The sequence below is a fragment of the Rhinatrema bivittatum genome, chromosome 1, assembly GCF_901001135.1.
Source record: "Rhinatrema bivittatum chromosome 1, aRhiBiv1.1, whole genome shotgun sequence".
Classification (NCBI taxonomy): Eukaryota; Metazoa; Chordata; class Amphibia; order Gymnophiona; family Rhinatrematidae; genus Rhinatrema; species Rhinatrema bivittatum.
In genome coordinates, this window is record NC_042615.1 from 704198120 (window position 1) to 704270208 (window position 72089).

A 72089-nucleotide genomic window follows, 5' to 3' on the forward strand; every position below is an offset into this window, starting at 1 on the left:
TGTTTCCTGTTTGTGTGCTCCTTGTTCCCGTGTTCGGTTCCCTCGTTTCCCAGCTCTCGTTCTGTCGCTTTTTCGTCCTTCGCTCTTTCGCTTTCCGCTCTCTCGCTCTTTGCTCTTTCGCTCCTTGAGTTCCCTTGCTATCTGCTCCTTTGCTCTCTGCTCCCTTGCTCTCTGTTCCCTTGCTCGCTGCTTCCTTGCTCTCTGCTCCCTTACTCTCTGTTCCCTTGCTTGCTGCTCCCTTTCTCGCTGCTCCCTTTCTCGCTGCTCCCTTGCTCTCTGCTCCCTTGCTCGCTGCTTCCTTGCTCCCCGCTCCCTCGCTCTCTGTTCCCTTGCTCCCTCTTTTGTGCTTTTTGTGTTGTCGGTCGCGCGCTTGCTGCTCGCTCGGTCGCCGCTCGCACGGTTGCCGTTCGCTCGGTCGCCGCTCACACGGTCACTGCTCGCTCGGTCTCTGCTCGCTCGGTCACTGCTCGCGCGGTCCCGTGTTCCCTTGGTCTCGTCTGCTCTCGGTCTCGTGCTCGTTCTCTCGGTCTCTCATCGTGTCTTCATGTCTTTTTGTGGTTTCCTGCTTGTTTTCTCTGTTCATGCTGTCCCCAGTTTTACCAGCTTCCACTTTTTGGACCCTCGAATACCTCCATTCGCTATGGACTGTTACCCTTCTCCTCGGAATTGTTGACTGGATGTTGAGGAGGGGGGCTTTGAGGAGGGGGTACTGTTATGGTTCTGGCCACGTGCGTCGCAACCAGACCCTTACCTCCGTATTCCTGGACCTGTTCCCGCTTCTGTTGGCCTAGTTCGCGGCCTGTTCGGCGGCGATCCCGTGAGGGCCGCACTGCCGGGAAGCCTCCCATGGATGCCCTGCTTCTAGGCGCGCGCACGCACCTCTTGGGCACTTTTCTAGGCCATTTCCCGCCAGTGGTGACTCCGCCCAGTTTCTGATGTCAGACGCCACGGCCTTGATAAGCCGGCCACGGACACTCAGTCGGGGCCTTACAACGGGCTACCAACCGGTTCCCTGTTGCTCCATGCCCCGGAGTGAGCTGACTTTGGAACTCGCTTCGTTCCTGCTTGCCTGCTACAGTACCTGCTTGGTTCCAGTACCCGAGTCTTGCTACAGTTCCTGCCTGGTTCCAGTACCTGAGTCTTGCTACAGTTCTTGTCTGGTTCCAATACTCGAGTCTTGCTACAGTTCCTGCCTGGTTCCAGTACCCGAGTCTAGCCACAGTTCCTGCCTGGTTCCAGTACCCGAGTCTTGCCACAGTTCCTGCCTGGTTCCAGTACCCGAGTCTTGCCACAGTTCCTGCCTGGTTCCAGTACCCGAGTCTTGCCATGGTTCCTGCCTGGTTCCAGTATCCGAGTCTTGCTACAGTTCCTGTCTACTGTTCTAGTCTGGTTCCAGTTCTCAATCCTGCTCATCAGCCTGCTCGCTCCAGTCTCAAGATCATCAACTCACCTAAGTACCAGCGGCCGGGCTTCTACGGGCTCCTCCCAGGGGGGCTTCGGCTTCCAAGGCTGAAGCCTCACCTAAGTCCCAGCGGCTGGGCTCCTACGGGCTCCTCCCGGGGGAGCACCAGCTTCCAGGGTGAAGAGCACCTCTACGTCCTGCCTGAACATCTGCCTCCCAGCCTGCGGTGCACCAGGGACATTGAATACCTTTCCCAGTCTCTTGCAGGTCGGCCCAAGGGTCCACTAAATTGAGACTCCATAACATTTTTTTCATAGAATATGTTGCTAACGCCTTAAATGGCTAGCAGCGACACTAGGATTTTCTCCTGGAATATATGTGGGGTTAACTCTCCTATCAAACGCTCTAAAATTTTAACAACTCTGCGGAGAAAATCAGCAGATTTAGTCTTTCCCCTGTGAGGAAAGACTAAAGAGGTTAGGACTTTTCAGCTTGGAGAAGAGACGGCTGAGGGGGGATATGATAGAGATGTTTAAAATCATGGGAGGTCTAGAACGGGTAGATGTGAATCGGTTATTTACTCTTTCAGATAGTAGAAAGACTAGGGGGCACTCCATGAAGTTAGCATGGGGCACATTTAAAACTAATTGGAGAAAGTTCTTTTTTACTCAATGCACAATTAAACTCTGGAATTTGTTGCCAGAGGATGTGGTTAGTGCAGTTAGTATAGCTGTGTTTAAAAAAGGATTGGATAAGTTCTTGGAGGAGAAGTCCATTACCTGCTATTAAGTTCACTTAGAGAATAGCCACTGCCATTAGCAATGGTAACATGAAATAGACTTAGTTTTTGGGTACTTGCCAGGTTCTTATGGCCTGGATTGACCACAGTTGGAAACAGGATGCTGGGCTTGATGGACCCTTGGTCTGACCCAGTATGGCATTTTCTTATGTTCTTAAGAAACTCACTTATGTGATTTGGAAAAAATCAAATTCCATAGAGGCTGGGTGGGAGCGGTACACTTCGCCTCTGCCACTACCAGATTGGCAGGGGTAGTGATCTTAATAGGGAAACATATTCCTCTTAAGGTTCAAACTGAAATTAAGGACCCCCCAAGGCAGATACCTAATTTTAGTAACTGAATTCCACCACTGCACATATGTTTTTTGTAATCTATACACTCCCAACAGCCCAGTTTGGACTTCTTCCGGGAAATCCATAATCACCTACTCCCTTATGTGGACTATGCGATTGTCATGGGAAGGGACTTTAACTCGGTCCAGGAGCCACAGTTGGACAAAGCTATACCACATGCGGGTGTTTCCGCCCCTGGCAATGGCATTCTTTTTTTGGAGCATTCATTGCAGTTAGTGGATGCTTGGTGGACGCTGCATCCTTCAGAAAAAGGACTTCACCCATGTCTCGCAAGCACACCCTACCCAATCTAGACTGGATTATATACTTGTCAGTGATCATATTTTTTCTAAAGTGCAAGAGGTTGCATAGAAGATCTGGTAGTTTCCGATCTTGCCCCGGTGTGGATCTCACTAATTAAGCATCTTAATTATGCATCTTAAGCGTAGTTTATTGTTTTACTGTTAACCAATGTGATATCATCGATGAATGTCGGTATATAAAACTATTAATTAAATAAATAAATAAAATAAATAATTGGTCCTCAGTCTCTACCGCAGGCATTCCTTTGGAAATTCCAATATTATCTGGCTGATGATATCCACTTTGTGGATTTTCTCCGTGGAAAGTGGAAGGAGTATCTGCACCTTAATAAGGAGCATTTGATTGACCCTATTCTTTTCTGGTACACAGCGAAGGCAGTTTTGAGAGGGGACATTATTGCCTATATGGTGCATTGAAGGAAAATGTTAGACAAACAACTATTGTCCCTGAGTGCCTAATTACAATTGGCAAAGGGCACTTTGTCGAAAGCCCATATCAATATAAGCTATTTCAATTTGGCAATAAATCCGGCAGGCTGATGTTTAATTTGAATCGAACATAACGGGGTTCATGTTACATACCCGCTATTTGAAACCCTTCTGGGCGAGTGGCATTTGATACCCCTACCATCCTGAAAACTATGATGCAGACTATTATGCAGACCTTTATCGGTCTGAATCTTGGGATCCCATGGCCTGTACCTGATTCCTCTCTTCACTTAATTTGACTCGCTTAACCCCGACGCAGCTACACTGCTTAAACCAACCCATTTTGGAGGACGAAGTTAGGCAAACCAATCGGCAGGCAAAGAGCTTTAAGACCCCAGGCCCTGATGGATACACAGCAGAATTTTATAAGCCACTGACGGACTTATTAGTTTCTCCCCTCACTCACACCTTTAATGCCCTCCTCTCCATTGGTTCCTATCCTCCTCATACTAATATGGTGCACATCACTCTCATACCCAAACCCGGGAAAGACCATTTGCCTCCCATGGCCTATCGACCCATTTCCTTATTAAATCAAGATAAAAAATTCTTTGCTAAGATTCTAGCGGATCGATTGGCAACCATAGTCCTCTCCTTAATCGACCCCTGTCAGGTAGGCTTTGTGCGGAAAAGATATGGCCTTCGAACATTAGGAATATACTGACAGCCATAGCACTTTGTACTCAAGCAAGGGAGCCGTACCTATTAGTAGGTTTTGACGATGAAAAAGCATTTGATAGAGTCAAGTGGGGCTACCTCTTCCATATTCTCCAACATATGGGGTTTGAGGGGCTTTTTATGGCTGCTGTTCGGTTATTATATCAATCTTCGACTGCTGTGATTATAGCCAATGGGTCACGGTCCAAGAATTTCTCCATTAGTAGGGGTACTAGACAGGGCTGCCCACTGTCTCCCCTACTGTTTCTTCTTCAGCTTCAACCTCTTTTGCGTATGATCCAGCAGGCTCGAGCGGTGCGGGGAGTCTGTTTTGCTTCAGAAACATTTAAGTACGCTGCGTTCGCTGATGATATACTGGTGTTTCTAACCCATTCCATGGCTTCCCTCCCAGCTCTCTTACAGGTATTCATGGACTTTGGATTCTTTTCTGGCCTTAAACAACACAGAGAAGTCAGTTTATGCCGGAGTTACAATCGGCAGCTTTCCAAAGATGGGGTATTCAGGGTATTGTACAACTGGGCCATGTATTGGATGGTGCTGGCAAGCTGCTACCTTTGCATGAATTACAGGCGATGTACGGTCTGAATGGCCTACAGGCTTTTCTTTACCTACAGATTCATCATTATGTGAATTCCTTACTCCAATCTTCTCTGCAACCCGCTGTGTTTCAAGCATTGGAACATTTCTTATTGCTAAATAAATGACAAACCCCCTCGCTCTCCTGTTACTATAAACAGCTGCGGCTTCAGGGAAGAGTGGACCCCAGTCTGATGCTAGCTGAACGGAGTATTTACAGAGTCAGCCACCATGATACATTCTAGTTTTCACTTATTACCCACAGTGTCGCCCAATATGTATTTTCATGAAATGCAATATAAGCTCTTAAGGCGGGCATTCATTTCCACCACACTAGCCTTTCGCTTTCATTTGGTCTCCGTGTCAATGTGCGGGAAGTGTGGGCATGTGGAGGGCTCGCTCTCTCATTTGTTTTGGGCCTGCAGTTATATTAAACAGTTTTGGCGCAAGATAGTGCGATATCTGTCGGCCCTGTTAGATATTAATATGCCACCCGCACCTCAATTGCTGTTATTTGACAGTTTTCATTAATATGAGGGATGGGTTTGTGCATCTTTGTTAAGAAAGCATGTCATGTAGGAAAGAAACTTATTTTACTGCACTGGAATGACTCGGCTCCACTCACCTTCTGGACTTGGCGCAACCATCTTCATAGGATGATGCAGCTGGACTGTTTGGCATCCAAAACCTCCCCTGCTCAGCACCGGAAGTTTTTATAGATCTGGGACCCTTATGTTCAATCCTTGCCACATAGATCCAGGAGTTTGATTCTAAACAATTGATGGACTGCATCAGGATTCTTTTCTAAGTAACCAAGTGTCTCTCTATGCTACTGTTTTGATTAAGGTCGCTTTCATCTCTGTCTTCTAAATGGGGGGTGGGGGGAGGGGAAACGAGAAGGGGGTAGGGAGGACATCGGGGGGGGGGGGGGGTGTAAAGAGGGAGGATGCCCTGAAGGGGGAATAATTTGCGGGGGATAAATGGATTGGCTAAGTTGTTATCTTGTTAAACTTGACGGTATTAATCTGTGTGGATGCATAAGGATTCCTACACCCATGAAGCAGTTGTATGTATTTTACATGTAAAACAATAAAAGTGGTTAATCAAAAAGAAATATCAGGATAAAATAAACAAAAAAGAAAAAAGTACCCCTCTCCTCACTAATGCTGATGTACCATTTCAGTGATTAACTATCAAAACTGTTCAAATATCTCAACTGAAAAACCTCTCCAGTAATTGGATGTTGTCACATGCTCCATTGTATCTTTTGTGCACAAAATGAACATTCATAATGACCCATTGGTTCTAATATTGTATAGTACGCTGTTTCATTGGTAAAGCTAAATTCACCACCATGTCATTTATTTTTTGCCCTAGTGTGCTATGTAGGATGATTCTTTAAACACAGAATGAAACATTAGGATGTGCCAATGCTTCAATAAAATGTGACGGATCTCGTGTGCTCTATCTGTAAAATTCAAAATACATGTTAGATGATCTTCAGCTTCCTTAGAAGCAGAATGTAATAATAAGTCATGATTGACATATTTAGCTCTTAGGCTTCCTTGTTGCTAGTCTTGGGTGGCTTCTCACTTCTAAATGCTGACTCAAAATTCTTGCCTGTGATTTATATTCTCCAAAATTTGAACATAATCAATGTAAATGAAAAACATTGTCCAATTGGTAGTCTTCTACACAGTGCTCAAGGATATCAACTCTGATACTGCAATAAGTTGTTTCCATCAGTATTTTTCTGAAAACTGTGGTAGAGAACCTCACACTTTGCTTACAGATTAAGATATCCAAAAATGAAATCTATTGTGCATCCATATTTATAGTAAATTTAAGATGATGATCTTTTTAATTCAATTATAAAAGTCATATGATTGCTGAGAGGTACTAGTCCAAAAAAGCAACACATTGTCTATAAACTGTCACAAAGTGCTATATGTTTATGCCATAATGAGCGATAAAGGATTTTCTCAAAAGAGACCACATTAAGATTGGCTACACTGGATACTAAAGTAGCACCCATCGCCATCCCTTTTATCTGTAGATAAATCTTGCCCTCAAAATAAAAATATTTGTTATATAAAACAAATTGTGCTAGCTGTTCCAAAAATTGCTTTGGTATTCACTGAGACTGTGGAAGACAACAGAGCTTCAGATATCACTTGTAAAGCTGATTTCTGAGGAACATTAGTGTAAAGAGCTTCTACTTCAAGGCTAAGCAATAATAATATAGAAGACACATTCACTTAAAACTTTGTAGTAAATTTAAAATGTGGGCCGAATCTTTAACATTTGACTTATTGGACACAACCAGTGGTGCTAGAAAGAAATGCACAAATTGGGATAAAGACTCAGAAAGGGACCCATTCCCTGATATTATAGGATGTATTTGAGGGAGGTGTAAATATTTTTCTGAGGGAGCATTGGAATGCTAACATGGGTCCCCGATGGTCCCGAGGGAAAATTAAAGGGCCAAGGTGCTCTCTCATTCTACTTTATATTTTTCAATTGATTTAAGTTTAGAGTTCTCAGTAAATTGGGACTCAGTTAAGCTTACTTATGTTTACTTTTCAATTTAATAAAAAGGTACCCTTTATGTAAGAGGAATCTTTGAACTTCAGAATCCAAGGAGAGGATGATTTCCAGCCATCCTGAGTAGAGGAAGGAGAAAAGGGGAGAGAAGGAGAGGAGATGGACCATTTCAATGGCCCATGAAAATCTACTGAAGATTGAGAAATGAGGAGGAAAAGGTATCAACCTTGATTCTACAAGAGGAGCTAGGAGATAAAAGACATCTTTAAAGTACACTGTTGATACTTCAACTACCATGGAAGACAGGCAACATAAGCTTTGCCCTATATCCAATAGGAGGGACGATATAAATCAACTTAAGAAGTACCGTAAATTAAATTGCTTTAACATCATTAACATAAAGAACTATATCATTTGGCATTACTATCTAACTTAAGAATGAAAGAAGTCACAAACTTGCTAAAAAGCACTTATACCAACTAAAGTGAATAAATCAGTGAATAAATCAGCTGTAAATAACTTTATTTCCTCAATTGCACCTTATCAGTAAAAGAGAAATGTTGGAAACCACCAAATAACTCTTCTTTGATGTATTGGGTAGTGACTTTATTCATCATCTGTGTTGTTATCATCTATGCTGTGTGCAAATGACTTTAATAAGGAACAATTAACCAATGTGAAAGACCTTGAAAGCAAGCTTTTTCCCCAAAAGGAATGGTCTAGAGCAGTAATTCCCAACCTGGGGACCATGGACCTTCAGGGGTCTGCGAGACCATCCCAGGGGGTCCTCCAGAAAGGATACAAGAAAGTTTAGCTAGGGAGAAAATGAGTGGGCTACTGCAGCCTGTGATTAGCAGAGCTGCTGCCACAAGCCAGGAGAGTGAGAGTGGAGCCTTTTATGACCCCCACATTGCTGCAGACCAGGAGGAGGAGGAGGGACAGAGAGGGGGGCCTTCTGTACCCATTAGAAGCCTCAAACCACACTGCCTCATGTTTAGCGGAGGTGGAGAAGAGAGGTGTTGATTGCAGCTGTCAGAACCTTTGTAGCCTCTGCTGCACACAGAGGAAAGCAGATGAAAACTGAGTTATCACAGTGGTGAGAAACATTTCCCACTACTGCCACAGACTCTGCCACTGGCCTGACAGAGAGAGAGAAGAGCTGCAGCAAAAATGAGTAGAATGGCTCAAAGGAAGAAAAGAGGAAATGGAACTGGGTTTGACAGTATAAGGGGAAAGTCAGAGGGGAGAAGGAATGAATAAGTGGAGGATAAAGAGGGGGGATAGGAGTCCATGATTGACCTGGCTAAGAGGAGTAAGAGTGGATGGCAGCCTATCAGAGTAGAGAAGGAGAGGACCCCCAGGAATCATGCAGTCAGAGGTAGAGAGAGGGTGAGAGATAGAAGTCCGCTATAGTCCAGGAGGGAAGAAGGGAAAGATGATCGCCAGGGATCAAGGAGGGAGGAACAGACAACAGTCAGGTTTGGTTGTGACATTAAACACAAAAGTTATTTAGGAGTACAGAGACTGACAGATATGAAGCCTTCTTCCCTTTGAGAAGCAGGCTGTTTTGCTTCTTCTAAAATCTACATTATTTTGTGGCTATCATTTTCGGAATGTATTTGTAAGAATCATAAAAGAAAATATTAAAGTATAAAATAAAAACAGTGTAAAAGGGGGTCAATTTTCAGGGAGGGTAAGTTTCAAAACTTTTTATGCGGGAAAAAAGTGTTTAACAAATTCAAAAACAAATTTGGTCAGTAGCAAAAAGACATTTAAGAACTAATAGGGTCATTCATCAAAATGCATTATGTCGTTAATGCAAGCGATAACATGTTAACTCATGCGTTAACAATGTTATCACATGGTGCAAATGAACATTTTTTTGTGGGGCGGGATTGGAGAAGGGTTTGGGTGGGAATAATGAAAATGATAGCCAATATCGCACCATGCTATAGCATAACGCATGCTATCGCACGTTTTTAATGCCAGAAATAACTATACCTTTTTTCCTGTTGTTAAGCCCTAGCCCTGGTATGTGAGTCCTACACAGACAGAAGGAAAGAGACTTCAGAGAAGAAAATAGGCGAATTCTGTGGTGCTGCAGTTTAAGTTATTGTGCCTTTTCTCATACCTTTTGAACATTAAAGACTTTAATTTTGGACACTAACAAAATGGTTCCAGAGTGGTTATTTGAGCACACAGCACACAGTGGGGCAGATTTTAAAGGCCCGGCGGCGCGCATAAAGCCCCGGGACTTGCATATGTCTGGGGGCTTGAAAAAAGGGGCGGGGTGGGGGCAGTTCGTGGGCGGGGGTGGGGCCAGAGGCCTCCGTACGGCCGCTGGGCCAGGGGATCGTGCGCCAGCACTCGGCTGGCACGTGCAACCTACACCTGCCCAGAGGCAGGCGCAACTTATAAAATAAAGGTTAGAGGGGGTTTTAGGTAGGGCTGGGGGGCGGGGAAGGGAGGGGAAGGGAGGGGAAGGTGGGGGGGCGGAAGGAAAGTTCCCTCCGAGGCCACTCCGATTTCGGAGCGGCATTGGAGGGAATGGGGAAAGCCAGCAGGGCTCTCCAAGGGCTCGGCGCGCGCAAGGGGGTGCACAATAGTGCACCTTGCACGCGCCGAACCCGGCGCGCATATGTTATAAAATCGGGCATATATTTGTGCGTGCCGGGTTGCACGCACAAATCTTCGCCCACGCATAGGTATTAAAATCCGGCCCAGTGAGTACACTTGTCTTTCTCCTGGGGGACTCAGACAGAAACAGAGGAAATGAGAACCCTCTCCTAGGGATAGCACAAAGAAAGAAAGTCATCTTTAGCACTTGGGCTCTGAAAGTTAACTCTTCCCCTCTTAAAAAGGATCCGCACTCTAGGAAAGGATTCTGTGAGCAGAGCTAGTCAGGTGTCCCTACTCTAAGAACTATAAATAAGTTTATGGCTCCATCGGAATACAGTCCGCCTCCCAGGATGGGATTACATATGTAATGATATTTTAATGTCAAGAACTTGGAAGAATGGAAATGCATAAACTTGACAGTCACTCTACATGCTGATGATACAGAACTACTCACTTATAGGAAAGAGGGTCTGTAAGAGATGATAAATTATGCACAACCTGTAAGGTCTATGATGGATTGAACTTACACACCAAGAAGATCAAAATTATTATAATCATGAAAAAGAATATCACTCCTGTAGAAATATCTGCTGATGGAAGAAATTGGAAAGTATATAAATATCTGCATAGTCGAATCACAGAAGATGAAAAATAACTAACAAGTAAAAAGAAAAATTGTGAATGCGAAAAATGACTTTTGTTATAGTAAGGAGTTTATGAAGAGGGACTTAGATTTAAAGATAAGGAAAAGGCTACTGAGTGCCTACATATCCCAGTGGGAGGATAAAGAAGTAAAACAGTAAAGTGATGATGAAGAAAATACATGCACTTTAAATATGATATTATAGAAGAATTCTGAAGAATACACGAGATGAAGGGAAATGGAAGAATCTTGGCAGAAGGCCAAAAAGAAAGTGAGATTTGCTGGTCATGTAGTCAAAGACTCTGGTGGCAACCTAGCACATTTAGTACTGGAGGACATGATAGAGGAAAGCAGAGCGCAGTCTACGGCTATGACATTAAAAAAAATGGTCACAATATGGAAACAGAGACAAAATAAAGAAGAAAGCTGAGCAGGGTAAGACTTGCTGATGACAAATGCATGCTTTTTTTTATCATAGTGTAACTATCTGTTTTCTTATTTCCTTTCCCAAGACTACTCTGCAGCTACTAATGATTTGTTTTTACTTTGTCAGCATGAACACTGCTTGGGGTTCATGATATTGTTCCATTGACCCTTATCAGATTTGCATGCATTTCTAATGTTCAAAAACTAAATTCTATCTCCTCAGAAATGAAATAAACATCTGTGTCAGAAGGGGTGATTACTGACTTATTAATGACATGATTCATTGCACTTATGGGAAAAAGTTTAGCAAATCAAGCCCTTTGAGTTTGTCACCTGAATTCTCTCTAAATATTGTGTTAATACTACTTTAAAGTTGGTTTTTTTTTCCTTTTAGCGAATGTTTTTGAGCACATCTACTTTTTAAAACATTAAACATCACTCATTCTTATCCTCCTCCAGTTCTAGGTCTCCAGCACCCATCAAACCCTGAAACAAAAACTAAAAAAGAAGCCCTCAAACAGAAACTCAAAAAGGAAAAAAAAAAAAATGGCATAAAGCTCTGCAAAATGCTATGATGCAATCTATGCCACGACACCTCAGGGGCAGAAAGGGTCCACATTCCTATTTCTCTGCAAATGTGTCAGACGTGATCCAGTGCAACAAAAAATGTGGAAGGGATGCTACATGACAAAGTGACATCTCAGGAGGCAGTCAGGGGACTTAAGAAATTTCAGAACCCCAAAAGAATGCAAAACATTTGAAATTAAGATGATCAAACGCTTTATAACCAGCAGAAAAGAACTTAATAAAGACATTAACTTTTCTTTCCAATTATCAGACATAGGCCCCTTGGAATTGTAAAGTTTTACTATCACTGAGCTGCTATGTCCTGGCATATGCAGACAATACTGAGGCCAATATTTAGTTGGCCGTTTAGTGCACAAGTTATCTAGCTAAAGTTACACAGATAATAATTTGTCCCGCTGAATGTACTAATATAAAGCTATCCAGCTGCATGTAGCCGGATAAAATTAAAACCTAACCTGCTATGTTTCAATATAGCCGGTTAGCTTTTTACGTTATCTGGCTTTGGGCCTTAGTTACCAATGCAAATGAGGCTTCATTCGTGCAGTGGGGAAAAATCACGTGCGGCGATGTTTTCGCCATTCACGAAAACAGTAGCACCGCACGTGATGTTTCCCAGTGCACAATGATTCTGTCAGAATTTGATTGTGGTGCACGATAGTTCCAGACAGCCGAGAGAGAGAGAGAGAGAGAGAGAGAGAGAGAGAGAGAGAGAGAGAGAGAGAGAGAGAGAGAGAGAGAGAGAGAGAGAGAGAGAGAGAGAGAGAGAGAGAGAGAGAGAGAGAGAGAGAGAGAGAGAGAGACTTACTATAGTGCCTATGCCCTACATAGGTATTTTAACCCCTATGGGAGGGCCACCTACTAACTCGGGGTGGGGATTAGGTATGAGCGTCGGGGGTTGGGGGCCACTTTCGCATTCCACATGAGACCTACGGACAGAACAGTGGTCTCTAGTGCAGATTTGCTGGCCGTCGGAGTGAGGACGCTCACTCCAAGCGGAGATTTGGCCAACATTCTCTCCACCTAGCATGTTGTTGCCCAGGTAGAGTGTCCATCAAGCTAGGTAGAGAGAACGTTGCCCAAACCACTTCTTGGAGTGAGCGTCCTCACTCCGACAGCCAGCAAATCTGCACTAGAGACCACTGTTCTGTCCGTAGGTCTCATGTGGAATGCGAAAGTGGCCCCCAACCCCCGACGCTCATACCTAATCCCCACCCCGAGTTAGTAGGTGGCCCTCCCATAGGGGTTAAAATACCTATGTAGGGCATAGGCACCATAGTAAGTCTCTCTCTCTCTCTCTCTCTCTCTCTCTCTCTCTCTCTCTCTCTCTCTCTCTCTCTCTCTCTCTCTCTCTCTCTCTCTCTCTCTCTCTCTCTCTCTCAACTATGGTGGTAATGAGGCCCTTTGTGTGGCCGGATAACTGGCTACTTATTTGGATATTTTCAAAAACAATATCTGGGTAAATAGCACTTTGAAATTAGCAAAACAAATTAGACATGAAGGGGCTTGGGGCCTGCTCTCCATCCACCTCCCCTTGAAATGGCATCTTTGCCCCTGTCGGGCCTTGCACTCCCCACTCCACAACTCCTCCAATTCAAAAAAAAAGTTATTTCAATGTGTGCAGGTCGTGCCACCTCCCCAAACACAATTCTCCTGTTCTTATAAAAAGGAAATGGTGATCCCACCCCAAACCCTACGAGCACCCACTAGTTGTGAATAAGTAGTAGACCAGCTACCCCCTACCTCCACCCAGACCTTCTCCCGTTCCCCAGAAACTTACAATTCCCTGCCGGGAACAACTGAGCTTCCAGAGCAGTTTCTGACAGAAGATGCGCTGGAAAGATAAGTTACTCCTAGTTTATGCTAGTTTTGTTTTATTTCAAAGTGCTACTTACCCAGATATCTTTTGAAGGTATCAGGATAAGGAGTGAGTTATCCGGCCACACAAGGTCGAATAGCTTTAGATCTGCTCTGAAGCAGGTCTAAACTTATCTGTCTAAATCAGATGGATTAGTCTGAGCATAGGCACTTATCTGTCTAATTTAGACACATAAGTAGCTCCTCCTAGTTACACCTATTCCCCACCACTGAGTTATCCATCTAAATATTTAGCCAGATGAGTGATTTATCCAGCTAAGAGGCAGCCGCTCAAGCTAGCCTGATATCCAGTGGCTGCTACTTAGCCAGATAAGTAGGATTTTTCCGGCTAAGTAGTTTTGAATATTGGGCTCCCCATGTCGAGCTGACTGTATTTTTTAAATCCATTGTAACGGCACTGTCTCTTCACTAGTCTGATGAAGACAGCATTGCTGTCAAAAGCAATTTACAGATGTATTGAGTTAGACCCATAAAAATGTATTATCTACACTTGGTTTTTTTCACTTTTATTTCCACATAATTCATTTGGAAATAAGTGCCTTTTGTATGGAAATAAGTCCTGGCAAGAACAAATGCCAGTCAGCAGATAGACACTCTCTCTCTCTCTCTCCCTCCATCTCTCACCCTCACCCTCACTTGATGTTTGCTGTGGGTGAATCATGTCTCTAGGGAGTTCTTCATTCTGCGCCCCACCTGGAACTACTCTGACTCAAGCACTAAGAATATTTATAACTTGCTTAAAATATCCCGATTAGCTTTCAAGATAAAATGAAGATGAACAGAAAAGCAAGTTAAATCAGATTTGACTAAACTAAGAGTTTAACATTAAAGAATGGGGAATGTCCCCATGATGTGTCTTCTCAAAATGGGAGGGACCAGAGGCAGGGGGAATTTACTGAAGACTTGAGAGTTAAGGCAGGGGCTGTGCACGAGCAAACCTTCTCTCAAAGCTCAGGCTGCAAAAAACAAGAAGCTGCTCTGCCTTCAGGGATCTGATTAGTCAAGCAAACAGCTCTCAGCTTTGAAAATGGATCTATTATACTTGGCAAATCTTGAACTTTAAAAATAGTTGTATTGTACAAGCCCAGAGCAGTACAATTTAACTCCCAGTCAAACAAGAGAAATGCTGAAAGCATACAAACTGTGAACAAGAGGATAACAGTTTTTCCTGTCTAGCTGTGGAGGATTAGAATAAGGTAAGTCTAGAAAGTAAAGTCATTGTTGATAAAGAATAGCATTTAATACTTACTAGAACACAATATATTATATGGAAATTATGACTCACTTAGGCATCTATACCTTTTGTTTGCATTTACATTATAATCCCTTAGAAATGAAATATTTATCAGAAAACATTTTCAGTATTATCCTAATGTCACAATGTTCTCTAGATGTCACAGATCGGAGCTAGAGAGTCAGCGCTTTATAATTTTGTGTAATTATCATTTTGAATTTCCTTCCTACTATGTTGCTTTTGTGACCTCTGCATGAGACATGCATAATAGTGGCGGGCAGATAAAATATTGTATTCCTGTGTCAATGGTTTTATTCTTAAATAAAAGTGGTGAAAAACAGGTTGTGGCACACCCACATACAAAACCAAAGCTTCTGCTAAATATAATGCAAGAGTACTTTCGACGAAAAAGGTATGCTGAAGCTCCTAACAGCACAGCAAATAAACACCAGACATGCCTCTTAAAAGCGGTTTTCTAATCCAGAAAGGATTAAGACTAGATGTAGGAATTAAGAGCCATGGTAGCATTAGTGTTGCAAGGAACACATTGGGAGGTAACAGTAGACAAGCTGTAATAGCATGACCTGAGACTGTCCCTTTCTTAATTTTGCTGAAGTGCTACTATACTGGACTTTTTTTTTTTTTTTATTAGCATCAATTACAAATTCACATTAGCACTAAGAAAATCAAAGAGAGAAACAGTACCAGAGTATCATCCAGTGATGATAGTGTAGTTGACCAGGATTGTTATTGGTTTTGTTTTTTTGGGGTTTTTTTGACAAACATTTATCTTCCACAGAGGATGGATGTTACGTAAGTGTAATAAATTATTGGTGTACCTTCTTCCTGTATTGAACCATTCTACAAACCTTATCACGCCAAAGCAGATGCCCTCCACTAGAATTTCTTGGGTGCGGCAGCAGAAAAATCTCCAACAATCCTGAGCACTGCTGCTTGTGGCTTTGCCCAGCTTTTTAACATGTACCTCATTGCTAACTTATTCTTTGCCAGTAATAGCAGGCTATGTCAGGAGCAGCTGCAGTAGCACCATCAAGGCCATGTTTTGCTGCTCTGTGCTCCCCTACCCATGTAGATTCCAATGGCATCTTGCATGGCCTTCTCTTTATTTTCCAAAAATAACTTTACGAGTGTCCAAACACCGCTTATAGGGGTCCAGTGTGGCAGGGTCAGAGTAAGGCTATCAGATTTCTGTGAGCGGATCTGGGACGCTTGTTCCCCATAAGTTCTTGGAGGAGAAGTCCATTACCTGCTATTAAGTTGACTTAGAAAATAGCCACTGCTATTACTAGCAACAGTAGCATGGAATAGACTTAGTTTTTGGGTACTTGCCAGGTTCTTATGGCCTTGATGGCCACTGTTGGAAACAGGATGCTGGGCTTGATGGACCCTTGGTCTGACCCAGTATGGCATGTTCTTATGTTCATAGTGCCAGTAGTGAACAATTAGTTCATTGGTGGGGAGGGAAAGGAGGAGTTGTCTGGTGGACTGGTGTTCCCATGGAAAATTGAGGTAATTACCCTCCAAAAATACCTTCAAGCATATTTTTTAAGTTTTGTTACCACAAAAATATTTCAGACCAGTACAAAATCCTCAGGGCTGCATACAAGAGAATTAATTAGGTACCAGGAAATTCAAATTGACCAACAAAATCCAGTTCTTATTAACACACAAATTCTGTGTGGGAGACATGCCTAGGTCACAGACTTTGAACTAGGTCCTAGGATATCTAACACTGCTGAGCTATTTATTTATTTATTTATGGGCGGATTTTAAAAATCCGGCGCACGTAAACCCCAGGATTTGTGCGCATGGAATCAATTTTCAAACAGGCCTGGCCACGCACATAATCCCTGGTTCGCAAATAAGGGCCGGGCCCAGGGAAAGGCGCAGTCCGTGGGACGGGGAGGGGTGGGGCTGGTGCGGGGAAGCACATGCCGGCACCCTGCCACCGCGCGCACGGCACCCTGCCACCACCCTGTTCAGGAGCAAAAGGTAAAAAAAAAAAAATTGGGGGTGGGGAGGTTAGGTAGAGAAGTAGGGAAGTCCTTAATTGGAGCAGACTGGGAGGGAACTGGGGAAGGCCAGGATGCGTCGCTGCATGAAATTTGCAGAAGTCTACCCCCCCCTTGCGCGTGCCGCCCACACATACGCGCGGATTTCAAAATCCTGCATGCTTGTGTGCGCGGCCCAACGATTTAATAACATGCGCGTGCATGTTATAAAATCAGCACGTCTATGTGTGTGCACCAGGAAGCATGCGCATATGGATGCACACGTGCTTCTTTAAAAATCTACCCCTTATTTCATTTCTATGCCATCAATCTTTATTCAGTAATAACGGTGTACAATTATACAATAAAAGAAAACATAAAACAGAAGATTTCATAGTCGAAACAAATAAAATGATAATGAAAAAAAATTATAAAATGAATAAAATAATAAAAATAAAATAAAATAATTCAATAAAAAATGTTTTACCAGTATTTCTGCATAAATTTCTACCATGTACCTTATTCCAAGCCTGACTAGCTCAGTCGGTAAAGCATAAGACTCTTAATCTCAGGGTCATGGGTTCAAGCCCCATGTTCAGTAAGGGGTATTTACTTTTATGAGACTTTGAGGTGGCAGGCAGTGAGGCAGCTTTGTCTCTGTAGACAGAAGGCCATGAGTTTGAATCCCACTGAGGGAGGGAGGTTGAAAGTTGGTACTAGTCAAGTTTTTTGTTGTGTGACCGTGGCTCCAGCTGTCAGAGGGCTGAGTTCTTTCCTCCGAGGGCTGTGGGTTTGATCCTGGGATGGGGGGAGGGAAACAAGAAGTTGGTACTAGTCAAGCTTTTAATAGACTTAGTTTTTGGGTACTTGCCAGGTTCTTGTAGCCTGGATTGGCCACTGTTGGAAGCAGGATGCTGGGCTTGATGGACCCTTGGTCTGACCCAGTATGGCATTTTCTTATGTTCTTATGTCCAAATGAGCATTCAACATTCATATGCTTGCTTGAAGAGCCATGTTTTTAAGTTCTTCTTAAAAATCACAAAATCCTAATATTCTCTATCAAGCAATAAACATTTCCAACTTTTGTGTCTCTAGCTTGATTTTCTTGTTCAGTATGCCCTGTTTTTCTTATTCTCTGGTCTTGTCTCTGTTCTTTTATTTTTATTATTTTTCTCTCTCACTGGTGTCCTTTTTTTTCTTTTCTGTTTCAATTCTCTCTATTCTTTCTTTGCCTCTTTCATTCAAAGTGGATATTTTAATACTTCCTCTTCCTTTTTTCTCTTTTTGCTTCCTTTTTTTGACCAATCTTGGAGCACTGAGGTTGGATGCTGGTTCCCATGGCCTTTCTTCTGGATCATAATCTCTCCAATCAACTAAATAATGGAGCTTGTCCCTTACCAATTTAAAATTGAGAATATCATTCACGTCAAACTCGATATTGAAATCTACTGTAATCCTGGTTATCCATTAGAATTTTCTTAATAGTCCTGCTAAGAATCAAGGGTTTAAGTAGGGATACATGAAATGCATTATGCATGCAGAGAGATGGAGGCAGCTTGAGTTGATAGGTTACCGGGTTGATTTGCTTCAGTACTTGGTAGGGTCTAATAAATTTAGGTGTGAATTTAATGGAGGGTTCTTTGAGATAAATGAACCTTGTACTAAGCCAAACTTAGTACAAGGTACTAAGAAATTAGAAGAAATTGTGGAGCTGACTTGTACCTCTTGATAGCATAGTGTTTGTAGCAATTGGTAGCCTTTGTATGAAGGGTTTGGGTCTTCCAGATTTCCTGCAGGTTGCACAAGAATTGTTCTGCTGCTGGAGTCTGCAAGGATAGATGAAGGGGAAATGTTATCTTAGAGTGCCTGCCAAAAACTATATGGAATGGGGAGAAGCATAATTGTAGTAGAATTCTGCCCATGGTAGTAACCGAGTCCAAACATTTTGCTGGACTGAGACATAGATTCTGAGGAAATCTTTGAGAATTTGATTAACTTTTTCTATCTAGCAATTGGACTGGGGTTGGTAGGCCGAGGTGAAATCCAAAACTATATTCAAGCTCTTATAGATGCCATGCCAGAAACTAGAGGTGAATTGCACCCATCAGTCACTCATAATGTGCTCTGGGAGTCCATGAAGTCTGAAAATATTTTGTAAGAAGTATTGGACGAGGATCAGTGCAGTGGGCAGTGTCTTGAAGGAAACAAAGTAGGCCATATTAGAAAAATGGTTGACGACCACCCAGATGCCTGTGCATCTCGCAGTGGAGGGTAAGTCGATAATAAAGTCCATTGAGATATGAGTCCAGGGTTTTTTGGGTACTGGCAGTGATTGAAGAGACCCCAAGGATGTTGGTGGGTGGTCTTCTTTTGGGCACAGTTCTCACATGAAGATATGTATAGTCTGATGTCTCTAATCAAGTTGAGCCACCAATAGTGGCAGGAGATGAGATTCACAGTCTTGTGTATGCCTTGATGGCTGGCTATGTTAGAACGCTGCCTCGGAGAAGTTTGGGTACCATGATCTTTCCTAGAGGAATGGTAACAGTCACCAAAGGAGTGGTAGCAACTACTTTAGCCAAATCAATGTTATCTAGTGTGTCTGGAATTGTATCCATCAGGTCAAAGCCCTGAGAAGGCATGGACCCTGGTATTTTGTTCCAGCGGTTGGTAGATGAGCCAAAAATCAAAATACACAAAGAATAGAGACCATCTAGCCTGGTGAGGGTTGAGCCTCCTGGCAGTTTGTAGGTACAAGAGATTCTTGTGATCAGAAAAAAATGGTAAATGGGTGGGCAGCATCCTTTAAAAGGTTTGACCATTTATCTAGAGGTAATTTTACAACAAGTAATTATTTAATTGCATATGCCATAATTCCTTTCAGTGGGCGAAAACTTCTTGGGAAAAAATGCACAGGGTTAATGTTTACCATTGGGAGCAGCCACACCCAGAGAGGAAGCATCTACCTCCAGATAGAAGGGCCAGATATGTCCAGCCGGTGTAAGACTGGAGCATATGAGAGGGTGGACTTCAGGCGATTTATTTATTTAGTTATGAATAAAGAGTGTGAATAAATGTTTGGATCATAGACATTGCAGAAAATAACCTGTTTACCATACATTATTCCCTCCACCAATATATAATGACCATTTAGGTCTTGTGTAGTCTTATGTGCCACAAAAGTTAAAGATTTGCCCAATAAAATTACCATCCCTGCATTCCTGGAGACAGAGGACACATGAAAAACATGTCCCAGCTACTGATAATTCAATTCTCATGCTCTGTAGGAGTCAGCTTAGTTTATTGTATCATTGTAACGTTAACTTTCAATCTGTGTAATGCTTGCAATACTTTGTAATGGTTAATAGGTGAAGTAATACCCAAAAGATTCCAGGTAATACAGCACACCTCTCTAACCATAATCCACTAAGAAATGTATCATTGTCTCAATGAAAATATACCAGCAAAACTTAGAAATCATGGCTCCCCAGACTAGGCCACAACACCAATGCACACAATTGTCCCTATGTGCAAACCAGTCATGATTAACATATAGTCATGAATTAGCTAGAATAACCCTAACACTATGTTTAGTTTCATAGCCATCCATATTCTTCCCCCTTCCAAACCCCCACCCAAATCCTCCCAATCCCCTCACCATTGAATCTCTAATAAATATCCCATATGCAACCAATTTACCCAAACTTGAGTATATGGGAGCCCCCAACCTCTCATGTAAATAACAAATAAACTATACCAGTGACCAGATGGAAATAAAGATTTGCACCATATTTGAAAATTATAACTGTAAGAACAAGTAGAATTTAGTAGCTCACAACCAGTCAAGATAGACTATCATGAGAAAAACTGGACATGGAAGCTGCTATAGATTGAGAAGTAAACACAATAATACAAAATCTGATATTACATAGAGCTCATGTCCAATCTCTTAATAAAGGTATATTGCGACCGTCATATAGTGCCACTGACTGCTTGCGGCTTATAGGTGAAGCCCATGAAGCACTGGGGCTTTCAAATCATAGGTCGCTTATACCAGAGTTCATGTATTCTCCAATAAGGAGCTATAGCAACATCAGAGGAATGCACCACACATGAAAGTTATAACGTGCACTTATCTCTGGAAAAAATCCACAAGTATAGCAATATCTTATGCAGTCCTGAAGTCCGTCGATTGCTGCCTCCGGCCTCCGGCCTCCTGCTATCTTCGGGCGTCGGGCCGTACAGCCCGCCGATCTTCCTGTGGGGGGGGGGGGGGGGAGGGAGGAAGCGGACGTTGTGCGCTGCGCTTCCGCTACCCCCCCCCCCCCCCGACAGGAAGTTCGGACGCCCGAAGATAGCAGGAGGCCGGTGGCAGCAGGAGAGGCAGCTGATCTTCCTGCTCTGGGGGAGAAAGCGGAAGGGAAAGGAGAGAGCAGCATGAGCCTCCTGCGATCGATGGAATTCTTCCTTCTTGGCCTGCGGGGGCTGGAGGAGCAGCTACCGTTTGTGCTGGGGGGGGGGGGGAGAGGAAGTGAGTGACAGAAAGAGAGAGAAGCAGCCAGCCAGCCTGTGTGTAAGTGAGAGAATGTGTGTGATTGAGAGCCTGTGTGTAAGTGAGATAATTTATTTGATCGAGAGTATGTGTGTGATTGAGAGAAACTGGTCAGAGAGCTGATGTATGTGTATATGTGAGAGACAATGAAAGTGACTGCTCAAGGAGATGACTGATGTGTATGTGAGAGTGTGAGACAGTCAGGGATGTGTGTGTGTGAGAGAGAGAGAGAGAGAGAAAAAGCATGGAAGTGAGAAATCTGGGTATGTGAGAAAGCATGGGAGTAAGAAGCCTGGTGTTGTGGGGGTGTATGTGAAAGAAAGCATGGGAGTGAGAAGCCTGATTATGTGAGAGAGAGCATGGGAGTGGGAAGCCTGGGTGTGTGCATGTATATGAGAGAGACTGGTTGGTAAGGTGACGGTGTGACTGGTGTGTATGTGAATGTGAGAGAGAGAATGTGATTCAGGGAATGAGAAGCCTGTGCACGTGGAGAGCGAGCATGGAAATGAGAGAGAGACTGGGTGTGTGTGTGTGTAACAGAGAAAGTGATTATGGGAATGAGAAGCCTGTGCATGTGAAGAGAGTGAGCATGGGAGTGAGAACCTGGGTGTGTGTGAGACACAGCATGGGAGGGAGAAGCCTGTGTATGTAAGACAGAACATGGAAGTGGGAAGCCTGTGTGTGTGTGTATGCATGAGAGAGATCAGGTGACGGGTGTGTGAGAGAGAGAGAGAGAGAGAAAGTGATTATGGGAATGAGAAGCCTGTGCAGGTGAAGAGTGGGCATGGGAGTGAGAAACCTGTGTGTGTGTGAGACACAGCATGGGAGTGAGAAACCTGTATATCTGAAAGAGAACATGAGAGTGGGAAGCCTATGTGTGTGTGTATATGCATGAGAGAGATCAGGTGACTGGTGTGTGTTTGCGTGTATGTGAGAGAGAGAAAGAAAGTGATTATGGGAATAAGAAGCCTGTACATGTGAAGAGTGAGCATGGGAGTGAGAAAGCTGGGAGTGTGTGAGATACAGCATGGGAGTGAGAAGCCTGTATATCTGAAAGAGAACATGGGAGTGGGAAGCCTGTGTGTGTATGCATGAGAGAGATCAGGTGACTGGTGTGTGTGTATGTGGGAGAGAAAGAAAGTGATTATGGGAATGAGAAGCCTGTGCATGTGGAGAGAACAAGCATGGGAGTGAGAGACTGGTGAGTGTATGTGAGAAAGAGAAAGTGATTATGAGAGTGAGAAGCCCATATATGTAAGTGGAACACGGGAGTGGGAAGCCTGTGTGTGTGTGTATGGCATGAGAGAAACTGTTCAGGAAGGTGACTGGTGTGTTTGTCAAAGACTGGGAGATGATTGGTGTGTGAGAGACAGAAACTGGTCATGGGGGCATGACTGGTATGGTGTGTGTGTGTGTGAGAGACATGGGCCCTAAGGAAGAGGACCATGAGTATAGAGCTTAGCCACTACTGCTGCTTCTGGTGTGTGCTACAGCCTGCATGGAAGAGGAGTAGGAAAGCTGCTGGAGGGGGTAAGTAAAGGTGGCTTTTTAAGTTTATTTTTCTTGATTGACTGCTATTTTAATTATTTAATATTATGTGATGTGTCTGCTTTTTTTGAAATATTTTATTGGTGTTTGGAGAATTTTTAATAGTTTTTATGAGTTTTTAATTGTTGGATGTTATTCTGTTCATAGTTGTTGTGAAACATTTATTCTGCTTATTAGTATAGTTTTACAATTATTTCTGTGTGGGGATCTATAGCTGCTTGCTAGTTCTGTTTTCCTAATAAGAGGTGTATTGGTTTTTAGGGCCTGATTTAATATTTGTAGTGTTGCCTTTTCATAGATAGGGTTGCTCCTGTTTGAGTGTATTCCATAATACAGGTGTAACTGTGTGTGGATTAGTTTATGTGCATTACTACAGATCCTGGGAGTATGTTAGGTCGGTTCTGTGTCTGTTACAGAGATATTTTACTAGCATGTAAGTGTTTTATCAGTCTTATTTGTTGCGTTTTCTCAAGAGGACATGCATTGGTGGTAAACTGCTGTCTTTTCATAAGTAGGGCTATTGAGCCTGAAAGTAGAAGGAGTTTGAGTTGCTGTTACTGAGATGACACCAGAACCAGAATATCTTTTTTGTAGAGTGAGTTGAACGGGGAATGTCATAATTCTGCTTTACATCCATTATTGTGGATCAGGGGGGTTCCCGTGGATGCAAACTGTACATTTACATCTAGCCCTGTGACGATCATGGGTCAGTGTGTCACGCATGTGAGAACCATCTGTCAGGTGTGTCCCGACAGAAAAAAGGTTGAGAACCACTGGTCTAGCTTACCTTTAAGGCTTTTCGCTAAGGATTTCACTGCTGCCACCTCCTCTCCAAGGCAGATGTCTGGTCCTCAGTATGGGAGACTTACACCTCTAAAGCCCTCATCTTGGAAGATAAAGCTGCCAGTGCTGTGTTCATTTCATCGACTTTAGCATAAATTTTATCCAGTTTCTGATCCAGTGCCTCTGTAAATTCTACTGTCACCTCATGCACCAGGGCCTCCTGCTCCGGAAGCGCTGAAGAGTCCTGTATTGCATCAGCCATTTTACGTTGAATGAGCTGCGTCTTATATTTTTCTGTTTTGGCTGATTTCATGGACTGATTTCATGGCTGATTTCATGGACTGAAAATCAGTCCAATCTACACTCTTGAGTCTTATAGGCAAAGCGATTACCCGATGCACTTCAAAAAATGATTTTGGATGCTGAAATTAAGAAAGGGAGGAGGGGGACCCCGAAGCGAAACTACACATGTCCTCCCCCTCTCAAGACATCACCAGAGGTCATTTATTTATTTACTTATTTATTTAAAAGCATTTATTTCTCAAGTTCTCCAAAGTTTCGGGTGGGCTACATGAAAAACATACATAATAGTCATGACACAACAATAACAAATAACAAGATACTGCTAAAAAATTGTTGTGATTCTGGGACTGCAGGAGATGCTACCACAGGAAGAAGCTCTATTCTTGAAAAGTCTGTCTGAATAAATAGGTTTTCAGGGCTTTCCTAAACTCTTTTGGGTCTGTCACAGATCTGATAGAGAGAGGGAGTGAATTCCAGACAGCGGAGCCAATGATAGAGAAAGCCCTTTCGTGTGTCATGGACAGACGGGCGTTTTGCCTCTGGGACTTCAAGTAGGAATCAATTTCATGATCTAAGTTTCTGATGGGGACATAAAAGTGTAGAATTGAACTAATCCATGGGCTGGTAACATTATTGAGGAGGTTGTGAACTATGACTTCCAGGAACATAGGCAGGAACATAGCAAACAGGCAGGCAGACAAGCAGGTACAGAAGGCAGAATCAAGAGCAATGAAAACACTTTGGCATTGGAATCTACAATAGGACCTGTTGCTGAGGCACTGGTCTATTGCACTGAGCTTCCTTATATGGCTGGGAGATGCTGATGTCATCAGTGGGCGCCACAGGAAGTCCCAGCTGCTGGGCCTATAAGAGTAGAAGCAGCTGGCTTGTCATAAGTCAGGTCCATAGAATGCAGCATGTTGTTGGGAGCCATGCTGAAATGGAAGGTAAGGAGAGTTCCCTGACAGGGTCCAAGGTGGGCGGAGCATTACATCAGGTTCAACAAAGAGCATCTGGATAATCTACAAGACTTCTGGAAAAATGAGTGAAAAATTGAAGTTTTTGGTCACAATAACAAATGTTAGTTTAGCAAAAATCAAACACTGCCTTCCAAAGTAAGAACCTCATACTGATTGTCAAATATGGTGGCGGAGGTATCATGGTGTCAGGCTGCTTTGCTTCATCAGCACCTAGATGGCTTAACATTATTGATGGAACCTGAATTCCTCTTTATATCAGACAATTATACAGGAAAATATTAGGTCATCTATCAGTGAGCTGAATCTGAATCAAAAGTGGGTCATGCAGTAAGACAATGACTCTAAATATTCAAGTAAATGTACTACAAGATGGCAGAGAAAGAAGAGATGTTGAGGCCAATATTCAGAAGCTATTTAGACAGGTAACTGAAAAGTTATCCATTTAAATGGCAAAGCGGCAATATTTGAAGCCATATGCAGCTAAATTCTAGCCACAGTGGGGCGGATTTTAAAAGCCCTGCTCGCGTAAATCCGCCCAGATTTACGCGAGCAGGGCCTTGTGCGCCGGCGCGCCTATTTTCCATAGGCCCGCCAGCGCGCACAGAGCCCCGGGACTCGCGTAAGTCCCGGGGTTTTTCGAGGGGGGCGTGTCGGGGGCGTGTCAGGGATGGGGCCGATCGGCACAGCGTTTTGGGGGCGGGACGTGGCGTTTCAGGGGCGGGCCCGGGGGGCGTGGTTTCGGGCCGGGGCTGTCCGGGGGCATGGTCACGCCCTCCGGAACCGCCCCCGGGTTGCGTCTCGGCCCGCTGGCGCGCGTGGATTTACTTCTCCCTCCGGGAGGCGTAAATCCACCGACAAAGGTAGGGGGGGGTTTAGATAGGACCGGGGGGGTGGGTTAGGTAGAGGAAGGGAGGGGAAGGTGAGGGGAGGGCGAAAGAGAGTTCCCTCCGAGGCCGTTCCGATTTCGGAGCGGCCTCGGAGGGAACGGAGACAGGCTGCGCGGCTTGGCGCGCGCCGGCTGCCCAAAATCGGCAGCCTTGCGCGCGCCGATCCAGGATTTTAGCAGATACGCGCGGCTACGCGCGTATCTACTAAAATCCCGCGTACTTTTGTTTGCGCCTGGTGCGCCAACAAAAGTACGCGAAGGCGCACTTTTTTAAAATCTACCCCATAATGAATTAGGTAGCTAGAATTTAGCCACATAATATGGGGGCAGTCTGGGGGAGGGCAGGAGGCATTTTGGGGCAGACCAGAGTTAGCCACATAAGTTATGCAGCTATCTCCAATATTTGGAGTTAGCCGCTTAACCTATGCGGCTAACTCTGGTTGTGCCGTAGGGCTGTCATAAAGTTAGCTGGATGTATTTATCTGGCTAACTTTAAGATAGCTGGGTATATTCAGCAGTGCAGCTGTGCCACTGAATATCCCAGTTAAGTTATCCAGATAGGTATATCCGGATAACTTAATTAGCCACTCCGTGGCTGAATATGGACCCCTTAGAGTTTTGGATTGGCCAAGTCAGTCCCAACCTAAACCCTATTGAAATGTTGTGGCAAGACCTTAAGTGAGCTGTTCATGCCGCAAACATCATCAAGTTGAAACAGTTCTGTATGAAAGAATGGGCCAGATCTCTTCAAGGGCAATGTAAGAGACTGATTAACAGTTATAGGAAATACTTGGTTGAAGTCACTGCTGCCAAAGGAGATGACACCACTTACTGAATGAAGGGTTCACATATAATCAAAATAGTATCCTTTTGTTTGAGTTATTTATTCAATGGGATTCTCTTTCTCTCTTATCATGGTTTAGATTAGGATTTAATGATGTTTTGAGTATAAACTGTGCTAAAATAAGGACTTAAGAACATAAGAAATGTCATAATGGGTCAGAACAAAGGTCCAACATTTTATTTGCTTTTTTGACTATGGCCATGCACTGGGCCAAGGATTTCAAAGTATTGTCCACAATGATTTCCTGGGTGGTGACACCTAATATAGATCCCAGCATTTTATATCTATATGTAAGAGACCACCTAGGACTTCACTAGCTACATTGTCCCTAGCTTAAGCCCTAGGCTAGGATGCAGGATTTTTCAGAGCATCCCTTACAGACACCTCCCCAGAGGTTTGCCTGGATTAATCAGCCAGCTTCTTAAAAGCAGGCTGTGAACGAGTAGAAGTGTGGGTTTTGCTTTAGTTTTTTATTTGGAGTTTTAAGAGAAGGTATTGTGTGTTTTTGTTTTCCATTTTGGGGCTCCCCCAGCCTGATCCAGGGGAAGGGACTCTGCCCTGGGCAGTACCCCAGGTCTGGAAGGGTTTGTCTTGGTGAGAGTGGAAGAGGAGTTTTTGGAAGAGCTGCTTGTTTTTCTAAGAGCTTTGCTTTTTAGAGCCTGCTTCTGCCTAAGGAGGATTTTCACCCTTGCCTTGAGTGGTCAGGATAAGGTGCTATGATTCCCTCCGACTCAGCTAAGGAGGGACAGCAGTGACCTGACAGAGAAGAGAGAAGCATTTTTGCAGAGAGCTGTGTTCTCATGGTTTTTGGGAGGAATTCTTTTGTCACCAGTTCCTGCCCAGTAATAAGGAGAAGAGATTTTACATTTTGAAAAATTTGGGGGACTTTCTACCATCAGAAGTCCAAGTATTTATTTGCATACAAGGGAGGCAATGCACAAACAGGCCAGGTTTTCAGGATATCCACAAAGAACAAGCATGAGAGAGATTTGCATACAAGGGAGGCAGTGCATGCAGATCTCTCTCATGCATATTCATTGTGGATATCCTGAAAACCTGGCCTGTTTGTAGCTCTCGAGGACTAGAGTTGGCACCTCTGCCCTAAAGCAAGAACATCCTAACCCCTCTGATCCTAGGGCCCTGAAAGTTGAGTCTTCCTCCGAGGAAAGATGCTGGCACCCTGAGGTTTTCAGTGGACTGAGGGGGTTTGAGAAAAGAGAATGACAGAAAGTTGAGAGGAAAGTGGCCCCTGGGACAACAAGGTGCCCCTGCTTTCTGGGAGGTCCCTAAAGAGGGGATTACATATAGTTTAGATTATTCTTCCCTATATGCATCACTTTGCACTTGTCCACCTTAAATTTCATCTGCCATTTAGATGCCCAATCTCCCAGAACATCTTGCAATTCCTCACATTTGTCTCATGATCTGACAGCTTTGAATAAGTCTGTGTTATCTGTGAATATGATCATTTCAATCAATATACCCTTTTCCAGATAATTTATAAATACAGTATATTAAAAAGCACTGGTCCTGTACAGATCTCTGGGGTACTCTATTATTTACCTTTCTTCATTCCTACTCTCTGTTTCCTATCCAGCCAGTTACCAATCCACAAGACATTGCCTCATATTCCATGACTTTTTAATTTCCTAATGAGCCTCTTATGAACACATTTGTCAAATGCCTTCTGAAAATCCAGATAAACTATATCAATTGGCTCTCCTTTGTCCTAAAAAAAAAAATCTAACAAATTTGTTAGGCAAGGGCTAGGGGATTCACCAACATTTCTAAGCTCTGAAAAGCACATATAGCCCAATATCTAACATGTGGAAATAAGGGTACTTTTTCCATTCTATCTGGTCCTGTTAGACAAATGCTTGCTTTTGGGATAATAACATAAAAGGTGTAATCAAAATTACAGATTATTAAGTGTCAAGAGAGTGTACTTGTGCATCCTGGACAGTGTAAAGTGCATTACATTGGGTGAATCACACTTTATGCTATTTCTCTGGAAAGTACATCTCATAGCTAAAAAAGAAAAAGGAAACAGCATAAGCACTGGCAAGTTAGATGTAAATCATTGATAAGGAAGCAGAGGCAGAATTTGATAAGAAGCTTGCTATGGCGGCAAAAACTCATAATTACAATTTTTTCAGGTACATTTGAGGCAAAAAGCCTGTGAGGAAGTCAGTTGGACCATTAGATGAACTAGGGGTAAAGGGGGCACTAAGGGTAGACAAGGCCATATCAGAGAAATTATTTAATTCTTTGCTTTGATCTTTAAAGGTCAGAGCTGGGAGATCTGTGCATGTCTTGGGTGGGCATGTGCCATGCGGATTTTAAGAAGCACCTGAGTACGCACGTATCTCCCGGTGTTGCGGTCTCCACCGCTTTCCCCCTTGTTGCTGTACTCAGGGCTCACCTCCGATGCCGGGAACGCCGCTCCCGCAGCTCTGCTGGGCCTTTGGGGCGTCCGCCATTACTGGATCATCTCGCTGCTGCCACGCGCGCGCGCGCGCGAGGACGCGCATTATGGACGCACCGTCACCGGAAGTCTGGCCCTGCCTGGACTAACTACGCCACGCCCCAAGCCTGATTTAACCGGCGTTCATCTGCCTTCTCATTGCCTTGCAACGAGGGTCACTACTGTTAGTAGTTCTTAGTTGCGCTTCTGCTGTTCTGCTTCCCGGTTGACCTCAGCTTGTTCCTGACTCCGCTTCTGCCTGCCGCCTGCCACTGACCTCAGCGTGTTCCTGACTCCGCCTCTGCCTGCAGCCCGCCATTGACTTCAGCTTGTGCCCGACTCCGCTCCTGCTTGCCGCCAGCCTCCGACCTTTGCCTGCACCTGAGACTGCTTCGACTGGCTGCCAGCCTGACTTGGGTTTGTCTCCTTTCTACTCACTGCTCGGTCTGGCTCTTTGCACGCTACTGACTCCGGTCCTGCCTTCAGCAGGTCACAGCCTACGATACGCTACAGACTCTGTTCCTGTTTCCTGTCTGCTCCACTCCGCGGCTTACTACAGACCCCGGGCCTGCTCTCTACAGATTGTACAGCAGGCTACAGACTCTTTCACTGCCCCGCTCTCATCGGGCCTTCCTGTTCCCTGCTGCTGGACTCTGTGGATTACTCTTGCCCAGGCCCCTTCTATAGAGACTGTTACTGTGCTCCTAAGTCCCAAGGTTCTAGGACCCTCCGGGCTCCTCCTGGGGGGTTCCTGGTTCCCGGGTGAAGACCTGTGCCTGTGGCTCCGCCTCCCGAGCTACTCTACCCAGGGTAGTTCGGTTCAAGGGTTCACACCTGGACTGCAGCTTCCCAGACTGCAACACCCGGTACATGCACAAATCAAAAAGAGAATAAAAGGGTTGGGGAGTGGTGGGGTCTGGGCGGGATATAGGCAGTCTGGGTCTGTAACATTTAGTCTGTGTGTAAGTATTAATGCATGCAAGCGCACACCTGAGTCCCCTACCGTGTAACTTTACTTCTGCTATGGATGGTGTGTAAATTTTAAAATAAAAAAAATCAGGGCTAATCAGCGGGGTTTGAAGGGATGGGGCTAATAGGGTAAAAGGGAAGCTATCTAGCTCGGGGGAGTTAGGACGTCCTATCCTTTACTAGGGCGAACTGGGAACAAACTGGGCAAACAGGTATTTGCGTCAGTGCACATGCCTAGCAAAATTCCCCATTTACGTGTAGAGGCAGCATTTGTACGCACATGCACGTGTTCATATAAAATTGTGCGCACACGTACGTGCGTACTGCTGATTTTATAACATACATACATATACACGAGTGTGGTATAAAAGGATGATTCAGAGGAAATGAAACAAATCTCAGTGAACCTGTAAGATATGAATAGGCAAACTGACAAACTAAAAAGTAGAAAATCATCTGGACTAGATGGTATACATCCCAGAGTGCTGAAAGAACTGAAAAATGAAATTGCAGACTTACTATTAGTAATCTGAAAACTGGTAAGGATAATTGAGGGGCCAGAGTAGTAGTGCCCAGGTTCAGGACCACAACCGAACTTAGGCCCGGGAGCTTCCCGGATGGACAGGACAAGTCTGAATGCAGTGGCTAGAAGCCGCGCAGTACAGGCACAAGCTGGAGTCCCTCCGGCGGAGACGTTCCTCTGGAGTAAGATGCCCACGGCCCAGCTGCATAGGTTCCTCTGACTTGATGGTAGATTGAGTCCCACTACTAGTGGGCTTCATGGAAGGAGGAGAGCGGGATCACTCCACAGCAACACATTGGGGTATCCGATCTTCACGGTGACGTTCCTGGAGGCGGTGATCAATCCAGCCTGTCAAGTCGATTAAATCCTCTAGAGAGGATGGAAGTTCTCGGGCTGTGAGTTTGTCTTTCAATTGGGATGAAAGACTGTCCAAGTAAATGGCTCGAAGACAATACTCTTGCCATGCCAATTCAGTGGCTAGAGTCTGAAACTCAATGGTGTAGTCGTTGAGAGGTCTCTAACCCTGTCGTAAGCGAAGAGATGGGTACTAGCCACAGCCTGCCTGCCGGGATCATCGAAGGTCCGACAGAAGATGGTCACGAAACATGACAATTCTTGCAGGAGAGAGTCCGAACGCTACCATAAGGGAGAGGCCCATGCCAAAGCCTTACCTTCCAAATGAGAAAGAATAAAGGTCATCTTTGTCAGTTCATCCTGGAAGATGGAAGGCTGCAGAGCAAACTGCATAACACTGTTTAATAAACCCTCTGCAGAGACAAGGGTCCCTGTTAAAACGGGGTGGAGCGGGTAGGGCCAGCAAAGCCCTGGTGGGTGAGGCTGCAGGTGGTGGGCTGACTAGTGTAGACGTTGGAGCTGTGGTATTTGCGAGAGTATCCAGCCGAACGTGGAGATGTTCGACAGAAGAGGCCAATGCCTCTAGGAACTGCTGCTGTTCTTGTATCTTCAAGGCCAGGCCAGGAATGGCCTGGAAGGTGAAAGGCTCCGCCGAATCCATGGCCTTGGCAATCTGTTGCACTGATGGTGGACCCTTGGCCTGAGGTGGGTTTGACGCTACCCGCAGGGCAAGCCCTACTGGTCCCCACTGTTGGGAGGCGGAGCAGGCTAGGAGATGGAGGCCGACTGGAGCTTCACCAATACCAGCCCACGTTTCCCTTTGGTTGAGCCCTTGGGTGCCGGGGCCGGCTGGACTTAGGCAGGCCTCCGTGTGACAACTCCCAGTAGATGTAGACAAGGGTATGCCAGGAACCAGCAGAGGTGTAGGAGGGCAGATGACAGTCTGGACGAGGCAGGATTCCAGAGATCTGGATGCCAATAGGAACAGAGGAGAGCAGGGGGCATCCAGGCAAAGATAGACCAAAGCCTGAGGCCAGGTCTGTGGGATACCAAAGGAAAGTCCAAGGCAAGCTGGAGTCAGGGCAGGCAGCAGAAAAGCACAGTACCAAAGGTAGAGCTGAGGTCAGAGCCAGGAGATCAGATCAAGCGTAGTCCAGACGAAGCTGGGGTCAATACCAGAGAATCAGTCCAAGCGTAATGCAGATGAAGCAGGGGTCAGTACCAGAGAATCAGTCCAAGCGTAATGCAGATGAAGCAGGGGTCAGTACCAGAGAATCAGTCCAAGCGTAGTCCAGATGAAGCAGGGGTCAATACCAGAGAATCAGTCCAAGGGTACGAGGAGCAGACGAGGGATCAAGCAGGAACAGGAGCCAGGAACAACAACAGAAACAGGAGACAGGAAAGATGACAGGAACAGGAACCAGGAACGAGCAACGAGTACACGAGTAATCGTGGAGACCTGTTGCCAAGGCTGGGAACAAGTAGCTGGGCCCTGCCTTTTATCCAGAGGCCCAGTGATGTCATCATCCGGGGCCGCGGGCTACTTTCCCGCCGCGGCCCCTTTAAGAGTGCTCGAGTCGCGAGCTTGCGAGCCTAAGCCTGGGCCCGGAGGAAGCAGGACGGCAGCAACACTCCGCGGCCTGTGCGGGTAGGTCCGCCGGGCGCAAGGAGGAACCGCTCAGGAGTCAGAAGTGGTAGAGGTGGCTGAAGGTGCTCGGGGACGGAGATGGCTGCCCACCACTGCGAGGGTGAACCAGAGCTGGCAACTGGATTCCTGGGGTGAGTAGGCCCGGGCGTGGGCCTAGCATGGCCGGACGCATAACAGACATCAAAGACTAAGACATTTAGTATTTCTTATCATCTGGGAAGATCAAGTGCTAAAGATTAGTACCCATACTAAAGAGCTGATAATAAGTTAAACAATTGAAGTGTTTTACCAAATGGGAGATCAAAGGACTGGTACTGAAATACCTTCCTGAGTACAAGTGCAAACTGAAGCACCTAACTTGCAGAGAGGGATATATAAAGCATAGCATTTGCTTATTCTAATTAGATGAGCGGAGGGAACAGAGAGCGTATAACTGGCTCTTTTCAGAGTACCGGATCTGAGTCCTCCAGATTTTCTTCGAACGCTGGCTTATATAAAAGGAGGGCCTATAAGGGAGGTGTTTGTCCTTTTGCTCTTTATTATTCTTTGATTAATGTTCTATCTTTACTTCTCTCTGTCTCCTATTCACTGTATTGATTTATGTATAGCTTACTGTGATACTGTATTCAATGTTGATATTACTTTGCTGATTTATTATCCATATATTTACAACATTTTCAGCTCGATCCAGAAAGGCCGCGGTAAAAACAGTGCGGTAGTGTCAGGCGCACCCTTCCTCCCCGCACGCACAGTTCTCTTCACTAACTCCCCGATACTCTCCTCTAATCGCATGCAAATGCATGCCGCGGCTTTAAAGCGGTAGGGAAGGGTTATGGCCGCGTAACCCATTTTACTGTATAGGCGCTTAATACAGCGCCTATACAGTAACCAGGGTGCGCTGGTACCTGTCATTTCAAATGACATTTGAAATGACAGGTACCAGGAAGTGTAAAAATCAAAATTTTTAAATACCTGTCGGAGGGCCGCGTGGGTCCAGGCGGCCGGCGGGATCCGGGGGGCCGGTGGTCGCGTGTTAAATCTAGGCCGCGGGCGGGTGGGCGCCTGTTCCGGGCGGCGGGGGGTGGACGCGCGTTAGTTTCAGACGGCCGCGTGGGTCCAGGCGGCCGGCGGCGGCGGGAGCCGGGTGGTCGCGTGTTAAATCTAAGCCGCGGGCGGGTGGGCGCCTGTTCCGGGCGGCGGCAGCAGCGGCGGGGGGACACGCGTTAGTTCGAGACGGCCGGCGGGTGGTCGCGTGTTAAATCTAGGCCGGGTCCGCACAGGCGCGCATTCACTGCCGGTGGGGGCTGCCTCTCCCGGCAGTGAATGAATTCATTCATCCAGGCGGAGGAGCCGGTGGCGAAAGCAGCCGGCTCCTCCGCCTGGATGAATGAATTCATTCACTGCCGGTGGGGGTTGCCTCTCCCGGCAGCCCCCACCGGCAGTGAATGAATGCGCGCCTGTGCGACCCCTGCGATTCGGCGCTCAAGGCAGTCACATGCCGTGACGTCACGCCTTGAGCGCCGAATCGCAGGGGTCGCACAGGCGCGCATTCATTCATCCAGGCGGAGGAGCCGGTGGCGAAAGCAGCCGGCTCCTCCGCCTGGATGAATGAATTCATTCACTGCCGGTGGGGGCTGCCTCTCCCGGCAGCCCCCACCGGCAGTGAATGAATGCGCGCCTGTGCGACCCCTGCGATTCGGCGCTCAAGGCAGTCACATGCCGTGACGTCACGCCTTGAGCGCCCAATCGCAGGGGTCGCACAGGCGCGCATTCATTCATTCACTGCCGGTGGGGGCTGCCGGGAGAGGCAGCCCCCACCGGCAGTGAATGCGCGCCTGTGCGGACCCGGCCTAGATTTAACACGCGACCACCTGCCGGCCGTCTCGAACTAACGCGTGTCCCCCCGCCGCCGCTGCCGCCCGGAACAGGCGCCCACCCGCCCGCGGCCTAGACTTAACACGCGACCACCCGGCTCCCGCCGCCTGGACCCACGCCGGCCGCCTGGACCCACGCGGCCCTCCGACAGGTATTTAAAATTTTTTATTTTTTCTTCTGACAGGTTTTATGTGTCCCACATCATTACATTTTCTCGATCATCTCTGTATCGCTTTTTTTTTAAATTGTGTTTTATTGTTTTTGAGTATCTTAAGCGGTGTCGATGGATTTATTACTAGACTCACAGTCCTAACTCCTACTAGGGGGAGGCGGTAAACTAACACGTTACGGCCGCGGCAAAACAGTGCGTTACTAATGAGAGAACCTGAGCGCGCCTTACGGTATCGGAGGGGAATAGCTAATTCCTTCATTATACAGCTAATTCGTTCATTTACATGCCGGGTGCGGGAAGGGTTACGCGTCTGTTTTAAGAAGCACTACGGATGCGCAAAATTGGAGACTGTATCGCTGGTTTGCCTTACGCGTCCGAATTGTGCGCAGCGAGCTCGTTACAGACGAGAAATCTTCAACTGAACTTTACTGGATCGACCTGTTGTTTGTTAGTGTTTGGTTCCCTCACGGAAATTTTCACCAGCTTTCCAGCCCACTGTTTAGTGCTTAGGAGAAAGATGCAGTTCAATCCTTAAGAATTCCTTCTTTCATAAATTCTTCTTCTCATCTTGCATTTGGTGACTGTAATTCACTTCTCTATACTCAGGACCCTCAAGTTAGAATCTCCATTCTTTCTAGGCTTTTATTTGTCATGTGCTACCAGTTAGCTCTGGAAGCAGAAATCCAGAACAGAAGTGCTTGGGAGCATGTAATTAATAACTGGTTTAGCCTTCCCAAAAAGAAGAGCCAACAAGGGTGACAATATGTTTGCTGCTTGCACAGTCTTAGTTCAATAAGTAATTCAGCTGTCTGTGATTGTACATGTGGATGGACCATATAAACTTTCTCAGAAACTTAAAATCATGCAAATCAGCTCATTAGCATTTCAGCAAAGGCAAAAGTTCAAGTAAAAAATTAATTACCCCTCAGAGAGGCGTAATTAAGAATAAACTTTAAGAGACCTTTTTTGCACAATGTAAATAATTTCTTCTGTAAAAATACTTCTACTATTGTCTCCTTCCTCCCCCAGTTCCAGCAACCCTGTTTTACTGTAACTTTTTTGCTTCCTTTCCACTTGTTAAAGTTTCAAGATTTTTTGCACCCCCTGTTACCTGTAAACTGGCATGATATGATTGTACCATTAATGCCGGTATAGAAAAGCTCTAAATAAAAAAATAAATAAAGCCTTTTTTGCAATAAAATTCTTGATTACGCACTGACCATTTTTTAATTTTTTTTTTTTGCAAAACTTAGCCCGGTAAAACTATTATAATATTTTATAAATAGCCAATAACACACAAACGTTTTCAGCCGGAACAGGCCCATTTCTGCAAAGCCATTTCTAGCTTCATAGATGGACTTCTATGGCTGTAGTTTTTTGTTTATATTGCTACAAGTCATTTATTCAGTCTTTTATTCATCAGAATGTATAAGCTACATCTCCTTCCTTGACATTGTTCGCAGGCTCAGGGGATCAGTGTCACAATGAAAGTTAGACAAAAATATTTTATTCTGTCATAGTCAATGAGCAGTAGGCTTGCATCCATCGAGGTTGATACATGTGCAAGAGAATTTGTAAGCTACTGATAAGCATCGCAAAGGGATGTGTTAGTATTCAAAAAACCAGTAGAAGAGAGGCTTCAGTCAAGCATACACTAAGTAATAATCATAATTTTTAACGTGATCCAAAACTAACAAGATCTGGTTATTATGTTGAATAAGAAAGCATATGCTCTTCTCATGAGATGTGTGTTCAAGCATGAATGAATTAACATAAAAAAGCAATAGTCACAGTAGATAGAGGGGCAATGTGTATACAGAGCAGGGATAAACCATAGAGACTACATAGTCCAGTAGGTTAGAGAAATTATAACTCATACAAAAATTATATTTATAGTTGGGGTGGAAACATATCACGTTAATGCCAATAGAAAATGAACAGATACAAAAAAGGGATGAATTATCATAAGTTTGAAATGTATGAGCAGTAGCACTAATTGTTAAGGTGTTGTGGGTGCTAGTAAATACTGAATACTTACCAACAGCCAGTAAGAGAAACATTTTTAATCTTTTATTTGTTATTTTTTAATTTTTAAATTCAAAGTTTTCCAGAATTACAATATAATATGCAATTAGAACATGGTACATATTTCAGTATTTATACATTTTTTGAAAGCTGAAAATTAAAGAAAAAACATATGTCTGTACCTAAATATAAGAGAACTGGGGACAAGGGAAACTCGTGAGCGATTACAAAGAAATTTTTTATATATTATTTAAAGGTAATAGGTAGGAAGGAGCACCTAATTCCTCTTATGCCAATTCATGCCTTGGGGTATTATGCAAGTGGACAGCCAAGAAATCCTTGAGCTGTTCCGGTTCAAAAAAATATATAATTATTATTCATGAAGCGAACATAGAATTTACTTGGATATTTCAAAACAAAACGGGCTCCCATCCTTAGAACCTTATTTCTCATCTCAAGAAACTGTTTTCTACGATTCTGAGTAGTTTTAACTATATCAGGATATATCCAGATTTGTGCCCCATAAAACTTAGCCTATTCCTAAGAAATAATTTCAAAACATTATTGCGACCGGTAATGAAAGCAAAAGAAACCAACATAGATTTTCTTTCCTTAATTTCAGATTCAATAGAAAGTTCAAGTAACTCTGAAATGTTCAATGAATTCACCACTTCTTCTCCCACAGGACTTCTTTGAGGCAAATAATAGATTTTTGTACATACAGGGAGATGTGTCTCAGGGATTTTTAAGACCTGCTTCAAATAAGTTTTGAATAACTCGAGTGGTGATACAGTTCTTATGACAGGGAAATTGATAATTCTCAAATTGAGTATCCTCAATGTATTCTCCAATTTCTCTATTTTCTTCTCGAGTATCAAATCAGACTTAATATTTTTTTGCACATTTTCCAATCGAACAATCCTTTGCTCATGATCTTCTATCTTGGAATTGAAAGACACAGTCAATGAATTATTTATCATAGTCTGATTTTTTGTTTCCAATGTAGTTGCTGTTAATGTTTTTAATGTAGCTTCAATTGCTTTCAGAGCAGACCACACAGTGGTTAAGGAAATTTGTTCAGGCTGTCCAAGCCGAATACTCACTGCTCCAAGATTTGACTGTTCTCCTCTCACATCCCCAAGATCTCCCAGCAACTTTATTCCCGACGTTGTCATCTCCTCGGGTCTCCCTTGGCTCTCCACATCATGGGAGTCAGGGCTCCGAATAGACCGGCCATCTCCTCACCGTGGGATTCCTCCCTCCTCCTCCTCGCGCTCGGTCTCCAGCCGGGCCAATTCTCCTCGAGCCTGATTGTATTGGCTGTTGGTCTCCATTGTTCTCGGAGATGCCGCTGGCTGTGCGGGATGTGCCGGCTTAATCAGCTCGCTGGGTCTCAGAGTCACTTCCAGGGTCAGAGGGGACTGTGTCTGCTCCACAACAGTCCCCTCAGCGACCAGCCCCTCTGGCGTTCGAGGTGTTCCATCGGATAAGAAGCCCTCAATTCATCGCTGCAAGAGGTTGGTATCGGATAAACCTGATAAGGCTCCCCTAACATGACCCTTCTGCTTGGTATGAGGCATTCTAAATTAAATTGTAGAGATTATAGGCAAAGGATGATGAGAGCTTCTCTCCTCCGCATCCTACCAGGTGGCCATCTTGCCCACTTTAATCTTTTATTATAAGATATCTTATAATAAGAGCAGTGTTTACCAAACAATGCAGAGTAAAAGCCAGCTTAAAGTTACCAAGCCATTCCAGCCAGTTTGGGCCTGCTCTTTGCCCTCGCTCCACCCTCTCTACATCTTTGGTGACTCCCTCCGGGCCTGATGGACGGCTTGCTGCCACGGCGTCTCCATGCCGCTTCTCCCCGGCGTCCCCGGACTGGCTCGACGCTGCGGATCTGCCATGTTCCTGATGACGTAGGGCGCGCGCGCATGCTCCAGAGTATGTATCTGCAAGGGCGCGAACCTCGGGGGCGTCCCCCTATATTGATGTCATCCGCTTCCAACATAAAAGCTCTTCACTTACGCTGACTATTCGAGCTAGCAAGGACAAGAATCACGGACAAGGACAAGCATATGTACTTGCTATGGATTCGTCCAAGCTACTCTACCTCCTCAGACTTACCAGGGGTACCCGCTCCTCGGGGGCCTTGCTCTCTTTTCTATATTTCAGATTGCATATAGAAACTGGTACTCGCTCCTCGAGGGCCCATGTTCCTGAAGACTCTGAAGATTCTCTACTGCCTAGAAGCTATTACAGATACAGACAATCGTGAGTTGCCACCGCTCTCTCAGAGCTGTCTCTGGAACCAGGTACTCGCTCCTCAAGGGCCTAACTCTTTCCAGCTACTGAGCCTCTTTAAGATTCTATGTGAGATTGTCATCTACTACTAGCTATGTATACAGCATACCCTGTCTACTCACTATCTATAGTCTCCCTACAGCTCAGCAACCCTGGGATCGCAGTTCCAGTATCTGAGGGACTTCAGCCCTGCCGGGCATACCAGCTCACTACTGCCACCTCTGGTGGTTCTACTAACCTGTCTAATAAAAGACTATTTGTCTCCATACTCAAGCCCCTCTCAGGATATCCTCCTGGGGACGCTGTCGTCTGCCATCGGCCCAAGGATTCACCTATTTACTACAGTGTGCTCACTCTTCCCACTTCAGGAGCTAAGCATAACAGAGTGCTAGCTCATCTGATGTCTCCGCCCATTAGACATCAGACCCATAACAGATTGCAACTCAGCACGGAGAACATAAGAACATAAGAATATGCCATACTGGGTCAGACCAAGGGTCCATCAAGCCCAGCATCCTGCTTCTAACAGTGGCCAATCCAGGCCATAAGAACCTGGCAAGTACCCAAAAACTAAGTCTAGTCCATGTTACCGTTGCTAATAATAGCGGTGGTTATTATATGTCAACTTAATTAATAACAGGTAATGGACTTCTCCTCCAAGAACTTATCCAATCCTTTTTTAAACACAGCTATACTAACCTCACTAACCACATCCTCTGGCAACAAATTCCAGAGTTTAATTGTGGGTTGAGTGAAAAAGAACTTTCTCCGATTAGTTTTAAATGTGCCCCATGCTAACTTCATGGAGTGCCTCCTAGTCTTTCTATTATCTGAAAGAGTAAAAAACCGATTCACGTCTACCCGAGCTAGACCTCTCATGATTTTAAACACCTCTATCATATCCCCCCTCAGCCGTCTCTTCTCCAAGCTGAAAAGTCCTAACCTCTTTAGTCTTTCCTCATAGGGGAGCTGTTCCATTCCCTTTATCATTTTGGTAGCCCTTCTCTGTACCTTCTCCATCGCAATTATATCTTTTTTGAGATGCGGCGACCAGAATTGTACACAATATTCAAGGTGCGGTCTCACCATGGAGCGATACAGAGGCATTATGACATGTTCTGTTTTATTCACCATTCCCTTTCTAATAATTCCCAACATTCTGTTTGCTTTTTTGACTGCCGCAGAGTGCCAACTCCTCCCCTCTGGAGGAGCAAACCTCTAACAGCTTGCTAGCTCCTCCCCACAGGGGAGCTCGCTCATACAGATTGCTAACTCCTCCCTTCTTGAGGAGTAGATCATAACAGATTGCTAACTCCTCCCCTTTGGAGGAGCAGATCCTAACAATATGTCAACACCTCTAACTTACCCAATAAGTGAGTTTGTTTGCATAACATTTTCCTAATTGGTTGGCATTATAATTTTATCTTATATATATGCTTATAAGACTGGATTCTTGTAAGTCATATGATTTATTGCGTATTGAGCCCAGAAGGCAGAAACAAAACTCACTGTTGACCATGCTATAGTTACACAATGATAGGTTCCATATTAGGAGCTACCACGCAAGAAAGAGATCTAGGAGTCATAGTGGATAACACATTGAAATCTGTTCGGTATGCTGCGGCAGTCAAAGAAGCAAACAGAATGTTGGGAATTATTAGAAAGGGAATGGTGAATAAAACAGAAAATGTCATAATGCCTCTGTATCGCTCCATGATGAGACCACACCTTGAATAATGTGTACAATTCTGGTCGCCACATCTCAAAAAAGATATAGTTGCGATGGAGAAGGTACAGAGAAGGGCGACCAAAATGATAAAGGGGATGAAACAGCTCCCCTATGAGGAAAGACTAAAGAGGTTAGGACTTTTCAGCTTGGAGAAGAGACAGCTGAGGGGGGATATGATAGAGGTGTTTAAAATCATGAGAGGTCTAGAATGGGTAGACGTGAATCGGTTTTTTATTCTTTCGGTAATATGGACTAGACTTAGTTTTTGGGTACTTTCCAGGTTCTTATGGCCTGGATTGGCCACTGTTGGTCGTTGGACCCTCGGATTCTGACCTCTGCTTGATTGACCACGTCTCCTGATTCTGGCTCTGTCCCTTGCCTTGTCATCGCCTACACTGTTCTGGTCCTCCTTGCTCCATCTGACCTACAGTCTCGAGTCTGACTGCACTCCCTTGCTGTCCGTGGGGATGCCTGTCTATTACCTGTCCAGGAGACCCTGCGAGGCCCACCTAAGTCCAAGCGGTCTGGGTCCCTACAGGCTCCACCTGGGAGGACCGCGGGCTTCCAGTGGTGAAGCTCATCCAAGCCTCTGTCTCCTCCAGTGCTCCGCCCCCTGGGGGCAGGTGCTTCCTGGTCCCTACCAGGGAGCCGTTCTCCATTGCTCCATGACAGGGTCCACCCCCGACTGCAACAGGTTGCCAAGACCATGGACTCGGCGGAGTCTTCCGCCTCCAGGGCCATACCGGGTTTGGCTGCCACAGTCCAAGAACATCACAGGGCTTTGGAATCGTTAGTCTCTTCAGTGGAAGAGCTTCGTTCACAGCTGCGAGATAAAGCTCTGGCCAATCCCATGGGCCTATTGGCCTCTATGCTACCTAAAGCATCGTTGGCACTTCCTGCACCTCCTCGATATAATGGGGACCCATGCTCCTGTCGTGGCTTCCTCAATCAGTGCTTCATGCAATTTGCACTGCAACCCTCCTTGGTCCTGAAGGAAACCACTAAAGTGACCTTCATCTTCTCCCGCCTGGAAGGGAAGGCTCTTGCATGGGCCTCTCTCTTATACCAACGCTCTGATCCCATACTTTGCAAGTTATCTGAGTTTGTTGCTCTCTTCAAGCAGACCTTTGGTGACCCAGGCTGCCAGGCTGTAGCCAGACGTAGTCTACTCCACCTCCGTCAAGGGTCACGGACCCTCTGAGTATACGGTGGAGTTCAGGCCCTGGCTACTGAGCTCGGGGGGCAAGAAGATTGTCTGCAAACCATCTTCCTAGATGGACTCTCCAGCACTCTCAAAGATGAACTCTCCATCCATGAGACTCCCATGTCTCTAGAGGACCTGATTTCCCTCACCGGGAAGATCGATCATTGTCTCTGGCAAAGGCGCCTAGAGGTAAAGGCTTCCCGCTCTCCCACACCACGTCCCATGCATGTCCAGAGTCCTCCAGCCAAGACTCCAGCACCACTGCACTCTTCTGTGGTGGAACCTATGGAGGTGAACTATGGGCGTCTGTCTCCGACTGAACATCTCCATTGGAGGAAGGAGGATCTTTGTCTTTACTGTGGCACTTCAGGACATCTTCGGCAGTCTTGTCCGGCCCGTCCGGAAAACTGCAACGCCTGAGCCCGGCTTGGTTCCTGAGCTTAGGTGCGACTGTCACCGGCCCCCAACTCCTGCTTCCTGTCTGTCTGGGCATTGACGCCCACTCCTTCTCCACCACTGCTCTTGTCGATACCTGAGCAAGTGGCAGCTTCATCATGGATGACATTGTCAAGCTTTTGAACATTCCTCTTCAACCATTAGATGTAAGCTTCCGCATCACCTCCATTTAAGGGGAACTTCTTCCAGGGTTCATCACCCATTGAACAGTGGCTGTCCGTCATACCGTGGGCAGTCTCCACGAGGAGGAGATATCCTTCTATGTGTTAAAACGTTCGACACATCCAGTTATCCTGGGGCTGCCCTGGCTCCAGGCCCACAAACCCAAGTTCGATTGGCAGTCCCTGCAGGTTGGTGCAGTGGGGCTCCAAATGCCAGAAGACATGTCTTCGTCAAGTATCTCCAGTAGTCCCTGTTCTGAAGTCTACCACTCTAGCTGGGTTGCCCATTCTGAAGATGTCTTCTCAAAGCAGAAAGCGGATACTTAGCCTCCGTTACGCAAGTTTAATTGTCCCATAGAACTTCTGCTGGGCATGACGCCTCCCAAGGGCAGAACTTATCCACTGTCTCACCCAGAAACTTTAGCCAGGTCTGAGTATATCAAAGAAAAAGGGTTCATTCGTCCCTCTGATTCTCCTGCTGGAGCGGGATTTTCTTTGTTAAGAAAAAGGACGGCGGGGTTTACACCCTTGTATTGACTACAGAGGGCTCAACTCCATAACCCGCAAAGACCGATACCCCTGCCCCTTATCAGTGAGCTGTCTGACCACCTTCAAAGGGAATGGATCTTCACCAAGTTGGATCTGAGGGGTGTGTATAATCTGGTATGCATCCAACCTGAAGACATCTGGAAAACCGCATTCAACATGAAGGATGGTCACTATGAATATACCGTGATGCCCTTTGGGCTATGCAATGCTCCAGTGGTTCAACGCCTTATGAACGAAATACTCTGAGACCTCCTTTATTCATTCGTAGTCGTATATCTTGATGACATCCTGATCTTTTCCAAAGACCTTGAATCTCATTGAGATCATGTTCAGATTGACCTCCAATGTCTATGAGAAAACCATCTTTATGCCAAATTAGAAAAGTGCCTTTTCGAGCAAAATCACTTACCCTTCTTAGGGTACATCATATCTGATCGAGGTTTCTCCATGGATCCAGATAAAGTCCAGGGGATCCGAGACTGGCCCCAGCCAGTAGGCCTATGGGCCTTACAATGTTTCCTTGGCTTTACTAATTATTACCGGAGCTTCATTGCCAGTTATTCTACCCTAGCTGCTCTGCTCACCGCCATGACCAAGAAAGGGCTAACACTCGTGTGTGGACTCCTAAAGTACAAGCCGCCTTTCAGATGCTCAAAGAAGCTTTCTGTTCTGGTCCTTGTCTTCAGCATCCAGACCCAAGATGTCCATTCGTCGTCGAAGTCGATGCCTCTGCAATTGGAGCAGGAGCCATCTTAAGACAGTTTTCTCCCAAGGGTAAATTGATACCTTGTTCATTCTACTCACACAAGTTCTCTCCTACTGAGCAGCGCTACACCGTTGGTGACTGAGAACTTCTCTCCATCAACTTGGCACTCCAAGAGTGGCACCCCTGGTTGGAAGGGGCACAACCCAAGTTTACCATTTTCACCGACCATAAGAATCTTGAGCACCTTAAAGAAGCTCAACTCTTGAATCCTCGACAAGCCCAATGGCCGCTCTTCTTTGAAAGGTTCAACTTCGTTCTATGCTATCGCCCAGCTTCTAAGAACCTCTGTGCCAATGCACTATCAAGTCCTTTGAACCTGAGGATGTCCCTGACATTCCTAGATACATCATAGACCCTGCCTGCATATCCCTTGCTGTGACTACTACAGTTCCAGCTGGGAAAACCATCATTCCACATAGATTACGTGAACGATTTCTGAAATGGGGGTGGGTGTGGGTGACAGTGGGTGGGTGTGACAGTTTTTACAACACCGGCCTGACACGATACGTGTTTCATAAGAACATAAGAAAATGCCATACTGGGTCAGACCAAGGGTCCATCAAGCCCAGCATCCTGTTTCCAACAGTGGCCAATCCAGGCCATAAGAACCTGGCAAGTACCCAAAAACTAAGTCTATTCCATGTAACCATTGCTAATGGCAGTGGCTATTCTCTAAGTGAACTTAATAGCAGGTAATGGACTTCTCCTCCAAGAACTTATCCAATCCTTTTTTAAACACAGCTATACTAACTGCACGAACCACATTCTCTGGCAACAAATTCCAGAGTTTAATTGTGCATTGAGTAAAAAAGAACTTTCTCCGATTAGTTTTAAATGTGCCCCATGCTAACTTCATGGAGTGTCCCCTAGTCTTTCTACTATCCGAAAGAGTAAATAACCGATTCACATCTACCCGTTCTAGACCTCTCATGATTTTAAACACCTCTATCATATCCCCCCTCAGTCGTCTCTTCTCCAAGCTGAAAAGTCCTAACCTCTTTAGTCTTTCCTCATAGGGGAGTTGTTCCATTCCCCTTATCATTTTGGTAGCCCTTCTCTGTACCTTCTCCATCGCAATTATATCTTTTTTGAGATGCGGCGACCAGAATTGTACACAGTATTCAAGGTGCGGTCTCACCATGGAGCGATACAGAGGCATTATGACATTTTCCGTTCCGTTTCATGGGCTTCTTCAGGGGTGGAACATTTTTGCGGTGTCTACAATATAAATCAAAAAAAGTTATAGTTAACTCATCCGAAGATTAAATATTAACAAAGTATCACTGTATGCTGTCATACGTTTTCAAAGACTGTCCCGTCGTGTTATGCTGTTGCACGGTCCACCCCTGAAGAAGCCCACGAAACACGTATCGTGTCAGGTCAGGCTGGTGTTGTAAAAGCTGTCACAACCACGCTATGCAAATGATAAGTGTCTTGTCTCTTTAAAAAAAATCCAACAATAAGAAAAAAATGTAAATTATGGAATGTAGTTACCAATGATTAAAATAAGGTTGATCCAGTCTCTCAGTTAAAAAATAAACTGGCGAATATCACTTGTTCAAGCTATAAACACCTGATTGTGAGCATTCTTTGAAATTATCGAGAAGCTCAGTTGATATATGAGGTACCACATTCTCCTTCAAAATATTTTTTAAAAATACTTTTCAGCTTGTGTACATGATGTTGAATGAAATATAGTTAATTGGTACATCATATGTCTTACAGTTCCTAAGTACAGTTGGCAATCGGGTTGGCATTGTATTGTATGCTAGATTATCACTGTGTTCTAAGCCTTGTTCCATTCTCCTTCCAGTCTTGTTCCAGTCTCCTTCCAGGCTCCTTCTCCACCCTGGAGGAAAGGAGAAGCAGAGGTGATATGATACAGACTTTCAGATACTTGAAAGGTTTTAATGATCCAAAAACAACAACAAACCTTTTCCGTCGGAAAAAAATCAACAGAACCAGAGGTCACAATTTGAAGCTCCAGGGAGGAAGACTCAGAACCAATGTCAGGAAGTATTTCTTCATGGAGAGGGTGGTGGATGCCTGGAATGCCCTTCTGGAAGAAGTGGTAAAGACCAGATCTGTGAAGGACTTCAAAGGGGCATGGGATAAACACTGTGAATCCATAAAGTATAGAGGATGTGAATGAAGAGTGGGTGGCTCGCGGGAATGATGACTACTACCTGGAGATAATACCCTTATTCAATAAACATATACACGGTTAATACGACTCCAACACTGCTCTAAGCTTTAACGGCAAGAGGAAATGTGGAAAAAAGGATTTGCATTCACAAAAAAGCGGGGAGTAGCTTGCTTGTTACGGTGGTTACTACCCCAAGCCAAATAATACTACCCCAAACCAAATAATACTTTCACTTTCAATGTATATCCAGCATAGCTCTCTGCTTCAACGGCAGGGGAGAAAGACCGATACTTCACGCATATCCAGCATAGCTCTCTGCTTCTACGGCAGGGGAGAAAGACCGAAACATCACGCATATCCAGCATAGCTCTCTGCGTCAACGGCATGGGAGAAAGACCGATACTTCACGCATATCCAGCATAGCTCTCTGCTTCAACGGCAGGGGAGAAAGGCCGATACTTCACGCATATCCAGCATAGCTCTCTGCTTCAACGGCAGGGGGAATGAAGAAAAGTGGATCTATATACAGTCAACCAACAAGGACTGAATTACATAGTCTGGGTAAACAAATAAGCATGGGTGTAGCTTGCTTATTGCGGCAGTTACTACCCCTAACTAATTAAACTAGATATTTCACTTAGATGCAGTTCCAACACTGCTCTCTAAATTAATGGTGGGGGTGGAAGGGAAATAGAACCAAAAGGTTACTAAGAGCCAAGAGAAACAGATAAATATGAGAAAAAAAAAAGTGCGAAGCTTGCTGGGCAGACTGGATGGGCCGTCTGGTCTTCTTCTGCCGTCATTTCTATGTTTCTATGTTTCTATGTTCCAGGATCCTATTGTTCCTGCCTTGTTCCTGCATCCTACTGTTCCAGCGTCCCTCTGTTCCTCCCTAGAACTGAGTGCCCCCCCACCATCTTCGGGCACCTGAAAGCACCTCTCCACCACCATGAAAAGGAAACAGGAGAAAAACATCATAAAAAAGGAACAGCGATGAGAAGGAGAGAAACGATCTGAAGCCCCACCCCATGACGTCACCGAGGGCAACACCGATGGTTGAAAGGCGTCCTGCCACCAGGCGCCCTCGAACTGAGTGCCCCCCCCCACCATCTTTGGGCACCTGAAAGCACCTCTCCACCGCCATGAAAAGGAAACAGGAGAAAAACATCATAAAAAAGGAACAGTGATGAGAAGGAGAGAAACGATCTGAAGCCCCGCCCCCTGACGTCACCGAGGGCAACTCCGACGGTTGAAAGGCGCCCTGCCACCAGGCACCGTGCGCCGTGCGTCGCGCGCCCAAGGGGCGTGACAAAGGGGCCCTCCCCTTTGTGCACCCCTTCGTGCAATCCGTAGTGCATGCTCCAACTAATATCTTTGCAATTGATTGTCTCTCTTTCTTATTTAGTATGCTTCCTGGTATGCCTTTTGTTCAATTGTTAAAATTTCTTGCATTTTGAAATTTTGTAAACCGTTATGATGGCTTTACCGAATGATGGTATATAAAACAACAAAAAAAAAAAAAAAAAAATCTGTCTGTTCGTCTCCCAGGTAGTACCCTCGGACTGTCTCTCTGGTACTGACCTCAGCCTGTTCCTCAACCCTTCTGTCTGCTGCCTGCCTCCTGACTTCTGCCTGCCTGTGAATTTGCCTGACCTCCAGAACCTGACCTCTGCCTCATTGACTACTCCTCGGACTGACCCTCGGATTCTGACCTCTGCTTGATTGACCACGTCTCCTGATTCTGGCTCTGTCCCTTGCCTTGTCCTCGCCTACAATGTTCTGGTCCTCCTTGCTCCATCTGACCTACAGTATCGAGTCCGACCGCGCTCCCTTGCTGTCCGTGGGCACGTCTGTCTACTACCTCTCCAGGAGACCCTGCGAGGCCCACCTAAGTCCAAGTGGCCCGGGTCCCTACGGGCTCCACCCGGGGGGACCGCGGGCTTCCAGTGGTGAAGCTCATCCAAGCCTCTGTCTCCTCCAGTGCTCCTCCCCCTGTGGGCAGTGCTTTCTGGTCCCTACCAAGGAGCCGTTCTCCACTGCTCCAGGACAAGGGTCCACCCCCGAGCGCAACAGGAATAGGGAAGCATCTATAATGACTACTACTGCATAGTTTTAATTTTTTTTTACTGACTGTGATATGTATATTTTCATGATTTATGATTGATATCCTCATTGCTAATCATATTGCATAAAAATGGTGGGTTGCTTTTCACAGTACAACAGTACATTTTTTTAAACATGTTTTTAAACAACCACCCTTCTCAGATGGTATGCTTTGGGGATTTAAATTCAGTATATGTTATTTTAATTGAGAAAATAATTAAGGCTTACTCATTCCATGTAAAATGGATAGGTAATCCAATATTCACAGAAAATGGCTTTCACTGAATTACTGCTGTTGTGGATTTTAGGTATGAGTTTATTTGAATGGCTGCACTAATGCTGTTGTTTTATACTCTACAGGGAGAAAATGAAACATTTCCTGCTGTTTGTACTTACGACACCATTCAAAATAGGTATCTCAGTGTTCTCTATTACGGGCTGTGAAGCTCACACCAGTGTATATAAAATGTGATATCATCCACACTGCACCAGCTGTGCACTCTGCTGCCTGTGCATTAAAGAGTTTTGACACATGGCCACATGATGATGTCTATCAAGAGCATCAGAAGTTATAAGGAAGGGCTCCATGGTTTTGAAAGTAAATGTAAATACATTTAAAGTTATTTGTCAGACTTCCAAGTTTTTATTAAAGCAACAGTATTACAGAGCCATAAGGATTTTGGTTATGCTGCATTACTCAGTTTTCAGTTAACTGAGTGAGCCCTTATAGATGAAGTATCTTTGCTGTCTTTTTAATTTTCTTATCATTTTTGGCACACAGTTTGTTTTCCTCTGAACTTCAATAAGGTACATGCAATGCAACAAATTACAAGTATAGTACTGTCCATTAAAACAGTGCTTCCCAACCCTCTCCTGGAGTCATACCTAACCTTTTGGGTTTTCAGGATATCCATAATTAATACTCATGAGATATATTTGCATATATTGGAGACCCAGGGCATGCAAATTTATTTCATGCATATTCATTTTGGCAATTCTGAAAACCTGACTGGGTAGGTGTGCCTCCAGGAGAAGGTTGGGAAACACTGCATTAAAATGTTATACAAATCTGTAGTAAAATATGGATCTACCTATAGAATGCTCACAGGTGACTTCATTGCAGGGCAGAGATGCAGGAAATGTTGACAACATTTTAACAATCAGTGCTGCAGTAGCTAGGCCCACTTGCAGAAATCAGCAAGGGCCCCCACTGGGTTAAACCAGTCTGCACATGTCCACACGACTGCGTGACAGATTGAGTGGAAAACATTTTCACTTCTCACAGCACAAACATTGTAGAAGTTTCTGTCATTTTAAAACACATTCAGCTCACTCCCAATTGTTATATTATTATTGTTTTTGCTAGCTATTTTTTAAAGAAATTTTGCTTAATTTAGTTTCAATCCTGCATCAGTATGCTATAAGAACGTAATCACAGAGTTTTGCTTCAACAGAAAAGGGCTTATTAGTAGAATATAACTTTTATCATTGATATTAACATTAGAATTTATTCTGCCTGCAGATGCAGTTTCTGCTGATAGCTTGAAATGCAGTGTGAAAGAATACAAGGAGTCTCCAGATAACAAGCATAATTCTTCAGGTCAGCTTAATTCTCATCACTGTCAAAGGAAAATCACCATACAAAAGCTTGCTTTTTGGTTGTTGTCTTTATTTCCTAGTTTAAAAGCAATTCAGATTATTCTCAAAGTCCAATTTAAACCCGGCTGTATCTCACCGCAGTTGAAACTGCATTAGCAAGATTATATTGGGGTCCCCACTCGCCCAAAGAGGGGAGGGTGAATAATCAGAAAAACCACAGGGAAAATAGTTATATTACATCTTGATGTATATGCTGCTGTCCTTCACAAAGGAGGAAATGGCAAAAAAATGAGTAGGGAGCCACCCCCTTGAGCTGCTCAGGGTCGTAAGCTATTACTTAGTTTGTTTATGCCTATCACAGACTCTGTCCCCCATAGAGATCTATGCACCAAAAAAAGAAAATGAATTGGCTATTCATTGGAACTTATTTTAGACCTGATTCTTAGTGGAATGTAGGATTTGTTGCGAGAAGTAACAGTGATCATTACGCGATCAAATTTGACTTAATAAATAAAGGGAGAACATTAAGGAAAACTACTGCTCTAGCATTTAACTTTCAAAAAGGAAGGCTGATACAATGAAGAAAATAGAAAAAAACTAAAAGATTCAGCTGCAACGGTTAACGGGCGAATTTTCAAAGGGCCGCATGTGTGGCCGGGCCCTACTCATGTCGCCGTGTGTAATTTGCAAAAATTTACACACACACACACACACACACACACACACACACACCCCGCGTGCACCGCCCGCATATATGTGCGTGGATTTTAAAATCCGGCACACGTGTGCGGGACTACCAGATTTTACAACATGCGCACGCCTGTGTGCTGCACATATTATAAAATCTGTGTATCCATGTGCGCACGCCGGGAACCACGCGCACATGGATGTGTGCGTGCTCCTTTTAAAATCGGCCCCTAAGAGTTTACACCAGGCGTGGATACTGTTTAAAAATGAGTAACCCACAAGGTGAAATAAATACAGCTGAAAGTAACACTCGGTCTATCAAGTATTATACCAAATGGAGACCATTTACATTTAACAAAAACCTGAAAGCTTCTTTAGAAAAAAATTTGAGTGAAAAATATGTGTGTTCATAGAAGCAATCAGTGAGCAAATTACAAAATATATCTACAAACATGATTGGACTGTGATCATGACACACCCTAAAAAAAACTTCAAGGGGATATACTTAAAAAGATGAATCACAAAGTACAATTCTCCAATGTTTGCTCTTCAATATTTCAAGTCCAATTTTAACACTCATGACTGTGATTTATCTTTTTAAATATATCCCCCTGAAGAAGCCCGGATCAGGTGAAATGAGAGTTCTTTGTTGGGGTCTCTTAAAGCTTGAAATTGTTTTACATCAAATCCTTGGGTTTCATTGAGCCTAAATTGTATTGAGATTATATGGGGCTTCAGATGAAGTAGGTCATATGATAAGCATATACCGCAAATAAATAAAATATGTATAAATGCAACATGTGGACTGGTCCTAGGTCTCACTTCTCCTGCTCCTCCACTCACCTTGCCTATATCCCTCACGCCAGCTTACATAACACGCAGAAATCACACCAGTGGGAAAATCAAAAGACAAAATTGTGTGCTGCGATAACACTTACAGCGGATTGTGAGTAAGAACAGTGAATCAAATATTAGCAAAGTAAATGTAATTCAGCATACAGTATGTTAACTTGAAATACTTTTAATTGAGAATATTTTAAATTGTTAACTCATTAACATCTATCTAGGCGACTGTTTTGTACATTTAATTAGATTCAAAAAAACTGTTCTCAATTAAAAGTATTTCATATTAAGATGCTGTATGCTGAATTACATTTACTTTGCTAATATTATTTGATTCACTGTTCTTACAATCCACTATAAGTGTTATCACAGTGCACAATTTTGCCTTTTGATGGATATATCTCCTACATCTTCCTCAGTGAATACCGAAGCAAAGAATTAATTTAATCTGTTTGCTATGGCTTTCTCATCCTTAAGTGCCCCTTAACTCTTGATCATCTAATGGTCCAACTGACTTCCTCGCAGGCTTTTTACCTTGAATGTACCGGAAAAAGGTTTTATTATTGAGTTTTTGCTTCCATGACAAATTTCTTTTCACATTCTCTCTTTGCCTTCCTTATCAATACTTTGCATATGACTTGCCAGTGTTATTGCCATTTCCTGTTTTCTTCATTCAGATCCTTTTTCCATTTCTTGAAAAATAGATATATATATTTTTTACAACCTTTCTCACTTCATCTTTTAACCACGCCAGTAGTCGTTTAGCCTTCTTTCCACCTTTTTCTAATGCCTGGAATACTTCTGGTCTGGGCTTCCAAGAATGTATTTTTAAACAACATCCATGCCTGAGCTAAACTCTTAACATTTTCAGTGGCTGCTTTCAGTTTTTCTAACTATTTTCCTCACATTATCATAGACACCTTTTTGAAAATTAAATGCTGTCGCAGTAGGTTTCTATTTGCGCTCCCTCTAGTTTATAAGTCAAATTTGATAATGTTGTGATCACTAATCTTAAGTGGCTCCAACACTGTTACCTCTCGCACCAAATTCTTCCAGTAAAGACTAGGTCTAAGTTTCCATTATAGACACCCAAAACAGAGAAATAGCTGTGACTGTCTTCTATTTACAGACTGGCAGAATAGCTTGAACTGTTATTCTATGAAAGAACAAGATGAGATAAAGTTCGTAAACTGTTCTTGGATGCCTGTACCCTGGGCCTCAAAATCAACCAATTACACAGTACATGTGAAATGGTAAGTTTATTGTTATTTACAAGAAATGTAAAAACTGATGCAAAGATATGTTAGGTAATGATATATGAGGGTCATTTATCAAATCGTGTTAGGGCATTATCGTGGGCTTTAGGGCCCTAACGCCCGTGATATATACTGGATTGCAAATTGTGTATGCAAATTTTTCATTTGTATTCAAGTGGGAGGGGTTTGGGAGGAGTTTAGGCAGAGTAAATGAAAATGAGGGTCAGTTAGCATGATGTGCGATAGAGTAACGCACATCAATGCAGGAAATAACTACACCTTTTTCCTGTGTGTTGTACCTGCATTAGCTGTGCGTTACCAGCCAAAAACATTTTTATTGTGAATTGTGGTTCGGGAAGGGAGGGGAGAGGGAGGAGGAGGAGAGGGGAGGGAGAGAAAAAGAGAGAGCCTCTGTGGAGGCTCACTTATATCTGAACTTTTTATACGACTGTAAGAGGGGGCACTAGTAACTCGGAGTGAGGTTTGTGGGGTAGGTTGGGTTTTGGGGGACAATTTTACATGCACAGTCATATGTACGAACAGCACAGTTAGCATCAGTGAAGATTTAATGTGATTTGAAGGGATGAAAGGTGAAAGAAGAGTAGATTTGTACCATGTTCTCTCTACCTTGCTCGATGCACTCTCTACCTAGCTGTAATCAAGCTAGGTAGAGAGAATCTACTCTTCTTTCAGCTTTCATCCCTCCAAATCACATTAAATCTTCACTGATGGTATCTGTGCTGTTTGAACGTATGACTCTCCATGTAAAACTGCCGCCCAAAACCCAACTCACCCCATAAACCTCACCCTGAGTTACTAGTACCTCCTCTTACAGTGGTATAAATAGTTTTTTGGTGAGGCTTTACAAAAGTGAAGCTTTGGGCTAGGACATTGCAAGGTGTGCAGTCAAAAGTCTGCAAAGCTCTAAAGGATATTCTGGGGTAGGGAATGCAGAGAGGGCTCTAGGCTTAACAGCTTTCTCTCATTGCTTTTCCAGTTAGCAGCATATTCTGCTATCTAAAAAGCCTAACATTCTCTTTGTCCACTAAACGCTAAGGAGATTACTTAAAAAAAGAAAAATATATTCCTTTAAAAAGCTCTTAGAAATACTGGTGTTTTGCTACATAATTTAGGATAGCCTTCGTAATTCCTGCTTTTATGTAGGGCAGCATTATGAACATTTCTATAGTTGTATATAAAAAATGTACATATAAGCCTTTTAATGCCTGGCTCTCAATAAGAATCAATAAATACAAAAAAACAGGTAGACATATTGATTATTGAAAAACTTCTGATGCTACCAACCTTAAATTTAAATGAGTACAACAAATTCTTATAATATGGAGAAAAACAAAAAATTATTTTTAAAAAATTGTTATATTTATTTGAGATTTATTATATAATATCTTTATTCATTTTATAATGCCAAATGAAGAACAGTACACACATACAAAATACATTCCGATTGTAACAGTTTAATATACAAAAAGATTTGGTAACCACTCAGCAATGTTCCAATAGGAGGTTACTTGAAAAGAGAAAAAAAAAAGTAGTGTAGTGTTGGAGGCTATATTCATATCAAATGCTTGGCATCCCTCCCCTTGTCCCAAGACCTCGCCCCCCTATCTCAAACCCCCTCCCATACAAATGAATCAATCCCAATAAACATAGTTGATAGAGAATATCTAGTGATTCGCCTTCCCTGTAAATATATACATCAGGAGCTAAATCATAAAAAAATAGCTCACAAAGACGTCAGCTGGACAGGTAGAGGGAACCTAGCCCGAAGGTCTGGATTTAGCTGAGCAATGAGAGGTCCCCATATTCTAGGAAATCGTTTGGTCCCCTTACCACTACTGCCCATGCACCATGTTTTGAAGTCTTATAATAAGAAATCTAACATTTCTGCATGCCAACAAGAAAATGTAGGAGCATCTCCCACGACCCATCTAGCCAATACACATCTCCTTGCAATGCAGAGCCCTTTGTCAGCAACATCATTCACATTCAATGCCTAAGGCCTCATCTAGTATAACTCCCAAAATACAAAGAGAAGCTTGAGCTGGAATAGTGAGCTGCAATTTACTAAGAAAAAACTTTCTAACCTGTGCCCAAAACTGTTGTATGGGGGCATCAGCCCCAAAGACCATGTCGTAGCATTGCACTGGGTTCTGAGCACCTGTGACAACTTGAACTCTCAATGAGCTTCATCTTAAATGCTTACTGGGTAGATGTGATAATTCTGTGGAGAATTCACAAATGTTGTTTCTCTAATCAATATTGAAAGTACATTACTGTTTAGCATGACCACCTAGGGGCTGGTCCGAAGGCCTGGACCACGCCCCTGGGCCGTCTCAAGATCCTGATTCCAAACCAAAGCTAATGTGGACAACATTCAATATTTAGTAGTAGAATGCAGGTACTTGTACAGCCCTGCTAAGGAATGTTTCTCCCCAAGGTAGCTGCCAAGTAATCTCTGAAAGGGACCCATAGTAGGAGACAAAGAGTTCAGCTTAATCATTGCGAGTATAAAACTACGAAGCTATAAATAGTACAAAAAATCCTTAGCTTGAAAATTAAAATTTTCTTGACAATATTGTAAGGAATAATTATCAATGAAGACATGAAACTTATCTCAACCCACCAATGATAAATTTGTGAAAAAGGAGATGCTATCTCCGACAGGGAAGCATGGGTTTCCACAGATTGGCAGCCAAGATGAGGCCTTCCTTGGCAGACACAGCATCTTCCGCATATAGGGGTAGATTTTTAAAAAAAGCGCGTTCGCGTACTTTTGTTTGCGCACCAGGCGCAAACAAAAGTACGCTGGATTTTATAAGATACGCGCGTATCTTATAAAATCCTGGATCGGCGTGCGCAAGGCTGCCGATTTTGGGCAGCCGGCGCGTGCCGAGCCGCGCAGCCTGTCTCCGGTCCCTCCGAGGCCGCTCCGAAATCGGAGCGGCCTCGGAGGGAACTCTCTTTCGCCCTCCCCTCCCCTTCCCTTCCCTTCCTCTACCTAACCCACCCCCCCGGCCCTATCTAACCCCCCCCTTACCTTTGTCCGTAGATTTACGCCTGCGAGAAGCAGACGTAAATCTACGCGCGCCAGCAGAATGCTGGCGCGCCGTGCTCCGACCCAGGGGCTGGTCCGAAGGCCTGGACCACGCCCCCGGGCCGGCACCATGCCCCCAGTCCCGCCCCCGAAACACCGCGCCCCACCCCCGAAACACTGCGTCATCGGGTCCCGCCCCCGACACGCCCCCTTCCGAAAACCCCGGGACCTACGCGCGTCCCGGGGTTCTGCGCGCGCCGGCCGCCTATGGAAAATAGGCGCGCTGGCACGCAAGGCCCTGCTCGCGTAAATCCGGGCGGATTTATGCGAGCAGGGCTTTGAAAATCCACCCGATATTGAATAAGCATTTTATTAGCAATGAAGTCAGGCACATCTTCAGCACCAGTATGCAGCAAGAAGCTTAGGTTATATAGACGAACAAGTACCTCTTCCATGCAAACATCTGCAAATGAATCTTTTCCCAACAGCCAATCCCCCATACCCCACAGGGCGCACACCAAGTTGTAATAGTGAATGTTAGGGAACCCCCAGCCGTCCTCTAATTTGGGTACCATTAATGTTCCTATGGACACTCTAGCCTTCCGGCCATTACATATAAATCTGGAACAAATACAAATTATAATTTGCAAATCCTTACGGGACAACTCCAGAGGCAACATTTGCAATAAGTTGCCTCTGGAGTTGTTTAGCAGTTTAGGGATAAGAGACATTTTAAGCAGCACTATTTGTCCCATTAAAGATAAAGGAAAATTCATCCAGCTTAATGTGCTATTTCGAAATTCCCTAATTATAATAGGAACATATGCTAGATACCACTCCTTAGGATCTCTATGAATATAAACCCTTAAATACCTAATGCAAGATATCTCCCACCTAAGAGAGAAAGGTCCCTGGTTGTCATGTAAATGCACCAAAATATCTAGTACTTCCGATTTTTCCAAGTTTAACTTGTCCAGAAAAAAAACCATGTTCTTCAAAAATTCCTAATACCTTAGGAAGTAAACATTTAGCATGTGGTATAAATAAAAGAATATCGTCCACAAACAAAAATAAGAGCAAAAGAGGGATACCTTGGTAAACCACATGCTCCTGAATTAACTCATTCACTCTCGTCACCAAGGGCTCCATAGTTAAAATAAATAACAAAGGGGAGAAAGGACACCCCTGTCTAGTCCCTTGGGACAACTGGAACCATATGGAAAGAACACCATTAACCCATCGGATTGCTATAAAGCACCTTAATCACTTGAGTTACAAACCCCAAGAAGCCAAATAACTACTATGTGCTAAGCAGGAAATCCAAGGAGACCCTGCCAAAGACTTTCTCTGCATCAAATCCCACCAGTACAGGGTCTGCAAAGGTGCCATGTTTGCATAAATCCAGCAATACATGAAGCCTTCTTATATTGATGCTAGAGCGGCGACCCTTGACAAAGCCCGCTTGGCCAGGAGAAACAAGACAAGGCATTATGTCTGCTAGTCTGTTGGCTAATAATTTCGCATACATTTTTTTTTTTATTTATGCATTTCCAAAATTATAACAAACAATCAATTATTATAATGTAACAAACAATTGCAATATACCTAATGGTAATTAAACTTTTACAAATAGGATCAATTATCTGTGACTAACAAAAGGAAATCCAGGTATAGCTAATTATAAACTGAGCAATTTCAAAGTAAATAATAAAATTAACTGTAAGTGTGATTTATATAACCCCCTCATAAGCAATCAGAGACAACAGCTTAATACACTTTAGCTCTTAAACCACTTCTGTGTTCACTGGGGGATGGGATTCCAAAAATACCTGGAGTTGGCTAACCTCATAAAACACATACTTGTGTTCCATATAACTCACTTCACATCTGCATGGAAATTTTAGCAGGAATCTGGCTCCTCTAGCATTCAATTCTACTTTCAATTTCAAAAACTCCTTCCTTCTAATTTGTGTTATCCTTGCTAGGTCTGGGTAGATCCATATTTGTTGACCATGAAACTTTTGTGATCTATATCTTAGAAATAATTGCAACACATTATCTCTCTCTGTTGGAAATAAGAAAGTAACTATGAGAGTTGTTCTAGATTGTATATCTGTATCTAATGAGGCCTCTAGAGCCCCTGCATATTCATACTACTCTCAGGCTGCAGAATTCTCTCTTGGTTAGTTGTTCTAGATTTTATAGGTAGATAATATACTTTTGCTAAAGCTGGTAAAGCTTTCTGGGGAATATTCAATACATATTGTAAATATTATTTAAACATATCAATTGCTGGTATTGGGTTTCTGAACCAGGAAGTTCAAAACCCTCAAATTTACATATTTCAGCGAATTTTCCATGAATTCTAACTTTTCATTTCCTATCTCAGATTTAACCAAATTTTTTTAACCTCTTCCACCTTTTCTAATCGTTTCTCACAATTTTCCAAGTTTGTTTTACCCATTAATACAGAACTTTCTAAGTTAAGAACTTTAAGTTGAGAACCTATAATATTTTGAGACATATATTAATAATTGCTAATTCTAAGGATTTAATTGCTGACCACAATAAATCCATCGTAATCTCTGCTGGCTTCTGAGGTAGAATTATCTCCAACTCCTGTCTTGGTCTCTACTCCTTATTACTTCTTTGGGTAAAGTAATTGTATCACCGTGACTCCCCTCTATTCCAGGGGTAGCCTCGGGGTTCTTAGAATTTAGACGTGGTGGGGAAGGAGTTTTGGGAGCACCGGGGCTTAGTGATATTTCTTCAGCCAGCAGTGGCGCTACTCGCTCCATAGTAGCCCCCGCAGTGGCTATGTCCTCCTGTATCACATTAGCTGCCATCCCAAAGAAGGAGGATATCTGCGGCTGGGATGTTGATGGCAAGGGTGATGATGTCAACACCTCCCTCAGCCGTGCCTTTCTTTTAGTATGAGGCATCGCTGTTTATAAGTATTCCAACTAAGGCATTAAAGCAGAACTCCTTCTTGGTATTGTGTCTCTGTCCTTTCATTAATTAGCTCTCCTGGGTCACATACATTTTTATGTCCACATTTAATAGAGAGATGGGGTGATATGAAGATGCCAACTGTGGATCATGGCCTGGTTTGGGGAGAACTACTAGATGTTCCATACATAATGTTTCCGGCATCATACCCCTTTGAATCATGGTGGTATACAACTCCCTCAAACTATCCTGCACTGGAGTGGCTAGTACCTTGTAAAAATGAGCTGTCAGACCATCAGGTCCTGGTGCTTTAAGATTAGGCAAAGATTAAATGACAGACAGTATTTCTGCATCTGTGATAGGACCATTAAGAAAGGCCAATTGTGCTGGAGTTAAAGAAGGAACGTTAATTGTACTCAGAAACTGACATCTCACTGAGACATCCCCCGCTTCAGCTGCATATAAAATGGCATAATAATCCCTAAAGAGTGCACTAATATCTTGAGTCGTAGTGACCAGATTTCCTCAAGGGGAGCACAACCACACAACAAAAGCTGACCTACGATCTCCCCACACTAGATTTGCAAGTAGCTTATCCGATTTGTTCCCATATAGAAATCATTTGTGCTTTAAGGATAGCAGAGAAGAGGTTGCTTTCTTATGGATATTATCATTCAATGACTTCTGAATAGAGAGAAACTGAGTTCTGACTGAGTCAGAAGGGCAGTTCAATAATTGCTATTTTAAATCGTTCAACTGTTGGTAAGGGACAGGATATCCTTATTAGAGATGTGAATCGTGTGATCGATCATCTTAACGATCGATTTCGGCTGGGAGGGGGAGGGAATCGGATCGTCGCAGTTTGGGTTTTTTAAATATCGTGTAAATCGTGTAAATCGAAAACCGGCACACTAAAACATCCCTAAAACCCACCCCGACCCTTTAAAATAAATCCCCCACCCTCCCGAACCCCCCCAAAATGCCTTAAATTACCTGGGGTCCAGAGGAAGGGTCCCGGTGTGATCTTTTACTCTCGGACCTCCGTGCGTTGTAGAAATGGCGCCGGCGCTACCTTTGACCTGTCATATGACAGGTCAAAGGTAGCGCCGGCGCCATTTTGTTTTTTTGTCCCCCGACGTCAGGAGCGTAGGAGATCACTCCCGGACCCCCGCTGGACCCCCAGGGACTTTTGGCCAGCTTGGGGGGGGCCTCCTGACCCCCACAAGACTTGCCAAAAGTCCAGCAGGGGTCCGGGAGCGATCTCCTACCGCGAATCGTTTTTTCGTACGGAAAATGGCGCCGGCCATACACTGTATGGCCGGCGCCATTTTCCGTATGGAAAAACAATTCGACTGCAGGAGGTCGTTCCGGACCCCCGCTGGACCCCCAGGGACTTTTGGCCAGCTTGGGGGGGGCCTCCTGACCCCCACAAGACTTGCCAAAAGTCCAGCGGGGGTCCGGAACGACCTCCTGCAGTCGAATTGTGTTGCCATACGGAAAATGCCAAAAGTCCCTGAGGGTCCAGTGGGGGTCCGGAATGACCTCCTGCAGTCGAATCATTTTTCCGTACGGAAAAACGATTCGCGGTAGGAGATCGCGGCGCCATTTCTACAATGCACGGAGGATCGAGAGTAAAAGATCACACCGGGACCCTTCCTCTGGACCCCAGGTAATTTAAGGCATTTTGGGGGGGTTCGGGAGGGTGGGGGATTTATTTTAAAGGGTCGGGGTGGGTTTTGGGGTTGTTTTAGTGTGCCGGTTTTCCCGCCCTCCCCCTTCCCCCGATTTACGATTTTTTTAACGATAAATCGGGGGAATTGTTATTGTATCGCGGCTCTAATGATTTTTGACGATTTAAAATATATCGGACGATATTTTAAATCATCAAAAAACGATTCACATCCCTAACCTTATCCAATTTCTGCTTCTTTGCAATAATATAACTAAGGATATCTCCCCGAAACACAACCGTCGCAGTTTCCCAAAACAAAATAGGTGTCTCTTTATGTTGGCCATTATGTCGCTCAAACTCTCACTATCATGACACAAGTACTGTGCAAAAGATTTATCCTGCACAAGCCAGTGGGGCATCTTCATATTGAGGTCTCTTCCCGTAGTCGTCCCCTGGAGGACACACGAGACTGGACAATAATCCAAAATGACAAGGGATTCAATCTTTGTCCAAGTTACCTGAGAAAATAGAGATTCGGAAATTAACACAAAATCTAATTGGGATTTAGAATCGCTGGCTCAGGCATAATGAATAAAATCTATATCTCCAGGGTGAAGCACCCTCCAGGTGTCTATCAAGCGTAAAGTTTTACATAAAAAGGGGATACCTTTATCCTCAGCTTGATTATTGTGTCCTTTCATGGATACCCTGTCCAGGGATATGTCTGCTACACAGTTAAAGTCTCCACATAATATTACAGGGGCATTCTCTAAAGCAAGAATTCTAGTGACAATATCCGTAAAAAATGTATGATCATACTGATTAGGACCACAGATAGATCCCATAATCATTGGCTTCCTAAATAGTAGGCCTCGAACAATAATATATCGGCCATTAGGGTCAATATGTGAGGACTGTAGTAGACTTGTGAATTAAAATCACCACCCCCTGACTGTGGGAAGTACCAGAAGCAGCAAAAATTTGGTTGATACCACGCTTTTTAAATTTGGGATGCTCCGATAGCAACAAATGAGTTTCTTGTAAAAACATTATGGTATCCCATAGCTATTGAGATGGGAAATCACCTTTTCACATTTCACTGGAGTGCCCATTCCCATCACATTCCACGTAATAAATTTAAGCTCACTCCCCATTACTAAAATATATGAGTTATATGCAAAACACATTCCCCCAAATAGAATATAACAAAAAAACTCTCCCAACCAACATCAATTTCACTCCTAATAGAGAATACAGGGAGCAACATTCATAATGTCTAAATCCACTAATACCTAGATACTCTCAACTGCAAAATTCTCTCTCCCTAGAAACCCACTTCCCCCCCTCCTCCTGCCCTCTCCAATCTCCCCATCTCCCCACCCCTAATCCCCCATCCCCTCTTCTACCAGAACATGGAACATTTATGTACTCTTTCTGGTTAGAGAGTACAAGATTCGGGTGCCTTCCCTCCAACAATCAAATACAAAAATAACAAGGAAGGCACAAACATTTAACTAAAATCTTCCTTCACAGATAAAGACAGTAAGAAGACATAATGATATAAGAAGGAAAAAAAGAAGACTTAGTAATTGTAGGAAATGAAAAGGCATGTGGCAAAATATCACAACAAAAAAACAAACATATCAACAGTTACGAACTGGATGGCCCAGCAGTGATATTTTCAGCAGTCCATCGACAGGACCATACTCAGTGAGGTAACTGTCTCTGTTGCAAATAAAGGCCTGGATTCACCATTTTATCGCAGAATGGTGAATCCAGTGAAAACGGGGGGTGAGGGGGCGAAGGGCCTGCGAAAGCTGGCAGCCATCGCACCATTGCAGTGTTATCGCTGCCAGCTTTCGCACCCAATAGCGCCACTGTGAAAGGTGGTGCTATTGGGCGTGCTACTGGCGACGATAACGTGGCTTATCTTATCGCCACCAGCGAAGAAATCGCGGAGTCCGCCCTGACGCCACCCCGACCTCCCCTCACCGCCCCGACTCTGCCCCTAGCAAGCTATCGCAAGCGAAAAGGGACTTTTCACGTGCAATAACAGCTTATCGCATGCGATAAGCTTTACAAAATGACCCCCAAAGTCCGCTAAGTTGGAGATTACCATGTAATAAAGCTGATGTCTCCGGCACATCTGCAAATATATCTAGAGTCAACAAACTAGGCAAGTGTGCTGGTAAAGCCTCCATGACTAAGTTATGAATTTATGTTGTCGCATGGAATCAAAAGAGCCGGCTCCGGCACAAACTGAGATCAGGTTCCCCCATCCAAACCGATCATAGGAAAAGAAAATTTCACTCACTACCCAAATGCCGTTGGGCTATTTCAGCGCTGCGACACCTTAACAGTATGTGGTGGCAGGGAAGATTAGGAAGTCCTTAGCCGCTTGCACAGAATCACACCGCAGACCAGATCTTCAATCATTTATGTGAGATTTAATTTTCCTTAAACCATAAAAAAGAAGTGAAAAATCCAGTTCATACCAAAAATTAGATCAACTGTAAGTGGTGGTTCATCGCATTTGTGCTTATTATACTGTGAGCGGGAACAGAAGTATGGCACTGTGTTTTTATGGACATTTGGTTAATTTTTATTTTTTGAAGGCTAAATAAAAAATATTATTTTCATAATAAATCTTAAAATGAGGGTCATTCATTCATATTAATAACATTTTTGGGGTGGTTTTTTTTTAATGTTATGCTTATAGCAAAATAACTGCCACTTTCTGTTGAACTAATCTTTGGTATGAAATGACTTTTTCATTCCTGCTTTTTTATGATTAAAGTAGAATTAAGTACAAAATAAATATAGAAGAATTTTGAAAATAATTCTTGTTTTTTCTCCACATTATAAGAATTTTTTGCATTCATTTAAATTTAGTTGGTAGCATTAGCATTGTTTTTTTCAATAATCATTTCTATAATTGTTAAATAGCGATTTAGTGAACTTATACTGCCCGATATGGAGCAGCAAGTTGCTGAGTCCTGTTGTAAGAAGTTCATTATAAGGATCTTGTTACAAATCATTGAAGGATTGTGCAGACTACTGACATGAAATCCCATTGTGGGAACTGTTTTTTGGTTCTGACGGGTATTTTTTTTAAGAATATTAACACTAATAACAATTATGGTAAAATATGTCAGCGTTCTGAAGAAAAATGTACTATACTACTTATGCTGAACTATTTATGTCAATGTCAAAAGTTACAGAAAGCTTGCAAATATCCTGAAAAACCCTATAATTTCATGAAGGGTTCAATTCACCCAAAATTTTGACAGTGCCACAGTATGCTGTGGCGATTAAAATATTGTCTCTTTAAAAGAAAATGTCTCAAAATGGCACTTTCAGGCAACATTTCCTTGACGCTTCTTCGCTTCCGTTGTTGCCCCTCTCTTGGTATCTTGGGATACAGGGCCGGAGCGAGAGTATTTGGCACTCTAGAGGAACATTCGGTCATGCGCCCCACACACACCCACCACCTCCTCCCAGTTTGTTATTGGATGTAGCTCCAGCACAGCACTCTCTCCTACTGGTGGTAGTGGATGTAGCCAGTGCTCCCTTCCTTGGCAGTTTTGGATCTGGCAGAGCACCCTTATGAGCCTCATGCTGGCAGGTTTTGCCACCACCACCACCATCATCAATTTTGGCACTCTAGGCGACCATCTAGTTAGCCTAGTGGAAGCATCGGCCCTGTTGGGATGTTCACACCCTGGTTTGTGCTGCTTTGCCCCTAACATGTTGCTGTGGAGTATTCATGCCATTGCTGTTGTTGGAATAGAATCAAATACAAGAAAGGGAAGTAATGCGGCACAGACTGTTTTCCAAGATTTTGCATAAGGGAAAAAGAAAACAAAAAATATATTTTCCCTCCCATATGAAATAATGGGAGCAAGCAGACAAATAGAAGGCCAACTGAACTTAATCCAGCTCTGAGCTGGAATAAGTTTCTTTGGAATAGAAATCTTGGGGAGGCAAATAAAAGTAACATATCCAGGGGGTGAGTATCACTTTATCTGGAAGTAGGGTGGAGCCTGATAATGGAGTCTATAGGTAGATGCCACTTCCTGCAAACTCCCAATATCTCTTTTTGGGTCATTTTGAATATCTTTTCAAGAATCTGAAAACACACTTAATAGTTACTGATTGTCTCCTTTTATGTCAATAGATATTCTGGAAAACTCAAAATCCACCCACTGTTTTGCCTCCTGGAGGCCAAAAAGCACTGGTTGTTATTAAAACATGTTATACACAATGCATATCTAAGTAATGCTGATTTATTTCTACCATGTGTTTTTATTTTGTTTTGGAAGGCCTAGGAGAAGATTCCAATATAGTACAACAAAAACTTTTCTGAAAATTGAACGAGACAATCTTTATCGAAAAAGCAATGCAACTATTTGGGTATCACCTAATTACAGCACTGAAAACTGTATGAGATCAAAAGCCATCTCCATTATACCTACGCAGATTGGTATGGCATTTTCCATATATTCTTTACGTAAATACAGCTTGACACAAGTTATTGTATATATTTTGTAAATACAATATGGTCTATCTCTTGGCTATGCAGTAAACCATGGAATAGTCATTGTAATATATTTTCAAAGCAAAAGTTCTATTTCCCATAAAGAGGCTCTGAATTACATATGTTAGCCCTCTGAAATTTTATGGAAGCTTCCATTTTTTAGTCTGTCTCATGTCTCCTTCATGTACACTGTCTCAAGAGATGAGCTGGTCTGGGCTGTCTTCTTGTGCACCTGTGGGAATACTGGATTAAAACACTGGATTTAAGGTGGTTCACAGTTCTTGCTCTCTGCTTTCCCCTTCCACTTTTTTTTTATCTGCATCTATGCATCTGCTGTTTGTTAATCTGTTACATTTCCCACCAGTGTTCATCACTGTTACCTGCTTATTGCAAGTTTTCACATAACAAACTTTTGTTCATTTTTATATATAGCTAGAGGAAGCTCAAAATAGTGAAATAAATATTAAAAAGACTTCTCCAGCTAACTTTTGGAGTTATCCCTAAAAAAATCAAGGTTTATATTTTTTTCCCCTGATCCCTGACTAAATTTTGTCCTGGGCAAAAGATTGCCCAGGACAAAATTTACCCACACAAATAAAGGTGGCTCTAGGGATACTCCTGGGGCACAGTTTCACTTTGTCCAGGAAACATTTGCATATCAGCATTGCCTAGATAAATTACTTGGGTAACTCTGTCTGAAAGGTGGATGTATTAAGGTGCATCCAGCCAAGTGCGTGGTTTTTGTGCGTGTAATAATAGCCACTTATGCAGTAAGGAGATTAACCTGCCTACAATCCGCATTCTAACAAGCATGTACTGGATAGCACCCTCCCAACAAATGTAAATTCCATGTAAATGAAGACATTAGCTATTACTGTCTGAATCAGAGTAGTTCCACCCAAAGGCTGGGAGCCCAACTCATATCTTTTATCGCAGGCAAATTAACTCCAGCTCTGGAGGTGGAGTAAAATTAGCTCACTGTCAAGGGCTCATAAACCAACATAAAATAATTGGTCCTCTGTGTTGCGATAAATGTGTCCTCTTCCTTTGTATCATTCTGACTGAATTTACCGCTTCACCAGTTTCCCTGATCAAGTCAAAGTATATATATTTTACAGCAAACTATATATTTATTTCTCCCCCTTGTTTTTTTGAAACTAATTTAATAAGTGCTGATTTAAAAATGTGTTTTAAAATGATTTAAAAAATGTGTCTGAAGGAAATATATAGCAAGAGGAAAAGGTCAGGATTTTAATTGATATCCTCAAAAGCAAAATATTCGTTTTTTGTCTGCCTTGGTAGCACTCTAATTAAATCTGGGATTTTTTGCAAGATCAATGAGCAAATAAACTTGTTATCTGGACTTTTTTCGATAAGTTGAGCAAGTCAGTGCCCAGCTCTCTACCAAACAAGACAAATTAAAGCCAACTAGTTATCTAAAACTCCGCCAAACAAACAACATGTATAGCAAGTATCCATAACTTCATGTTAACAATGAGTTCATGTAAAGCAAAGAACAGACAACTTATCTGGACCTCTTTATAATTAGATGAATCTTTAACCTCATAAAATCCATTGAAAGCTCCCAATTCCTATCCACACACATTTTTTCAGAATGTAACTACCTTGTTGCAAGGTTATAAAATTTCTTATGTCTTGGTTTCAGGGGATTTCAACATAGTTCATGATGAACTACTAAATAAAAATACATCTTTTACACATTCACATTCCCAGTGTCTTAAAGGTGTTGCTCATATGTGTCGTGCTTTGGATTTACTAGACTCTTGGTAGATTTTAAAAGGGTATGCGCGGGCGTACATGCGCGTACGCTACCCGGCGCGCACACGTGTACACCCGATTTTATAACTTGCGCGCGCGCATGTACGCCCACGCAAAAGTTTTATCGTACCTTTTGCACCTGCCTGGAGGCAGGCGCAGGTTGAGTGCGCCGGCAGCCTGCCGGCACGCGATCCTCCAACACAGCGCTGTGTTGGAAGCCTCTGGCCCCGCCCCCACCCCCACCCTGCCCCTTTTGTAAAGCCCTGGGACTTACATACGTCCCAGTGCTATAGGCCCGGCATGCGTAACCTTTTGAAAATCCGGCCCTTGGCGTGTTTTACATCCCCGAAAGGGAGACTTTACTCATGTCTCCCCAGCTCATGGATCTTTTTCTAGAATAGACTATCTTTTAGCTTCCGGAGAATTCTTTTGTAAAGTTTCTGAGGTACAGCAAGGTAATATAGTGATCTCAGATTATACCTTGGTTTTGTAACTCTTGAGTGTTTTGCAGATGTTCCTCAGAGACCTCAATGGAGAATTCCTTCCTGTCTTTACTATGATAAAGTTTTTCATTTTTATTCAGTCAATGGCAAGAATTTTTACATTTTAATGGGGAGCATCAGCAAACTCCTTTATTTTGGCAAACTGCAAAAGCTGTTCTTAAAGGGGATATCATCGATTAAGTAGTGGATAGATGTAAACAATTGGATAGTTCTGTTTTGGTCCTGGAAAAAACAATTTACTTGAGAAAAAACTCATTATATGGATTGTCCCTCTATTTCTAATAACAACAGGTATACCATTATTCAAATGATGTTGAATTCTCTGCTGTACCAAAGAGCCAGAAAAGCCTTTTTTTTTTTTTACTATAAATTTAAGTTTTTCAGTATAGAGATAAAGCTGGGAAAATATTGGCACGATTCACAATTGACCAGATCTGATGGGGGGGGGGGGGGGGGGAGTGGGGGTATCTAGGTTTGTTTCTATAATAAAAGATTATGGCAGAAATCTAGTCAATTGTAGTAAGGCAATAGCTTCTGTCTTTGCTAAGTATAATGTCCACCTATATACGGTTAAACCCAAGTCAAGTTCAGATATTCATTCTTATCTAGAACAGCTTAATTTACCAAAGATTAATCCTTTGCAACCACAAGCTCTGAAAAAAAACCTATTACTTTAGCAAAAATCAAAGGGGTTATTTGTCAGGCTAAACTGCATAAAGCTCTGACTGGATGGAATGCCATCTGGATTTTATAAAATTCTTTTGGGGGGTATTACCACCACTCTATTAAACGTTTTACAGGACTTGATGACTAACATAAAGTTTTTCTATGGCGCTAACAGAACCTTAACTTTTATCTAAACCAGAAAAGGATCCTGTTCTGTCTCAATCCTATCGTCTAATAACTCTAATAGATTTTGATGTAAAGCTTTTAGCTAAAATAATGGCAGAAAGATTAGCTCGGATTCTCCCTGATCTCATTCTATAATCACTTGGGCTTAAATGTTAGATGGCTAATAGCCTCTATAGAAATGTCTCTATTACATAAGTGGGAAACATTGTTAATCTATTTTAATGCAGATAAAGTTAATTGAAATTTTATGTTTATAGTATTTTGTACAGGCCTTATTTGCTTTGTATTCTTTTCCTATTGCTGCAATATACCGGTAGTTAAATGGAATCTCTCTCTGAGGATAGTTCTCTTCAGAGGGAAACCCATCAGGGGGTGTTTTCTCTCCCCAATGCTTTTTATTTTGACTCTAGACCCATTTTTGTGCAACATTATTGCCGACCCGGATATTGGGCAGCATTCACTGATGATATGTTATTTCATATTCAAGACAAAATTTGAGTTTTACCCTTGGTATTAGAGTATTTCAGAGTTATAGGGTATTTTCAGGCCTACTTTGAACCTGGAAAAGTCTGAGGCCCTTCTGATAGGTAAATTTGCTATTTCTAAATGGGTGGGTGATTTCCCATTGCGGTGGGCCTGAGATCAATTTAGGTATTTGGGAGTTCTCATACCTAAAAATCCTTCCCGATTGGCAGAGATCAATTTTGAAAGATTACTGACTCAAACCAAAACATTACTGCAAATATGGGTTTCGTACCCTTATTCTCTTCTGGGCCATATTAATTTGTTTAAAATGGTGTTACTTCCAAAATGACTATGTTTTCTCATTACTGCCCATTTAAGGGTAGATTATAAAAGACGTGCTGATTTTATAACACATGCGTGTTGCCATGTGCATGTTATAAAATGTGATACCTGTGCGCACATGCACGTCCGATTTTATATCAGCGCACGCATGTGCGGGCGAGTCGCGACTCGTGCATGCAAGGAGGGCTGATGTCTTTAAAAACCACGCAGCGACGCGAACGGACTATTCCCAGGTCCCTTCCAGTCTGCTCCAATTAAGCAGCGGACTGGGATGGAACTTCCCTAACCCCCTACCTATTCTGCCTCCCTTTTCCCCTCTCCTCCCGAACCCCTAAGACCACTCTTCCTACCATTTTTTTTTTAATTTTGGAAATTACTTCATCTTACAAGATGAAGTAAGTTCTGCATGCCGGCTGGCTGCTAGCACGCACGTCCCCGGGACAGGGCCTAATGGTCGCTGTCCTGGCCGGCCTCCGCCCCGCCCCAGCCTACCCAGACCTCACTCTGGCCCGCTCCTTTTGACCAGCCCGGCACTTTTGCGCGTACCAGGAGATACGCACGTGGCTGGACTGTTTTTAAAGTATGCTCAGCCCGGCCACATGTGTAGCTCCTTGTTTTTGCGTGCACCGGTCTTTAAAAATCTACCCTTTATTTTTTGTGAGACATTGAAAATGTGTTATTTTGACTGCTTAGAAAATTTCTGTGGCTTAAAAGTAAACTTCATATGGCAGTGTGAAGTATGTTAAAACCTTGGTCTAAAGATGGTTTATGTTTGCCTAATCTGAAATTCTATAACAGAGTAGCCTCCATTCATCATGATTGATTGATGTCTACTACACACACTTTTTTCAATTGATCAGATTTCCTCTCTCCAATTTCTCCAAGGTATTCATTGCATCTTTCTTTTACCCTTTTTGGGGCCTCCAGTGTATTGGTCTGAGTATTGTTACAAACTTGGAGGTGGCTCTGATCTTTTTTACATCTTTCCTATAAATGCTCTCCATTTTTGCCATTTCTTGGTAATTTAGCATTTATTCCAGGAATGACACAAAAAATGTTCATGATTGGCAGAACAGGGATTGGTGACAATATTACAATTCATGGACTTTACAAATGAAGTGTTATTCTCACTTTGTGATAACTATAACCTATCACAGACAGCAATGTTTGGCTATTTCCACGCTCACCATTATATACTTTCTTTAAATCAAGACCTTTTGTGCAATAACAGATAGCTGGATAGTTTTTGCTATCTTATCCAGATAAACACCAATAGGAAGCAACCTGATCTTGTCCTTAATGTCTCCTCCATTAGATTAATGGCTTAAATTAATTAAATTACAATCATGTTATTTCTCTTATTTCTCTTATGTCAAACTTTATTGGTTGATTATAGTTACAATAGTTATATTTTGGTAGAGGGAAACCTGATTAATGTAAAGCTTAAAGCTGCTAATTGTTTACTTTTTCTTTTCTTTAAAACGGTTAATTGTAAAATCTGTTTCTAATTTATCTTTTGACTGGTTAATTTTTGTATAAACTGTTTAATGTAAAGCCTGTTGCTAAATTAATGTTGTCTGTAAACCGAGGTGATGTATATCTATACGTACCACGGTATATAAGAATCTCGAAATAAATAAATAAATAAATATATCCAGCTAAGCGGGTCGATTTTAAAAGCATTGTATGCGCTAAGATGACCACATGCACATGTACATTGTGTGAGCATGTTTTAAAATCCACTAAAGCCAGCAAAATCCTAAGGAAGATACGCAAAGTAGGTTTGCTCAAGTAACCTCTTAAAATTAGGAGCATACTTATGTGCGATTGGTGTATTTTACATCATAAATGCGCAAATGTGCACCATTACGTGCGTGTAACAGGCATGCTTGTTTTAAGATTAGCCTGTAAGTTAGCAGTCCTAAAGTTAGCCAGATAAGCGAGGTGAGACCCCCAAAATCTGAGCCACTGTTTGGTTTCTAGTAGCACAAGATATTCTGGGTGGGGAAGACCCGGGTTTTATTATGGTTGACATGTTTGGAATTGTTGAATGTTTGGCATTATACTAATTCTGAATGACCACTAGATGGCATTTAGTGAGAGATGAGCAATGATAATGTAATTGGGTTAAACGGGTGATATTTTGTTCCCCTTAAGAATCTGGTCTTCTATGACTGGAGGAGGATAAGTTAGCAGTAGGTATAAGAATGGGAGGATTGGATAGGACGCGGCCTTTTCTACTACTGTCTTTTCCTAGGTTGGAGTGGATAGGAAGGGACCTCCAGGATGTGGTGGCCTGGATTAGCCAGCCTGCGAGCTGGTGGGCCTGAGTACCACTCCAGTATGGGGTGAGGCCCCGCAGGGACTCTTCCCCTCAAGGAAGGAGAGCTGAGGCCATAGAGTGAAAGAAGGCATTCCTCCCCATGAGGGAATGTTTGAGCAAAGGGTGCAGCTGAGAGTTCTTCTCTGAGGAAAGAGGCCAATGGAAGGAGTCAAGGGTATTGGAAGGCAAAGAGTGCCATTTTAAAGACTGGGAGCATGAAAGATACCAAGGAATCCTATATGTGGCTGGAGTGGAAAGCTAGAAGAAGGAGGTCTAGTGAAGAGGAATTTGTGAGTAAACCCGGGGTTGGTAACTTTTAAAGGCTGCACGGGCGTACATGTACATGCATATGGTGGTTCTCGTGAATGGATGCAGCCATTATATAACATATGCACTTATATGCGCATATAATATAAAATCGGCTGTACCCATCATCGTGTGCGTGCAATTTTGTATGGACGCGCTTGTGCGTGCAAATGCCGGCTCTACCACGTAAGTGGGGGTTTTTTTTTATTAGATATGCACACCAACACAATTACAAATTTCCCAGTTCACACAGGTAAAGGCTCCCAACTTCCTAAGCCCCCTAATTAACCTCCCTCTCTTTTACCCTGTTAGCCCCAACCCTTCAAACCCCGCTGACTAGCCCTGATTTTATTTTAAAACTTATATGCCAACCATAGCAGAAGTAAAGTTACGCAGTAGGAGGTCCTGGAGCACGCTGTGTGCATAAATACTTACATGAACATTTCAAGTGACCTTCTCAGAATTCCCATGTCCTGCCCATGCCCAGCCCCTTTTTTAACTTTTTGATTTGTGCACGCACTGGGAGATACGCGCCTACTTGAGCACTTCTTAAAATCCGCGCAGCGTGCACCGACCCAAGACACGCACATATCTCCCACCTTTGGCATGCTTAAGGCTTTTACAATTCACCTTTAAGAGGGGGACCCTCATTTCCCTTTGATGGGTTTTTCACCAGTGTATAGTGCAAATGCTTAATCTGACCATTGATCCCCCATGAATTATGATGTAGTCAGTATTTATATGCCTAATTGACCCAGTGCCTGTACATAGTGGGGTAGATTTTCAAAAAGCGCGCCTTCGCGTACTTTTGTTGGCGCATCAGGCGCCAACAAAAGTACGCTGGATTTTAGTAGATACGCGCATAGCCGCGCGTATCCGCTAAAATCCTGGATCGGCGCGCGCAAGGCTGCCGATTTCGTGTAGCCGACGTGCGCCGAGCCGTGCAGCCTGCCGCCGTTCCCTCCAAGGCCACTCCGAAATCGCCCTCCCCTCACCTTCCCCTCCCTTCCTCTATCTAACCCACCCCCCCGGCCCT

At 43.6% G+C, this 72089-nt stretch overlaps 1 long non-coding RNA gene across 1 annotated transcript; it reads left to right on the top strand.

Annotated features, from left to right (window-relative positions):
- Window positions 1-14321: 14321 nt before the first annotated feature.
- LOC115082021 lies at window positions 14322-52261 on the top strand. The gene is made up of 4 exons (XR_003854058.1): window positions 14322-14491; window positions 48246-48298; window positions 49408-49485; window positions 52144-52261. It is a non-coding gene; the product is annotated as an uncharacterized LOC115082021 (long non-coding RNA).
- The last annotated feature ends 19828 nt before the right edge of the window (window positions 52262-72089 follow it).